Source organism: Pieris napi, chromosome 13, assembly GCF_905475465.1.
Source record: "Pieris napi chromosome 13, ilPieNapi1.2, whole genome shotgun sequence".
Taxonomy (NCBI): domain Eukaryota; kingdom Metazoa; phylum Arthropoda; class Insecta; order Lepidoptera; family Pieridae; genus Pieris; species Pieris napi.
Window position 1 is genome coordinate 4,553,569 of NC_062246.1, and position 60,948 is coordinate 4,614,516.

At 34.2% G+C, this 60,948-nt stretch overlaps 1 protein-coding gene across 1 annotated transcript; it reads right to left on the reverse strand.

The window, feature by feature from the left end:
• Positions 1–7,463: 7,463 nt before the first annotated feature.
• On the reverse strand, positions 7,464–60,020 carry LOC125055547 (pituitary homeobox homolog Ptx1). The gene is made up of 5 exons (XM_047658010.1): positions 59,712–60,020; positions 50,966–51,282; positions 25,826–25,951; positions 20,287–20,525; positions 7,464–9,374 (listed from the first exon to the last, which is right to left on the reverse strand). Exons 2-5 carry the CDS (start codon positions 51,159–51,161, stop codon positions 8,787–8,789), a joined length of 1,149 nt encoding a protein of 382 aa, XP_047513966.1. The 5' UTR covers positions 51,162–51,282; positions 59,712–60,020; the 3' UTR covers positions 7,464–8,786.
• Between the last annotated feature and the right edge of the window lie 928 nt (positions 60,021–60,948).

Here is a 60,948-nt window from a genome sequence, read left to right on the forward strand (position 1 = left end):
ATACAGTAAATTCGGCAGCACGTCGCGTCTCAAACAAGTTTATTGTGCTGTCGTTCAAACGCGACAGAACGTAATAGAATTAAATTGGGAGCTCTGTTGTGTGGAAAATAATAACATCGAGTGGCTGGTATCGGAGGTCTTTTCACGCGCCGGTGGCAGGGGTCTCCACTAATGGAAATCCGGCCAATGATAATCTGTTTTCTACACCATTAATCCTGAACTAAGTCTGAGTAGAATCTGTGGCGTCTTCATAGTACGCGCCGAGTTTTATGACCTCGTTAAGGTTTGCAATTTGTGGAGTCGGGCTGTTAAGAAGCCTCGCTCGATCCTAATTCCAAGCGTGGACTTTCTTAATCTTACTATATCGAGCTGAAGGTAATTGTTTCAAAATTGTGCCCGCAATGGCCCGTTTGGGCTCTGCGTTACCGTTTCTGCTGAGAGTGGTTAATTATGGATTATTGGATTGTCTTTTTGTAGGAGTAAACATGTTACAATGTTAATGTATGTTAGTGCCAGCGGTTGTCATAAGTGGCTTTGAAGTTTTTTAGGTCGAAACAATTGTTTCGCCAGAACAAACTTATTATGTGATGATTGTTAGTAAACTGTAAGTTCCAGAGGCTAGAAAATAGTTTTTAAAAGGTTTCCATTATCCTAATAATACAATTATAATATTCTTAAAATATACAAACAAATCATATTCACCATTATTATTCTTTATACTGTATTTCGTTTGGTATATTCAGTTAGTACTTTATTTTACTGTTGTTTGTGGACTGACTATAAGGACGAAATAAATGTTTATGAATGTTTCTAATTGTAATATTACTGCACCTTGCCCTTGTTTTCCTATAAGAAAGAATTTATGACTGGCTAATTATAGATATCTGTGTTAATTATTAAATAACTTCTATTTTTTATTCATAGTTGTTATATCTATTTTATTTTATCTTGTTTTCTTTTTTGTTTTGTGTAACTGTTAATAGTCTGTGATATGAAATAATTGTATTTAAATAATCTTTTCTGTGTATCTTTTTAAAGTTGTAACAGAAATAAAGATTCTATAACCATAACAAATCCAAACTTAATAGAAGCTTTTTCCAAGTTTAACATATGTCTTAACCACTAATTAATGCCCGTTCAATTTTTGTGAGTGCTTATGCAATACAATATCAAAACTTATAAGACCTTATAAGAAAAAAACTTATAAATCAAACTCAGTGTCATATACCTTTGTCCTCTAAGCAACTCGTAACTTTCATATTTAATTAAAATTACTCACAAAATATGTTGCTAAGCGCAAAACTCGAAGACAGATGGACCGACCTATTCGAGTATTTTAATTCATTTATTCCTTAAACTCTGAGGAAAGCTTTTATGGAGAAAATATACTTGTATTTACTATTTAGGTTTTTATTCCGGAAACGCGAACAGTTTATATGAAGTAGCATAACAAAATGTTCCATATGTTGGTGTGTAGAAAAAGGGAGGCTGAGAAAAAAAAAATTAAGTTGACATGAAGTTCGCGAGGGCAGCTAGTTTCATATAAAATATTAGGAACATTATTACTCCTGCGTCTTTAATGCTTTAATTTTGGTTATAGAAGTAATTTTTCCCGTGAAGTTATCTCCGACAATGGCAAAACAACAATACAATAATGCATTCGCTAGATTAAATAACTAAATAAAGTAGATTTTATTGGATGCGAATTTCAAGTCTCCAGTTCTAAATTAATCTAGACTATCTTTAGTGACTCTATTATACCTAGTGTACAAAATTGTTACACTAAAAATATCCTGAATTCGATTGGGTTATGTTAACAAAAGTGTAGTGTTGGCCTAGTGGCTTCAGCATGCGACTCTTATCCTTGAGGTTGTAGGTTCGATCCCCGCACTCGTTTGCTCGAACGGTGGAGGAAAACATCGTGAGGAAACCGGCTTATCTTAAATCAAAAAGTCGAAGGCATGCGTCAGGCATAGAAGGCATATTACCTAGCCAATTATATTAACAAATGATCATGAAACCGTTACAGAAATCTGAGGCCCAGACCTAAAAAGTTTGTAGCGCCATTCATTAATTTAATATGTTAATAAAAACTTAAATATCGGTTTAAAGTATAAGCGAATTTTATCAGTTGATCCTTGAAGCTATAAAAATGAAATTGAGTAAAAATTACAAAAATATACGAATTTATATAGACGTATTGAGGTTCTTTACGCCTCATCTAGTCCTCGTTATGCCCCGCTCGTAAATCTTCATTCCCTCCCACCCTCCTTGATTTTCAGCGCCCTCCACTCGAATATATATCATATGTAATAATGATTTGTATTTATAAACTTGAGAGGTTAATGTGTGTTGTTGCTACAAAGCAAAAACAAATGAAAGACAATATACCTTGATGTTTGGTATGGCTACAGATATGTATTTGATTGTATTAAAGGTTAATGGGTGATCTGTTTTCAGTGCTTATGTAATCCGTTACTAATTTCGTTTTATGGATGCAATTATAAAACGTTTTCCGCCAGAATTCGAACTTTGTTAAACGCTTAGAATCTTAAGCTAGGTCGAACGGTGATATTCTCGAAATTAAATTACGTCCTAAAGCACGCACTAATTTGGAAGAGTTAGGTCGAATTTTGTATGATAAAACAATTATGCACAACGTATATTGTTCTTATGCGGGAGTTGTCATTCTTGTCAACCTTTTAACTTCAGGTTGTACGCATTACGTATTGATTAGATATATTAAATCTTTTAATGATGAAAAGAAAATATTTCTTTCTTTGTTTCAATGCTGCAATGAGAGCAGTGTTGGCCTAGTGGCTTCAGCGTGCGACTCTCATTCCTGAGGTCGTAGGTTCAATCCCCGGCTGTGCACCAATGGACTTTCTTTCTATGTGCGCATTTAACATTCGCTCGAACGGTGAAGGAAAACATCGCGAGGAAACTGGCTTGCCTTAGACCCAAAAAGTTGACGGCGTCAGGCACAGAAGGCTCAGAACAACACCTGAAACAGATACAGAGATCTTATAATTTTTTTTTTCAATGCTAATGATTATTGTAAAACCTATGATTATCGTGTGACACTCGCTTGAGGTGCCTACAGCCTTCGCACAGAACAATAACGTTATACTGTTTACGGTAAAAGTATAAGTTATAATTTGGCTTTACTAGTACTAAGTTATCTTACAGCTTTTATCTTGGTTCATTATAAATGCGAGTATTTTCTTCTGAATATTGTTTAGAACTACCAAATTCCGTGCATAAATTTTAAGCTTATGAGGAAGACATTTTTATTATATATCGTAAAAGTAACAAACTCTACACAATATAGATGCACATACAACGTAAATCTTTCCCTTTAAATCAATTATACAGACAAATACAATTTTTTTTAAACCATTATTATAAAGATAATCTAATAATAGCACTAAAACTAATACATGACACTGGCTATAGGTTATAAATAGTGGATTATGTAGCAGTTTTTATTAGAGTTTCTATTCTGTAAACAGTGACATATAATATTTCTTATTTTGAAAACCTTATTTGAACGAACGGACAGAATAGCAACGTAACAACGTACTCCGGGAGATATTATTTCGTAGTCAAGCAGCTTCAGGCACGGAACACAATTAACTTGTAAGATTGTCTGCGGAGGCTGCATCTCTCCCTCGCCCGCATCCATCTACCCTCCCTACGAAACAAAACATCAATAAACTCCGGAATGCACGCCAAATCCGACCCTATGCCATAACACTTGGGATCACATTTGTATGATAATTTTAAAGTTTTATGTGCCGCATTTATTTCGTGTAGGTATACCAGTCCAGTTACCCTTGATTGGTTGTCGTTCCTCTAATCCCGATTTGATCCTTTCCACCCAAACCTTGCCCTCGTCGACGTTCGGTTAACTATTGATATAGAATCCCATACCTTCGGGTTTGTATTCATTTTAATTAATTACTATGGTTGTATAAATGCGATTTTTACTCTCTCCCTCAGATCTTCTTTTGTTTTCATTTATAGTAATGTATTGTCTTTGTGTATGCTTTAGAAGAGTATTTGGTAAGTTGCAAAGTACGTATATTTGGTGTTTATCAGCCTATCTACAAACTTTGGCATAGGAACAACGGTTACTTATTATTTGGTTTGCTAATTTTTTATGCAGATTCCAGATGCTAGGGAGAAAGAGTACATTTATAACAATTAATTACGCGTTTTATAATTTAATTTTCGTAAGTAACTATATCAGAATTGTTAGACATAAAAATTTCATTACAATCTAAAACAGTCACGTAATAGTGATTCTATCAAAATATACAAAGGACATTTTTGATGGCGCAGTCCCGAAAGCGTTTACCCGCCCGGCGTGTTAGTTGAGAGCAAATATAATATAACACGGGGATGATACCGTATCTCATGTACGTAGCACACGAAGACCCAGACCTCAGTGACTAAAGCAATCCTTGATAAAATAAAAAACAACATTAGTGTTTGCTGCCATAAAGATAACGCATGACGCGCATGGCCCATACCACCACGCACACGTTAAGAACATGACAAAAAAGCAAATACGTAATTACATCGACAAATAAGAACTAAATTGCCACCCTGATAATACCTGTAGGTATAAAACATCAGCATAATTAGCCGGCCGGCAATAGTCCGCGAAAGCTCCCACCAAAAGAAGCAAAGAATCGGAAAGCGATACCGGCTAATCCCACTAATCGGTGAGCAATTGAAAAATAAAAATGTAGATGGCGGAATGATTCCATTTGGAGCCAAAACGATGCGACAAAATAATAAAAAAGGTACGACCGGAACGGAATGGGCTTGCCCTCGGCGGCCGACGGCTAATATTGAAAGCAAATCCTCGACTAAATCCTTAAAGCGCTTGGATTGAAGCACCTGGAAACTGTGTGTTTGCGCCCGCCGGGTAGCCCGTACCTTGATAATCATTTGTTGGATTATTGTATACTTTACGCGAAAGGTCAACGGAGTTCGCCAATCAATTGGGTACGATTTATTGATGCTTGATTTAGTCACACATGTCATATTTGCCTGTAGAACAGTGATAGTCTAGTGGTTTCAGCGTGCGACTCTCATCCCTGATGTCGTAGGTTTGATCCCCGGCTGCACCAATGTACTTTCTATGCGCGCATTTAACATTCGTTCGAACGGTGAAGGAAAACATCGTGAGGAAACGACGGCGTGGCACAGTAGGCTGATCACCTACTTGCCTATTAGGTTGACAAATGATCAGATTCAGAAATCTGAGATTTATAGCGACACTGATTTTTCGTTTTTTTTTTATTATTTGCCTGTGTTTTGCATAGAACGGGATATTAGAAATTAAGAACATTAATAAGACTTTCAAACAGTTTGTTTTGTCTATTATAAAGTCCATATATAGTCATTACCTTGTTAAAATATCATAATATCCCGTGTTTTGCACCTACAATTCATAAATTTTACAGTTCAACATTAAAAATATTCGATTTTACTTGCATTTCCAGTAATGGCAATATCGTTGACACCGCAATCTATCTCTCGCCAGTCGCGTCGCTATAAAATAGCTTATACAGTTGAATTTATTTCCATTTCAATTTAATGCACATCTCGTGCAGCGCTGCACCGAATTTTATCACAACCATATAAGTTTAACTCGTAAGAATGTAAAAGGTATTACGATTCAATCCAATTATACCAACTTTGTTTATATACATTTCTTTTTTATCTATAACAGGGGGCATCTGGCAGGAGGCTTACCTGATGTTAAGTGATACCGCCGATACATATGGCCAGAAGAATGAAGAAGAATTAGAATTCTCTTTTTTTAATGAACCTTAAGTCAAATAGGTTAGGAAATACTTTGCGCCAAATAGTCTCGCCTTGCTGAGCACACCAAGCTTCTTAGAGGCTAATTTAGCCTTCCCATCCAAATGACCGCAGACTGAAGGTCATTCGATATGTCAACGCCCAGTATTCCGATGCTAGCTGAGGCTTTAAGAAGAGTGTCTTCGAAAAGAGGAGTGTCGACAAAGGGTGTTTTTTCAGCGAAATACTTGTCTTCTTAAGGGTTAAATAGAAACTAGATTTAATTCTATTCCCTTTACTGTTAAAAATGCCTAATTTAATAGGAAAAATAAATGGTACTAAATAATCAGGCTCGCCTTCCAAGCAAATCATTGGTCGTCAAACTAACTAACCTTTAAAGAAATTAATTATATAAGAGTTTATTTTAATCAAATTTGTTTTAATTCAAGTCACACAACGAAGTGAAGTTACTTTTCGTAGCGTACGCTCGTAGACTGCCTACGAGAGAATACATAAGTTGCAAGCCTATGGACATGTTTACAACTTATGTAAATGGTATTGGTAACGGATGATTAAGCACTACTACCTATAGGTTATAGGGTTATAGGTTGGTGGACTCATACGCACTTAGACTCATAATTGGTCCATTGTACGTAAAGTCCTGACTAATTTAGCCAGCCTAGCTCCTTCCAGAAGCACAGAAGTCTCCTGGGCACTTCACAGACTTCACGAAGCGACGTCACTGTTCCGAGGATTTCTGACTGGAAACGTGGCATCTTCTGTAATCCGGCTACTCAGAGGTCTGGTATGTCTCCCGACCTCAAACCATCCTGTTTGAGGTCGGGAGTCCTGGTGCTGAGTGGCCCATGTTGACTGGACGTCCACACTAAGCCTAGTATTAATATGGACCCCCCGGAGGAGTCAGGAGGGGGGTGCAGGTTAACTAATGAGGGGCGAACCGGGTCAGGGGGGAAACCCAGCAGCCAAAAGTCCCCGTATCGGGCACTACTACCTATTTCCTAGAATAGAAAATTCCAGAAAGAGGCCTCTTAACCTATTGTTGAACATTATTTCTTTTAAGTTCGTCTCTGCAACTTTTATTCCCATAGCTTGTTTAGTGTTATACCTGTCGTATCCATCCATACATTGGCCAGTCGGTCAGGACATGATACACCGTCTCTTCAGCTGTATTGCTACAATAATATATATAAGCTATATGCTATATAATACATAAAATAATAGAAATAAATTATTATTATAATTTGTTACTCTGGAATCATTTAATATGTCGTCCCTGAGAGATACGACCCCCAATAGTTCAAAGTAAGAGTGTCCCTCAAAGGCCGGCAACGCACCCACTAAAAATGGGTGTCCATAGGCATAAATGACTTCCGTTTGCCCCCTTATTCTATAAAAAGAAGATAAAAAGTAAACATAAAAAACAAATCTTTGTAATATTTGTATGAATATTATGTTCTTTTTTTTTCAAGGAAAAAAAATCCACTTTTGTAGCAAGAATTCAGACTACCAATGCACACGATTAAAACAAATAAGAACATAAATCAAATCAAACTATATCTGTGTTGTTTTAAATAAAATTGCAAGTTGTAGAATGAAGGCTTTATAACCAAATAAAACGATTATAATTTCTCTGTAATTTTTTATTATGACTAGAGGTTTAAGTTACAAAAACAATCAGTGTTTCGTTGAATACATTTACAAAATAATCCGACCGCTATTTCGTTTGATATGTATAAAATGAAAACCTAGACACTCGTTTTATATACAACTATGGTACACGGTTTTCATTATCAATAGGCACACGGATGTGGGTTCTAAAATTTAACTAATTACACTGTACTAATAGTAAACGTTAAACCGTTATAAATACATTTATGTACAGTTAAATAAAATTGTAATATATTACTCGTATCAGTAATGAGATCCTGGTTACATTAATCTCATTTAAAGGCGTTCCTTTATAACAATTTTCACAGTACTACTGGAATAGTAATTACTATACTCTTAAATTTGTTCGGAATTTTTCGCGCGATATTTTTATATATATTAAAATTGTTCTCGGCCCACAAGTTAAGTCTTTTGCTACTTAACTAAAACGCAATTTATGTGTAAAATACCAAGATACGTGCCGATACCAATGAGAATTTTAAGACATCTACTTATTCATAAAAACTAAATCAGTATTGTTTAATTAATATTTTGACAAATCCGTGTTAACACTTTGTTGACTTGATCAGACCTTTAGATAAAGTAATTATTACGATTGAACTGATTTAGTTTTTATTTTACTTTACTGAATTATTAAAAACAAAGCTTCAATCACTTATAATTCCCTAGTCATTATAGTTCATGTTTTACCAATACTGTACTTTACAATAACCATTACATAAAACAAAGTTAAACAAATGCATGTAGATAAAATACCTACAATTTAGAATAATATTATTTTACAATATACATTTAAATGCTTGATGAATTTATAATTAAACAAACGTAAATAAATAACCTAATTACATAATATTTACAACAATCGATATTAGTCAAAATATAAAATATCGAATCTACGTAAGCTTATAAAATTGCACACTTCGCTTTGGTATACGTAAGTACATAGCTACATATTTACAAAACATCTATAATCGTTTAATTTATTGCCTGAAGTTTCACAGTTTTTATCGCTCACTATGGGAGGGGTTTCTTCCAATGAAAATCTATTGCAATTCAACACTATACTATTGTAACATAGGAACTTGACGTATTTAACGTTTTAATAATTTTTGAAGTAACAATTTGATTTCGTCTGATAATCAATCGAACCAATCCCATAAGTGGCAGTAGAGTCCATGCGCGGCGTTTGATTGCGCGCGCGGTGGCGGACACTAGGAGGCGCGCGCGACTGCCAGCAACGGCCCCGGCGAGCGCGAATCCTCGCGGCCGCGGGCCTCCTCTCAAAGCACACGATCCGACACTACACCACCCGCTGCGTATTGACACGCGGACAACGGGGCAGAACCGGCACGGGACACCGGAGACACCGTCCCGTACCCACTGCTAAAACTCGAAGAATGCTGCTTCGCTTTCAAACGCAGAGACGCTATGGACGACGACATCGCGGGACACGGCTCGGCACGGTACATGCTGTACGGATTCGGTGCTGTCGTGTAAGGGCAGGGCGCTACGCCGCCCCCCACACTCGCTGGCCCGGCTACAGCCATGGAACTACTTCCAACGCCTCCCATAGATGTTGCCGTATTAAAGCAATTCACGGAGCCTTGATGATGACTCGCCGGTACTACTGACCCCAAAGGGTTCACTGGCCACGGAAAACTCTTCGTCCCGAGCGGGCTTGGTACTTTTGCTGCCCAGTTATTGTAAGGATATGATGAGTATAAAGCTTCCGTATCTGGGAACGGTTGCATTAAACCATTGAATTGCGTACTAAAGCCGTTCTTGAAGTCCGCCGCCGCAGCTGCCGCGGCGTTCATTGCGTTTCTTTCGCGTTTCCTCCATTTCGCTCTCCGGTTTTTAAACCACACCTGCAACAAGACAAATTTCGTTCATATTCCGAAGTGTATTTAAAAGTTTAACTAGATTATTCTGAAGGCGGGGTATGTTGGGTGCCTATTAACTTTACTCATTACAAAGTTGACAGAGCGAAGCGGGGTATTCGAGCCACGTAGTAATAGCGGAGGCGACGGCCCCGCCCGGTCGCAGGCAACGACCCGTCTAATTGCGGCCGCGAAATGAAGATAAACGAGCGTCGCGATTGGACGGAACATCTCCACGCCGATGCGAATTCTCCGGCCACAATAAACGATCGGCTCTCAGGACACGCCGCGAAGCCTTTGAATCGATGTTGTTATTTAGTGAAGCCCGTAGGCGGAGTGAGGCCGATAAGTCGCTGTGAGAACAGATAACGTTCTCGCTGATGTATGGGCACGTCCGTCAGTGAGCGATCGATCGCCGACGACACCTCCGCGATAAATTGCGCAATCCACGAAGCGACTGCAATAAATATTGCGCCGGCAGCGGTATTTGTCTCACTCACTGTGGCGTATTCACCCAGCCGAAACGGTAAATAATACCCTCTTTCCTCGGTTAAGTGAACATAAACGGTCGTTTCCACCCCATATACGAGCGTTTATTTTTCGAAACATAAATTTTGCAAATTCACGTGGACTCGTAGGCAGGTAAACGTTAGCTAATTTCATTTAAGGTATGTTATTTTACAAATATCACTAAGAGATACATTCGAAGGTTATAAATTTACGGTTTACATCCGGTAACCGCGAATAAACGGGTGAAAATAGCTCCACAGAAAGGTTGGGGTGTTCAATAATGACAACAGAATGATATTTATTTAGGTGCACATAATATGTGGAAATAATTTCCATTATTTGAATAGCGGCCAGCGCAGCGGGGTGTTGGAGGGTCGCGATATTGCGACGCGAGGCTAATCCTTTAAATATATTATTGTAGAACGCTTCCCTACCTCCGTCAAGCGAAGGGAGTTTCGTGATAATTTTTATTTAACCGTAATCAATACTAATGTCTGCCTATTTTAATAATCTTATAGCTCTTACGCTACCTAAAGGGTAAAGGTAAGTCTGTAAAAATTGACCTATAATTTCCTTTCAAATATACTTCCATAGGATTTTTTTCGGGCATAGCTTACTCGCCATTATAAATCTTCTAGTAAGACAATAACAATTTACATTCGCACATAAGAACAGGAAAACTATTTTTCATACTGATTTACACAGACGTTTAATACTTTGCCAAACCTATGTTCTTAGATATTATTCAAGAGAAAAATATTTTAGGTTGCAAATAAGATCTGTTTTTCTTAAGATTTTAGATAGTTCAGAAAGTACGGCATTAGAATATAACTATTCCTTATAAATCTGGTCCGTACAGTTTAAAATAGTAATAAAAAAAGGAACATTTCAATAAAAATTGGGCATAACAGTTAATCAATGTCAATTAGTTGCTAACTTTTACAAACTTTATGTTTTAAAGTAATTCAGAGATTATACCTAATTCGTATGAGGGGTTGGGGCTGGTTGTTCTGTTATCATGCGGGACGTGTACGGCAAGATTAATGCGAGCCATCACAGCGGAAACCTTCATCGGCCCTGACAGCGCCTGTGTCTTACAATCTACGCTATTTTCACGATAAACGATGCTCTACGAGATGAATACCACCGCTTTGTATTTTGTTAGGGCGAAATAGGACAAAAGACAATACGGAATTTGAATTTGGAATGTTTTGTTTAAACTTGGCGCTATTACGCGTCTTATGCATTTCATGATAAATACATAGGCTATGACCGTTCTACGGTTTTTGCCGCAGTTTTTTAAATATAGAATATAGGTGAGGGGTACCGGGTTCGATTCCCGGTTCGAGGGCAAGTTTTAATTTAATTTAAATTTGTTCTCGGCCTTTGGGAGGGTTGTGCGGTACCGGGCGAGTGCCTTAACCGTACATGGTGGACACGGTCGAATTTCTAAAGACAAGCACGAATTATAAAAAATCCTATACGTCAAGTATAATGGCTAATGCACAAATCGTGCCAGAGAGATATATATATATATATTTATATATAGAATAAGGTCAAATACTTTAATATCAGCGTAATTATACTGTGTCAAGTGACTTATCGATTAAGTTAAGCTAAGATTTACTCAATTTTATTAATTGACTTTGTAAGTAAACTCAAATATATATATCAACGTTGTTACACCGTATTTAAGTATTTTTTCATTATTATAAAAACCGAAAAGAACTTGTAGCTTGACAGTAATGATTTTAATCTAATAACCCAAATATATTCATGTAATTGTTTACTAATACGGATGTCCCCTCGTAATAATAAACCTATTTTACGGTCAACCAGAGCAGGACTAAATTGCCTTAAATTTAAATTAAACTAGAATCACAGTTTTATTACTACCATCAATCAAATGACGGTCTATCGGAGTCGTCGCTCTGAGTTTCGGTTAAGGGATTATAGCCTGTATTACAATAGGGATATAGACTGAATTGGTGTTATTTGACACCCGAAAGTCAAATAAACATTTCGGATCGTATAAATGTATATGAACTAGGATTTGACACGTGCGAAGTAGGGTTGTGCCAATATAGTGTTTATTTGAAATACGACTGAGATCTTGTGTAGGCAAAGGAAACTCATTTCATTGAGTAAATTGAAAAGAAAATAGGCTTTCTTCTTTTCTCTATAGGTACTTTAGATGTACGCGTCTAGAAATAGTTTGAACATCATTGATGTTGAATACTCGATTTGCCTCTTTATAAAATAGGCTAATGCACCGTTGTAAAGTAGTACTACGGACTTATTACTAAATATAAAGCTAGAACGGAACGCAAGGCAAACCATGGGAAACTAGTCAATTTATATTTACAATATAATAATTATAATTGTATAGTTATCGTTGGTCTTATATCGTGTATAATATAAGTTTAAATTTCTTCGACGTCCTGGTGAATAGAAAAACTGTGTCCAGTTTATGTTTCCACAACAATTGTAATTTTTTTTCTGATTGTATACAACAAATAGCTAGAACAAATTAACCTATGGAAACGTACTCCGTTGAATATATTGATGAATATCTTTAACTGTCCATAAGGTCCAAAAGTCTAGTAATTTTATATAGTTTAGGTCCTATGAATATTTGATTGACGTCATTTCATAAAAGACAATTTTTTTACATTATGCTTTTTTAAATGAATTAATTAAGTAATGATATCACATCTTAAGGACCTATAATAAAAATCATTTGTAAAAACCATCTTAATGAAGTCTCAATTTATAAAATGTCGAATTAATAAAAGTATCAACAGAATAATAAATATTTGTATTTAATACTAATTTATTTATTTATTAACACTTTGTTGCATTACATATTTGGTACATATTCATTTAATTTAATATACATGATAAGTTAAGTATAAATTCAAGTAACGAGTAAACGTAAAAAGTAATCTCTTCCAGACAACTCTAGTAAGGAAAAAGAAAACAGGAAATGCTAAAGGTAAAGTGCAAAACTAAATTTAAATAAAACTAAATCACATACAAAAACGTTATTAATTTGATTACAACAGTCACGATTTAACATGGAAAGGGCCCACCGGTGAGACGAATTTTAACAGCTTGAAAAGTCAGGTTTTCTACTAAATCTATGCGCACTACGTACAAAATATATTAGAAATCTTATCTAAAGCTGTTCGAGGAATATTTGTTCGCGTTAGACCACTGAGACACCCCTTATATCGAGTAGATTATTATTAAATGCACCCCGTGGAGCTAAGCTGCCCTGAATGGTGGCTAAGAAAAATGTTAGTGGGATCGTATCAGTCACATTTCGTCAAATAGCTAACACCCTCAGTAATAGTGAACTGTTATTAAACTCTTCCGAACTTTTGTAATTTTATATCCTCTTTGTATGAATTTAAGTGCAAGAATCTCGGACACATAATCATTGTGCCAAATATTCGAGTAGAACAGACGGTTAATGAACATTATTTAATCAAAAATATTTTATTTTTATGTCATAAAAGACAAACGGTGATGTTAATTGATATATAGACACTAACATTGCCAGAAGGTTTTCATGTGCGTTGCCGGTCTTTTAAGAATTGGTACGCTCTTTTCTTGAAGGACCCTAAGTCGAATTGGTTCGGAAATACTTCAGTGGGCAGCTGGTTCCACATAGTGGTGGTGCGCGGCAAAAAGGGATCAAGTTATATATTTCCACCACAGAAATATAGAGTATTAACACCATTCTTAACCTACATAGTAACAATAATAATAATTATAATTAATAAATAGAGAATTAAAGCTGACAACATTTCCTCGCTGTATTGCGATACTTATTCATTGACTATTATTTTAGTTCAAGCTATGTTAGTAAATTTAGTCAACAACTCAACATATTACTTCTTCATATAAGCTATAACTATTATATAAGCCAGCAATTATAATTCACGTAAAGCTTTTTTCGTAGACATTACATTAAGAAAAAAAAATGAAAAAAATGGAATAAAAACTTCGTAAGACCAAAGTATATAACTTTGATTGAAAAGTTAAATATGGTATGGTATGTGGCAGTGGTACCGAAATGATAGTGTCACCTAATGCCCCGATATATAGGTAGTCGACTAACCCAAAATAAACTTACAATCATTCCATATTATTTTGGAATAAAGAACGTCATAGTAGTAGTTTAAATTAAGTAGTTCAACGTGTTTGATTACAAAATATCTAAAAGAAGTCAAATTCGACATGTTATCTTCTAAATATTTGACGTATACGTTTTTTAATACCTTGTTTAACTTACAGTTGAACTGTCATCACAGAGTTCGTAATAAAGCTCAATGTGTCATTTAGCCACAGAATAAAAAACAAAACATACGTTAGACAACCAACATTTCTCCAAACTCCTAATCTCATTCATTCTATTTCAACATAACATAGGGAACTGTCAAACTCACCACGAGGTAATCTTTTCCTTAATAAATATGGATTAATAAGATTATTACACAACAAATTTCATTCAGTGAATACTGTCCGTAAATCTATGCAAGGCTCACACGATCAAAACACTCGACATTTGGTCTATCAAAACATAAGTAGGATATCGGTAAGAGATCTACTATCCTAACAGTTTGAATCTCCGATTTAAAATTGTATTAGCGAGAAGCAACTCTAATACCTAGACAACATAGTGCAATTTACTTTAACGGAAATTTATTGGCTGTATTACACGGTATTACGCGAATTTGCAATCGTTGTTCCTCAATAATCTTGTTTCGGAATCAGATGTGATGCTTTGTGAGATTATTGGCTACATTTTACAGTAGTTTCCTTGTGGGGATTTTGTGACAGGCATTTTCTATTAGAGACACATTGGTGTATCAGGATTTATTATTTAAATCTCATTCTCGTTATTATAGTAACATATACTGTTATTATTGTAACTATACTTTAATAAGTGAATATTCCTGTTTCGCTTTTAATAAATATCGCCCAATCGCCAATAATATTAAGTGTAAAAAGCTAGGCCATTTCAGTTTCATTGACAGTTTATGACGTGTGGCTTCAAATACCTACTGAATACGTACGTAATTAGGTACGTATGTATACGTACTTAAAATAATTACGGATAAAAAAAACCTTGTATTGGTTTCCTTTTTGGTGGGCCTTCAAATACAAATCACAATCGTCTCAGAGATCAATTGAGACCTTTACATTATAATCATGTCCGTTTAAAACATAGAAAGAATTAAAAAGAATTTACATAAATTAATTGATCATAAATATCCGCCATTTTGTCTGTCAATAGGTCCCGATGTAGTTCATAGTTTGAGATGTTTTAAAAAGATTTAAGATGAATTTAAAAAGATTTAAGATGTTTAAAAAAGAATTAAATATCGTTTACAAGGTTTATCGGTTAAGTGGACATTTTCTGCCAGACTCCTCGTAGTATCAAGAATAAATAGCTACATACGAGTATCAGCTATATTACTGAGAACCGAACAGGTATTCACCCTATTCTAAATTCAAAAGCGCTGTTGACATAGTCGACTAAAAGCCTAAACTCTATGGATTCGTTGCTAGGTAAAATGGTTCAGGCTAAACTGTTTGCACGCATCGACGCTTTAAAAGCGCTGAAAAACCTGTAAAAGCGCTTCACGTAAAATAAATAATGTTACGTGCCGCCCGCCCTGTCGTCGGAAACGTTACATCCTTTTTTTGAAATAGCACTGATGGCTTTATCAACAAAAGATTTATTTTTAAAACTTCCTAAATGATTCAGCTTTACGTAGTTATAAGTTTCAATACTTTTTAATAATGCCACAGACTATTGCATCTAATGCTAATATTAATCTAGTGGCATTATGGGTTTTGTCGTCAGAATACAACAGTTTCTCTGATTGTTTTTTGTTTTTATAAGTTGAATATTGAATGAGGTCTTATTGTATTCCGTACGAGCTTGTACTAGAGCACATAGAACGAGAAAACCGGTAGTGCCTAGCCGGTATTTGAAGTCACGACCTCAGGTTTAGTGTCACACTCCTTATTAAGCAGTTGCACATTAAAAAACATTAACTCTTCCCGAATATTATTTTATATTTATCTAAAGGCGTTATAATACATAAACAGTAAACACTGGTGTATTTATTTTCCATTTTCATTAAAAAACACACTTTATTAATTAACTATTACATATTGGTAAAATATTGAAGCTCAGATTAGAACATATTTTAACTATCACATTATTGTTAGTAAAGTATTACCATCTCACATATATATAGGTATTAAAATTATATATAGGCACGATTTGTTTGCGTGTTTCTAACGACTATAAACTCAAAAACGGGACTGATTTAAAAAATTCTTCCGTCATTATCTCTGAGCATATGTTTTTTTTTTACGGAATAATTTTAATCTAGTTACACGAAACACACTCCCTAGTTGACTAGCGTTAGATCAATTTTGTCAAACTCTGTCATGAATAAAGGTTTATTTATTTCCTGCTTTGCTTTTCCTATTAAATAGGAAAAATAATCTTTTTAACATTCTAAATGAAACGATCAATCAGCCTATACAGATATTAGTGGGTTCGTTAATGCCCTGTCTATCGGCGCGTTTTGTGCCAAATGAAATGTGTCGAGAGTTGTTTCACGGACGATTGGCTTGACAGCCCCTCCCTGTGTGTCTGAGAAAGCTTTGACACATGATGACAATAAATATAGACTAAATTAAGACATTTTGTTGTCACTTAATAGAATAGTCATTGTTAATAGTAACAACTATGACTTGTTTTATTAATTAAGGAGAGCAAATTAAGTACGTTCGCGTAAGCGTGAAATTCTTACGGGGAGGTTGCAAACCAACAAATCATTAGACAAAGACCTTTCTTTCAGGGCGTTTTAGCTTTCGCCATAACCTCTTAGAGTATTATTGTTAGACTGCTCTAGACCAGTGTTATCGAACGTGAGGCCCACGGGGCAATTTGTGACGTAATGAATATAGAAAAATCTTTATTACATTATTTGGAATTTGAATTTCAGTTTTTCATTATGTTTTGAAAATTTACTAACTGTGTTTCGTTAACAATTTCCTAGTGATTGCTTCCTAAAACCTGTTATTTAAGTTACTAATGTAAGCAAAATTATGTATGTTACATGGGGGGCATAAGAATTTTAGAAAGGCAGGTACACAAAAACGGTTGAAAAATAGTGCTTTACATACAGTTTGTAAACTGCCTGAATAAATAAAATAGCAATAAGCAAATGAACCAATTCGTTTTTATTAAATTTCGTATGTATTAAATTATCCATTGTGTAACCTCAGAACGAAAATAAAATTACATTAATGCCTTCAATAAGTTGGCAAAGATGTGAGCAATTCACAATCGTGTTGTTCCAGCTGAATTAAATTTGATGATAAAAAATATAAATGGACACATTAAAGATGACAGTAGCAATTTGCAATATGCGGTTAACAAAACATCTTCAGACATATTTTAAGAGTCAATAGGCAGGCAATGACCCTAATGAGTGGGTTACAAAAATAATGTTCGACGATTTATCGGTGTGCGCGCGCACAGATTTATTTGACGCGATGTGTTGCGCGGACGCACGGGCGGTAATCCCTTTGCTAGGGTTGGTTCTACATGAGTTAATACAAATACTAGGTTAGTACGATTACTTCATGTGCGAGGAGCTATACTCAATATAGTAAGTTGGTATCACATAGCGATATATAAAAATAAAAATAAATCATTGGCGCTAAAGCCTTTTTAGGTCTGGGTCTCAGATTTCTGCATCTGTTTCATGATCGCGATTTATACCCATGTCTAAGGGTAAGACTTAGGCATACTTAGACTAAGTATGACATTCGTATGCCAAAAACGTAATACATTTTGACATACCTACTTGAGTCATGATTCGCGCTAAGTCTCGTCGGAATTTTAGCATAAGCATGTATGTCTACATATTATTAACTTACAAACTTTTAAGTTATATACGCGTTTTAGAATCTTGGTTGTATAATTAAATTTAGCAAAAACCGTATGTATTGAGCATATTAAAAATATTGTACAGTGACAACCCTAACACAGATTGTAGGGAAAATAATTTAATGAAGACGTAGACCGTTTCAGAGCAGATTCTCATAAACAGACACACGTACAGAGTACGAGTATGTAATGAATACTTAGCACTTGAAATACTTGCGCTCGCGTCGATTGGAAAATATCAATTTACTGATACACCTAATCGATTGTCTAAAAGAGGTATTGAATTACTAATGCCAGTATGATTGTGCCAAAATGATTGTTTAGTAGTAATATATTTCTATGATACATAGCGGTTTAGTAATATTCAAGATGAAAATTTTTCGTTAAAAGGCATATAAAATACCTTTTTGTATCAATATAAAGGAGGGCAGAGTTGGCCTAGTGGCTTCAGCGTGTGACTCTCATCCATGAAGTCGTATATTGGAACCCCGGCTGTGCACCAATGAACTTTCTATATGCGCATTTAACATTCGCTCGAATGGTGAAGGAAAACATCGTAAGGAAACTTTGCCTTAGAACCAAAAAGTCGACGGCGTGTATCAGGCACCGCAGGATGATCACCTACATGATGCTTATTAGATTGAGAAAGGGTCATAATACAGATACAGAACTGAAACAAGGCCTAAAAAGATTGTAGCGCCACTGATTTATTTTTTATATCAATGAAAAACGTCTGTTTGAGTGACGAAACAATTTATTTAATAAGACCTATATACGTATAAGAAAAGTTGTCAACTAAATTTTAATATCAATCATAATTACCTACACACACGTAACAATTTGACTTGGCGATATTCTACCAAGAGCGTTGTAATATTTCTACGATAAAATAATATATTTGGAAGATATGTACAGCTTATTATATTGCAACAGAGATAAAATATAGGCTGTTTTCATTATGTAAATCAACATTTATTCAAAGTAATCAAAGCGTAGCTTGGTAAACAACAAAATGAAAACATTAAATAAATGTTAAAAGTTCTCAAAAGCCCGCCCGTGTACAAATTCCTACGTCTAATCACCAATTTCTCGGTTTTCAATTTGGCATAACAACACGCCCTAGAGATTACGCTGTGATTATTTACATCCCAAAGCAACCGAACGGTATCTAACGAATTCGGGACATTAAATAATACAAATTGAGTTGAACCACAGAATGTAACAGGCCCTCGGAAACTATTGACAGTGTGTGGATGCGATCACATTTAAGCTGGGGATTATGAAAAGACCAAAATAGACGCCTGAAATCCAAATGGATTAAGGGATTTTGTGTTCCGTCCGACGACGCGGTACAAAAATATCGAAGAGCGCCGGATGCAACGATTAGTCTAAACATTCACATTGAGCACCTTCGTATTGCCATAAAAAAGGTATTTGTTTTTGCCTCATGTGTAAGGTTTTAGGGAAAGCTGTCTAGGGAAGAGACTATTAATATAGATATTTATAGTTTTTGTTTCAAGATTTGGGTGATCTAATGAATAATTTCTTGAAAAATGTAGACCTCATCATGAGGTTTTAACCTCACCTCGCTGTCAATATTAATATTAACTCAAAGCCTTAAAAGAACAGTTACCTGAATTAATATAATGTCATTAAACGAGTAATTATAAAATATTTTGAATATATAATATATTACTATTTTGAATTATTTTTACTATATTATTTTGAATATACAATAAAAACATTTTGTTTGCAAACCGTCAAATATAAGAAATGACACAAGGGCGCAACAGTCAAACGTAAATAGAATTTTTATCTAACATCATGTATATGATAAACTTCTTCAAATATAACATTAAAAATACTTGAATTGACGAAACGGAGTGTTGCTTTCATAACTATTTGCTTTCAAATAACGATTATAAAACAAATGGTGACTTTCACCAGTATAATACGCGTTTTTACAACAAACTCCCAAGCGAAATTAGAGAATTATCACTAAATAAATTCAAAGCCCTCGTTAAACGGAAATTAATCAATAAAGCTTTTTATAAATTTGAGGAATACTTAAATAATCCTAATCCTTAGGATTGATTTGATCCAGTTCAAACAATTTGTATGACAATACTTGGCGATTAAAAAGAGTGGCGGAAAGTTTCTTGCCAGTTCTTCTTACCCGCTCTACGCCCTTGACTTGCGAACTGGTAGAAAATGTACATTTATAATTAATTTAACATGACGATTCATAAGTGTACTTGTTTACCTACATGAATAACGATATTTTGAGTTTGAGTTTGAAATGATTTGTTGTAAAGACCCTGTCCATACACCCCGCCCTTACGTAGACATCATATAGTAAGAATCAAGTAGCTGATATTTTATTAATTATAATGATATCCTTACCCTAACTCTCGCCTCTGTTAAATTCGTCCACATAGCTATCTCTTCCCTCGTTGACATATCTGGGTAACGATTTCTTGCGAAGGTGGCTTCCAACTCTTGTAACTGCTGGCTGGTGAAGTGAGTCCTCTGCCTTCTTTGCCTCTTATTCTTCTTGTCTCCTTTATCGTCCATAGGCTCATCGGGTCCAACACCGGGGGTCGTCGATTCAGTTTTTATCGTAGCTTCCGTCATGGGTCGATCTGAAGAGACAATTGTAATTTAGTAAGGTAAATTTAAATTTCTACTCATGTTTCAGGATTTCAGTTTCTTAAGAATGACTGTGATAATAATAAGGGTCGAATTTATTATAGGCAACGATTGTAGGTAGCCTATTTTATTCTGTGAGCTTCTATAATAACCAACCTACATTACAAAATGTTCGAAATGTATCTAACTAAAAATATTTAAAAAAAATTTAAATTATATCAGTCTTTACTGTACTTCCCAATGAATAAGCATATATATACAGTACTAAAGAGAAGAATATTCACTAAGATTTTTTTTGTTTATTTGAGTGTTTAGGTATTTATATTAAATATAATGAAACCTACTTATGTGACTTTAAAAACATAACAACACGTCAGCCTTTTTTATTTTAGTTTTGGTAACATAAAAACACAATTAGAAAAAGCATAATTTATAAAATTTATTCAATCACAATACGTGTAAAAGCGTACATAAAACTTGTGAATCATGGTATAGCCGACTAATACCGGGATTACGGCGCAGACGCAGGAGTTTACGACAGCTGTAAATTCGTTTTTTCTCAATGATCAACGTAAAATAAAATAATTTATATTTACGATAACGATTTATTTTCTACATCCTCATTTTATATAAATTATTCCTATTTTCGTTCAAAAGGTTAGGTTAAGTAAGAATTGGAACATGTAAAATGAGAGTTTTCTCTCCCATAGCAGAAAATAATAGAATAAGAAACATTCAGTTGTTAGAGACATTAGGAGGACTCCATTCAGATTAGCTAATTGACCTAAACATTTCAATAATATAATTATTATGTCATTAAAACACACTAGCAGCTTAATAAGCTGATGCGCGCTTTTGTGCGGATTTGGAGAAATTATCAAACCTATTTTTAAAAGAGTTCAAAGACGGTGCTCTAACAATAACAAGCCCATTCAAGTCAGCCTATAATGTGTAATAAAATCAAATTTATATTAAAAAAAACTTTAGAGGTGTCAAGGGACACCCGGATGGAACGAAATTCCTTTCGATTTATATGTTAATTGGTATCATAACAGTATGATAGATTTTCTCGACACCAATCTTACGGCGAAAAAAAAAAGCCAACATCACGAGGTGTTCCCAGGCGGTCACCCATCCAAGTACTGACCTCGCCCGACGTTGCTTAACTTCGGTGATCGGACGAGAACCGGTGTATTACAATAGCAAATAGCAAAAAAGTGTCGTGACAACTTTTCGTAAGAATTTTTTCCGTCTAGCCTCCTTTCATAACGCGCGATAAGGAACTTCGTTCCAATATAATAAAATATATACTTCATATGTCATATAATACTCTTATATCGTTATGACTACACGAATAAGATACAGAGTAGAGTAATACTTCCCGCCAAACTCGACTGTGAATTCAATTATTTTATACTGTACGTAAGTTTTCGTTGCAAGGTATCAGTTCGATTTTCAAATTTCAAAGGTAGAACAGTGATATGGCGTTATTACATCAATACGTTACTGATAACGGTGCGATGGCAATCAGGCCGTATATTGGGCTTAGTTAAAGCCTTGTGTCAATACACCGATTGCATTGTTTACTATTTACAGGGAAGAGTTTAGTGAAAGAAGAAATTATCTGGAGACTAATTGTGAACTAACTTTTCTTTCATCCACGTTCCTTTTTAATTTAGACGAGCACCAGTACCTACACTATTTCGGTAGCAATAGGTAGATATTTACAGACAGATGGGTCAAGTATAGCCGTAGTTGGAATGGCCCGGTGGGAAGAAAAAAGAGAGAACGCCCACCAGAAATGGGATGATGGAATAAAAGGGATAGTGGGTAAGAATTGGAAAGTTGCGGCAAGAATGCGAGACAAGTGGAAGAATTTGGAGGAGTTATTCACTCCGTTGGAGGTCGAGTACTAAGTAGTCAAATATAATGTCAGAGACTTAATGTAATGTGTAATGTAAATGTAGTACTTGAATAAATGCTTTTTTACTATATTTTCCGGAGATCAACGCAATCAAAAATTTATTATTAGTACAATTCAGTAAATTACTATTTATATATACTACCATACAACAATGCTTTACATGCCATCTATAGATATGATAGCTTATGAGAGTTCTCTATTTGTTGTTTGGAGATGTAAGAAATTTTACCAATTACCCAAAATTACAACGAAACTTGACATTGTCTATGACGTATTGTCTTTATTGACAGCACAAGTATAAATATATGGAGAAAGCTCCTTGTAACGCCCATTTACATCCTAAATCTCATTTTCTCCTGTTTTGTGTTATTATGATGTAAATAAAGAGTTATTATTATTATTCTTATTATAAATGATGAATGAATATCGGATAACCCAGTGTTAATATAAGTAAAATAAATAAACATTTAAATAAGTTCACGTTATAATTAGTCGGAAGCCAGCCTCCTTTACTTGTTCTGTAGTCTATAAATATGCATTTTTTTATTCTACCAAAAACAAACTAAAAAAGCCTTTAATGCTGTAAATAATAAAACGCGCTATTCTGAGTATGACAGTAAGACATGTCACATTTTTCATACAAATATTTGTATGAAATCTGCATATAATAAACTAAATTTTCATTAATAATAACGTATTTGATAAAAGTTTTGGGAAAAACCACTGGAGTGTTGTAATTCACTTCGTATCAACAGTTTATGATTTAAAATGTACGCGATCAGATTATTATGGACAGTTTAATTTATTTGTTTATCTTGATTGATAAATTTGTATGGATTCAACCTATCATTCGTAATAATAATATTAACGTTACCAGTAAACTCCGCTCCGTTTAGCTATTTTTTTATATATTTTGTCCAGTTGAAAAATAACAGTAATTCCATTTAAAAACCACGCATGCTAAGTATTCTACGATTACATTACGAAAAAAAGAGAAATGCTAACAATACGTATCTATCATATGTATGTTCTCATAATAGTTATAACATGTTCAGGTCATACGCAAAAGATTGTATAAACTTCCACTGGCCATGTCATTCAGGAATCTATCGGCGGTTTAAAATGTTATTCTGTTCCAAATTCAAAATTCATTGATAATACTCCTTGTGTTACGTTGACATATGAAAATAATCAATCAAGGTTATACACGTTGTGAACAAGTAGGATTAATATTTCAGGTTGGGCTGGGCTACCTCAGCGATACGTCGATACCGATAGGAGTGATAACGCTTATCACGGCGCTTTGAGTCCTCGCCGACCCATCCATCATTCGTAACAACCTTTGCGTTCGGCCGACACGACACAAGGTAACTAAATAGTTAACATATATAACACTTACAGCGATAACTACTAAGTACTTATGTAATGTTGCATCTTTTGTTTTTTTTATATCCAATGGCGTATTTAATCATGTTTACTTTTCGTCACCAGTGCCTTGAATGAGCTCTGAATTTGGAACGTATGAGAATTTAAACAGTACAAAACTCTGCGTCCAATGCTCTATTATGTTTCTCAAAGAAGGACCTTAGAAAGAAGGACGATCTTCCTCTCTTTATGTTCGAGCGTAAGATTCTTCGAAGATTTTTGGCCCTGCTTACGACGACGGTGATTGGCGTATTCGCCACAATAAACTTAATAACATCCTTACTTATATTAATATTAATATTGTATAATTCATAAAGTGCAACAGGCTCAAGTGGTAGGGACATGTACACCGAATGGCGGATGACGGAGCCCCAAGATTACGGACCAGCCTTGCGATTCTGTAACTCACTTTTCGAACTCACACAGCGGTTTTCGCATCGGCGGTCGCTCTCAAATCAGTCGTGAAGGAGTCATTTTATGATTTGGTATTCTAATAAACAATAAACTGTAGACCCGGTAGACCGAGGCTGTGTTGGTGGGATAGAGTCGTCAAAGACCTCGAAACAATAGGTGTTCGAAATTGACTACGACGGCGAAATATACTTGAGGAGATTAAGGCCTACAAAGGGCTTTATAGCTGTTGATGATGATGACGATGATGAGGATTTAAATTATATACTAAAGATTTTTATTTATTTATTTATTCCACATCATTATTCTATCTTTATGATGTCGAATTTTAAAGACTGCTTCAGCAAGAATACATTTTTTCCGATTTCATTATATTAATGCACACCTCTCGATTCATCTTCTCATCATCATTCTCATTAAAAAACCTAGTGCTTTGAATCTTTAGCGGTGCGGAGGACGAGTTTTGACAGTAACAATATATTTAATATTACGTAAAACATGTATATAATTACGAACTAAAATAAATTAATGGACCTTATTTTTGTAATATTCTTTAATTGGCTAAATGTCAGCTGAAATAATTAGCCCGGAAGACATCATAAGGTCGAATATAGGAGAAGGCGCCAGAGAGCGATGTTTGTGGAAGTCTTAAAATGAACAGATGTATTTGCTGATAGATTTGAACGCTTTACTCGGTGTACGTAGTTTTAATTTTCATCGTGTGTGACTTTTTATGATAACGAGTAAAAAGTATTGACGAAGTTGCGTGATGAGCCTAAAATTAAAGAAAGAAAACAAACAAACTTGACAATAACTTCTACATAACACATTTTATAATTAAATTTGGTTGCACAATAAGAATATTTCCTGTTTCAGCATAGGACAGGTTGAGAAAATGTTATTTAAGAGTTTTAGTACGTAATGTAAGTTCTGAAATCTAGCTGCTGTGGTATCTGGCAGAATGACCAACGCTGTGGAACTTTTTGCTCCTCAGCATAATGCTGAGCCAGGGCCAATTACAACCGAAGTACACACACATTGCACACTGGAAGCGAACCGAATGGCAAAAAAATTTTTATTTTTTATTTTTATTGTTTTTGATGTCTTATTTTATTTTTTTCTTTAAGTATTGTTATTTTGTGTGTTTATGTGTGTGTGTTTTCGTTTGTAATAAATGTTATGTCTATGAAATGATAGTGATAATTTTGTTTTCAAGAAATTAGTTAAAGGTGACAACACAAATACACAACACAAATATATATTGTGTTAACTCTTGAAGAAAGTGTTCTAATTTTTTTATAACATTGGATGATCATTCGTGGTTATCACTTAGTTAAACTACATTTATAGTTAAGTACCTACTCAAGGTAATTAAAATAGCTCCAATTTCTATATCAAAAATACCATTCGTTACTGCGGATATTATGAGAACGTTCAAAGCAAATCAGTTATTCAAAAAATTCTGTCTACCGCACGTTTTTCAATATTAGTATTAGTATTTCCGCATATCAGTATAGTCTTAGTACAACTTACTGTCGTCCGTATGTTTTCTGTCTCTTCTTGGCCTTGGTGGTGCATATAATGACTGGTCAACACCAGACCCGCCGGAGGTCAGGGAAGAGTGGCCACTGTCCCGGAACTCTCCTGTTTCAGCCCATACTGGAATAAAACACTGTATTCAATATAAAATCTAATAAATGATCATGAAAATATTCTAATATGCATAATAATTTCGTTGTCTAAGACATAGATTGATAGATTAAAAAATTATAATCAGGGCGCTACAACTGGTAGCTCATTGGTCTAGTGGTTAGTACCCCTAACTGCGAATCCATGGGTCCCAGATTCGATCCCTGGCTGAGACGAACATGGATGTGATGAGCATTTGGTGTTGTGCTTAGGTCTTGGGTGTTTAAATATGTATTTATATGTCTATCTATCTATAATATGTATGTATATCCGTTGCCTAGTACCCATAACACAAGCTTCACCAGCTTAGCATGGGACTCGGTCAATTGGTGTGAATTGTAAAAAAAAAAAAAAAACTGGGCTGTCTGGGCCTCAGATTTCTGTATCTATTTCATGATCATTTGTTTATCTAATAGGGAAGTAGGTGATCAGCCTCCTGTGCCTGATACAAGTCGTCGAATTTTGGGGTGTAAGGCTAGCCGGTTTCCTTACGATGTAAACATTTGCTCGAACGGTGAAGAAAAACATCGTACAACAACAACATGTGCTGTACATTGGTGCACAGCCGGGGATCGAACGTACGTTCTTAGGCATAAAAGTCGCACGCTGAAGCCTACACCGCTCTTCTTTTTTTATTTATTTTATCAATTGATAAAAGATACATACTATCCGCGCGAGAGTGCTGGTGACTGGCTAACATTTGTCTTTTAAGTCATTTTATCGGCACCAGCGACTCACGAAGGCAGCTAATATCTATGTAACATACATACGACTATTCAGCTATAAATTTCAAGGCAGTTTCTAAAACTTCATCACTGATATATTATGAACATAATTAAAAGATACATATTTGTTAAGAGGAAATGACGCCCCGTCGCTTAAGAGTTAATTACCAATCCCCGAACGCTTGTTAACTAATTAGCCGCTTGACACCGTGTGTGTTCACCCTTATTTATTATTTTAAGTTTTAATATACTACTAATCTTTGATTTATTTTGATACACGTGTTTCAAGAATAATGTATTTTCTTTTACCACAGATTATATAGTTTTTCTTAATGTCGCTTATTCGCCAACCAACAAATCTGCTATTATATTATTGTATAGATAGATAGCAATTGTTTTAGCTTAGCAATAAAGAAACAAAAGAAAATGACATCCTCTAGTTATAATAAGGTTAAAAATAAATATTCGTTGCCATAAAAATAAGCGATGAAAAGCACTAATTATTGACAAGATCTAAAGCAATCCTACGTAATAATAATTATTGAAGCGTGAACTCCAAATGAATGAATCCTAAAGTTCATTGACCCCAAACGGTCGCAAGAAAAATCTGTAAAACATTTCCTTTGCAACCACAATTTAATTAAATTAATACTTTGTTACTGCGAATTATATCAACACTGCTCCGAGTTGGATTTTATTGGAATTTATTGTTTTTTAACATTGTCAGTCTGATCCCATTGTTTTGTCAGAAGTCACGATCTGACAATTGATGCTAAATTAACAGTTTGGAGATTGAAGGAAATTTTTGATTATTTTTAACTTTTGTAATATTCGTTTGTTTTGATTTACATGAAATATATTTTGATCATTCTACATACGCATGTAGCGTAAACACGCGTTAAAAAAACAAAATTATTTTTAAAAAGGTATCATTTTGATTAGTACCGACGAACGAATAGACCAGTGCCGATAATTTTTGAAACCAAAAAAAATTACAGTAGGATGAAACCCATTAGAAAAGCAGGGGAATAAGATCAAAATGAAAGGAAAAATAAATTACGGTCGATCTGAGGTCGGGAAGGGGTAGGGGGGGGAGTTTTAAGGGTAAAAAACGGTTTACCTCGATTTCCGGCAAAACTAAAAGTCCTATCGAAGAAAGTTAAATGGCAAAGTTGTAGGTAATAAAAAGATCTAAAACTTTTGTATTTACACATTTTTCACATAACCTCGAAATTGGTGTGAAAAGTTCAAAAAACCAAGTTTTTGGTTTTTTATTTTTATCTTTTACAAAAATTTATTTTTTTAAACGAAATTTGGTGAAAACTTACCTTATTATGTCCCAAATATACTGTAATTTATTTGATTAAAAATATTTATTTTTTCACCTTATTTTGAATTAATATCGAAAAAACACCCTAATTTTCAATCGAAAATTCTAACGTCAAAATTTCAGCTTTTTTCAAAAAATTGGCGTGCTTTCAGTTCGTTGAAATCTCTACTTTCCTATGGTAAAAAAATATATATATTACCATAGAAAATCTTCTCAGAAAATGCAAAACATCGTATGCAGTAACGCCCAGACCAGTCATACCCTTCCCTACTTCTCTATGAATCTTCCTTAAATTATAATCAGATGCCTATTTATTACTATTTTAAGATAACTTATATATACCTGAGTGACCTAAAAAAAAAGTTTAGCCTTTAGATGGGCTAAAATTTTCGTATTTCATAGAGAAGTAAGGAGGGGGATGACAGGTCTGGGCGTTACTGCATACGATTTTTTGCGTTTTCTGAGAAGATTTACTATGGTAATATATATATATTTTTTTACCATAGGAAAGTAGAGATTTCAACGAACTGAAAGCACACCAACCCTTTGAAAAAAGCTGAAATTTTGACGTCAGAATTTTCGATTGAAAATTAGGGTGTTTTTTCGATATTAATTCAAAATAAGGCAAACAAATAAATATTTTTAATCAAATAAATTACAGTGTATTTGGGACATAAAAAGGTAAGTTTTCACCAAATTTCGTTAAAAAAAAAAATATTTTTGTTAAAGATAAAAATAAAAAACCAAAAACTTGGTTTTTTGAACTTTTCACACCAATTTTGAGGTTATGTGAAAAATGTGTAAATACAAAAGTTTTAGATCTTTTTATTACCTACAACTTTGCCATTTAACTTTCTTCGATAGGACTTTTAGTTTTGCCGGAAATCGAGGTAAACCGTTTTTTACCCTTAAAACTCCCCCCCCCTTCCCTTCCCGACCTCAGATCGACCGTAATTTATTTTTCCTTTCATTTTGATCATATTCCCCTGCCTTTCTAATGGGTTTCATCCTACTGTAATTTTTTTCACTTTTTATTTATTTTGAAGGCTATCTGCACTGGTCTAGAACGTCATTATACTTTTATAAAAAATCAAACTCAATTGTCGACCAAGATACATTATTTTTCTCAAATAGATTATTGTTTATATTTTTTTAATATTACTTGCCTTTCTTTGATATGTTTTCTATTCTTCAATTGTTTTATAACCGTACGAGCAAGCGTTAATTATGAACTACGTATGTACGTACTTGTGTCTTGTAAATACAGAACAAACCATTGGTCCAGGGTTTGAATTTACAAGCCTAGTATCAGACGAGAGACAAGAGACAGCCGTTGAACCACAAGACCAACACTCCTCACATTCATGTAGGTACTATACATTATTATTTTAATTTCTAGAAACAAGACAACAGTTTTTTCCGCAATACAGAAATGTAATCTCTCAATACTTTTATGACTTAATTGTCGTATTTAATGAATATTAAAACGTGACATTGAATAATACAGAACTCTATATAACATTACAGCTAAGATATATATATCTTTTTTTTTGTTATGAGTATGTTTTTGATTAAGGTAATAAAGTATAAATAAATATTTTTTTTGTTTTTCCGCAGAAGGCTGTTTATTTGACTATAGCTGAAGGAGTGGATGGGGGGACTTATAAAGTCTAATTAAGTGTTTTAATAAGAAATAACTTATTGTAATTAGGAGGGTAATATGATTAGGTTAAGGTTTTTCTACAATTTTGTTTTTATTATCTGTAATAGTCTTTCACAATTTCCCTACACATGTTCTACGTATTGTGTTGTTCGATTGGTAAAAGTAATTCTTAGAATACATTTTTTTTTACATCAAGGGACCGCTCAAAATCGATAAGACCACTAGAAGCCCTGCCTCCTTTTTATTTAATTATTTTAACTGTACTGTATTTCTGTATTACTGCAACGAAGTGTAAATAAATAAATAAAAAATTATTTGGTAAACTTCGTCATAAAAGCTAGAAGGCTTGGAAACATGTATTCTCACATTTATAAGGGTACATTCAGCTATATAAACCTTACATACTTAAGGTAAGAAGTTCAAGGAGAGACTGTCCTAGATCTTTTCTACTTCTAATTTGAATGACGTCATGTTTTCTTATATCTCAAAGAATTCTAATTGTGGTACTAGAAAATAAACGTCGGTTCCTACAAACGTATGATACAAACGACACGTACAAATACATTTAATGTTTGCTGCTTTGATAACGTGTGATAAGCACATTGTTTTATTGGGACTATAAAGTCTACACGTAGTGGGACAGTCGCGAAAAAAGTGTTTTATAATTACTAGTTTAAAAAAATTATATGATAATTATATTTGTCTATGTCTTCCGTAAATAGGTGAAGTGTTTTTAATATTAGAAAAAAAATTCAGGATCGATAAAACAAATCTGGGAATTTCGTTAAGCTAAGACGTTTAATAACCAGTTCCCTTAATATTCCTACTAGCAGCCAAGCGTTGCTGTGGCTAAGGTTTTTGTTATATTCAAGGGAAATGGTAGGAGAACACCAGTCATGGGGACCACCATGCTTTTTTAAACTGTAGCTTATATGTGAAACGTTGGTACTTTCAACATAGCGCCATCTGTTAGAATTGTGACTATCAAATAATAAACAAATATTTTGCAATGAAATAATATTGCAAGTATAAATTGAGATGTAAGCTATCCTATGTTTTAAGTTGGATTAAACTACACACGGTGTGCAAATTTGATTGATATCGGTTCGGTAGTTTAGGAGTCCATAGCGGACAAACAACGTGACACGTAATTTATATATATTAAGATGAATTTGGATGTCGAATCATGTATACAGAGATTATTATATTTTATTAAGTATTCAAGGAATAATATTGGCATCAATTTACGCCCTACTATACTAATTGTAAATACTACGAGACGTTTTTTTATGTGCTTGAGGAACTAAGTAACTATTAGTACCAGTTACGACTAGTGCTTTGAATATCACCTGGGTTAATAAATCCTGCGTGCTCCTTTTCTTACTCATTTTAATCCAGCTTTAATTTTTTCTTCTTGATCTCCTTTCTCTTTCACTCATCATTATTCACAAGCAGAATACATAACACGATGATATGACAATCGTTATGTCCTCTTGTAAAAGTAAATAAATAACGGTAACGCCGTAATGGCGTTTATCTAAAAACCGAAAATCCAAAGTAATGCAACATAATCTTCATTAATACGATAAACACAATTTCGAGTTTAGATTTAAGTCCACAGTAGCGAATTGATCTTAACGGCGTAACCGTTATTGTTGGGTTTTGAAGAGATAAAAAATTTATTTATATCCTAAGTGCTTATTAAATGATAGAACTAATCTTTGGGATTACATGGAACGGAAATAACGAGTAGAAATAGAATAGTTGTATTTTTAAATTGTTTATTAACGTAATTTTACGCAAAAAATGTCAATGAAAGCCCAAATTTCTTACTATTCAGAGACGAGAGTCGAGATCGTAAACTACGAGTATAAATCCTATATATCAAAATCTAAGTCGTTGATGTCTCTTAGGGACCATCTCTTTGTGAACCACCAAAGTGTTCAGAGAATCGGGCAACAAGCGATTAAAAAAAAACAATTGTCAATAAAAATTCCACCTAGCCAATTAAACGCTTTAACCATTTACCAGAACCCGAAATCCTGGTGTAAAATGGCATTAATAGCAACTCAAGTCTGTACAAGAGATTTAAGAGTGGACTATTAACGAGAAGGAATCTTAATGCGTTTCCACCTTGACAAAATAGTCGTTATATAAATTAAGTATCTATAGTTGAATAAATTAGCATATTACAAATAAATATTGTCTGTGATTGTACTTAATCATCATACAAATGGTATCGCTAAATCCGTCGTGTTGTTCATAACTTTTATGAGCCTATTAACGTGTTTTATTTCGAAAATCTAATTACCTACTATTTATTATAAAGATATATTTTATTTTACGCTACTTAGTTTGTAAGTGATGTATAGATTATTATTAAGGACTTCCTGTGGGAGTATATCTATAGGTTCCAGTCCCGTAGATATTTTTTGTAATCTATGGGAATGGGGCATACATATATGGGGCTGTTTCATCGATCATATATTATATTTATAGAAAAGTTAGTGATCAGTGTCTACAGGATTAGTGTCGGCCTAGTGGCTTGAGCTTAGGTTTGAACTAGGGTCTTCTTCGTTCGACTTAGGGGCCTTCAAAAAAGAGCGTACCAATTCTTAAAATTCGCGAGCCGCTGGCATTAAGAGTGTCCATGGGCGGCGGTATCACTTACCATCAGGTCTGGACAGAACCTCGTGCCCGTTAGTTCCCTGTTCTATAAAAAAATAATAACTCCGACAGTGTACCAATGGACTTTCCTTTTATTTAGCGCATGGCTAGTACGGTGAAGGGAAACGTTAGGAAACCAGCACATGTTAGACACAAATGTCCACGAAGTGTGTTAGGCACAGAAGGCTAATCTCCATTGGCTTCGAGGTTCAAGGATTTCAGTGTTAACACGACACACAGTGATTTTAGAGTTAATGATTTGTATGTCTACGCCTAATGTTTTAATTAATGTTAAAAACAAGTAAACGCATGTATATTGTATTTACAAAAGTCATACTTTTTCAGTTAAGTACATCAAAATGCGATTTCTGGACTTATGAAGCTTTTTATAACTAGAAACATTTTTTATTTGCGTTAACAATTTTCTAACTACAAAATAAATTGTTCTACTTATTTAAAAGTTTAACGTATTATATACATTTCTTGTAAAGTATAAACAGAATTGTTGTATTTGCTCGAAACAGACGCGCGCAGGCAAATAAAGTTATCGTAATAATTTACGACCCGACCCTGACACTTAGTTGATATTTACAGTTTTATATCTAGTCGTGAACCTAAATTCCAAATTTAAAAATTCCACCAAACGAACGCATCAAATATAAAACTTCATTGGCATATTTTAAACAAGATACTATTGTTTTATATATCACTTTTACTAATAAAATTTCCCGCGAAATTGACAATGGCGCCAAAAGTCAAAACAAAAGTACCTACTAACGCATCCGCTACCACAGATTAAATATTGAAATATACCATAGAGTACATTATCAATATTTTCATTTCGGTATTGCTTATGAAATTCAGTATGGATTCACTTTAGAGTTTTTGAATCGAAATGTATCCGAGTAGACACGACAAAATAAATAACTAAACGATTAATATATTTGTTTCAATGTATAAGCCAGCTATAAATAAGCTTTTCATATATCGCCTCTTATTAATCCTAATACACTTCAAATTAATTATAATACAACAATGAAATAATAATAACCATTAAACAAAGGAACGCATTATATCAATCCGAATGCCACTTGTCAAAAGATATTAACCACCTAAGTATATCATTTATTGCGTTGTCACAATGGCTAGCATTATTAATGTATGTAATATATAACCGGTCATTATTTTACAATAAAGAGCTACAATGAAACTCTATTATGAAAAAAATATAAATTTCAAGAAAGTTATTCATTTGCCTTGCTTTTATTTCATCCTGTTAACTCTTCGTTTTATTTTACACTCGCCCAGTACTCCACCCAGTAAGTCGTCCATAACCGCTGGTTTGATAGAGAGAAGTAGAAGCAGCAGCTGAAAGCCGGGAATTGGCGGGAGGTGAACACAGGGAGAGCTGGATATTCTCATTTCGGAGGCCAAAACACTTTTTGAGTCATTAATTATTTTTTTATATAGAACAGGGGGCAAACGGGCAGGAGGCTCACCTGATGTTAAGGGTCCCCGCACATGGGCCACCGGCCACAACCACAAAACGCCGCCACTGGCATATTTCCTGTAATTTTCATACATTTTATATGGCCTCGCCGCACACGGTTGTCGCCTGTGGCGGCCACACGCTACAAATCGTCGAAGCTTGCTTCTTGTGGCTCGCACCGGCCACTAAACGCCGACACAAAAAGCCGCCACACGCCACTCGCGCGATTCCGCGCCCCTCTCTCCCTTGCCTCAGTTAAACTGAAGTCGACGGTAGTAGTCTGCGGTGAAGGCCTGGGTAGAACACAATGGCACAATGTCTTCTGAGAAATGAACAGAAGTGTTTAATGGGCGATGTAATATTTTCCATTTGTTTGCTAGTACGCCGAAGGTACACTCAATGCAACGTCTGGCACGGCTTAACCTATAATTGAAAACTTTTTTGTCTAAGTCCAAATATTTTCCAGAATATGGCCTCATCATATTTTCACTGAGGCCAAATGCTTCATCATGTATAGTTCAATGGTTGTCGATTACCGACCTGTCGTGGTGAGGGGATATTTAATGTCTTTCTGTGTATCCAATAAATATGGTTTCGTCTTCTACGACGACGTCTTTTTATCAAAAGTAGCGCAATTAAACCTTCTTCGTCAGAGTCAATTATGATACTGCACGCAAGGGTTAAAAAAGTAGCAGCCACCGACCGCAAGTGTCGACCACCGGCCACAAGTAGCTGTCGCGCGCTTCAGCTACCTTTGTAGCCGCTTCTAGCTTCTCGTGGCGGCGTTTGTGGCTGTGGCGTGTGGCCCGTGTGCGGCGACAGTAAGTGATACACCCATGGACACTCTCAATGTCAGAGGGCTCGCGAGTGCGTTACCGGGCTTTAAGAATTTGTACGCTCTTTTCTTGAAGGATTTAATTTAAGCATGAAGCTTAAATTCAACTAAATCTTAATGTAAAGTGGAATAAAAATAACCCAAATATGTAAATTGCGGGGCGTCCATAAATTTTTCAAATTGCAAAACCGTTCCAACGTTTATAACTAATCAATACACAACGAGAATTTTACGAGAGATATTTTATAGTATTGGCCCAATTCAAATACATGCAATTATTACTTTAAAAGGGAATTATGTTTAAAAAGAAAGAAACTTGTTACAGATCATCTAATGCAACATGTATTTAAAATTATCGCTACAATGCATACGATGTCGCAAATACTACCTAATTTAGGAACTATAAGAAAATCAGTGGCACTACAAACTTTTAGGTCTTAGCCTCAGATTTCTTTATCTGTTTCGTGATCTTTTGTCTATTCTAATAGGCAGGTAATCCGCCTTCTGTGCCTGACACACGCTGTCGAGTTTTTGGGTCTAAGGTTTACGGTTTTTACGGGTTCCTTCCTTTTATTTAAGAAAATAACAAAAAGGTTAGTCGACATCACATGACACCAAAGAGCTGGCAGCTACCTCGGACGAAGAATTAGTCTAGCTATTCAAAGGGGGAACGCTGCCAGTATCTTCAGTAACCGTTACCTTGCCTAAAGGGACTCCTTTTAATAATATATTTTAGTTATTATATTTACGTTAGTTTTTGCTTTTTGTTATATAAATTTATGTTAGCTTGTAACATATACATACTGTCGAAAATGTTTGATAAACTATAAGTGATAGTGTCATGTAACATCATCTTAAAGTGGTACTTGTAAGATAAAACAACAGCGTTAATCCATAACTGGACCACCGCTGGAGATGTCTGCCTAATAACATAATCTAGGAAGCTACGAGTGGCCGTTTCCGATGTTTAATATGATTCACCTACCACAGTGACCAACGGAACTGATAAGAGATCTTGATGAGGAAGCTGTGATTCAATGTTGATAGTGTGAGGAAGTGTGGTAACTTATTACAGTTTTATATGATGACTATTAGATATCGTCACTGTAGAATGATAACCTCGTATGTCAAAAAAACATTTATTTTTTATTCTTACTCTTATGTCATTTTACGGGTATAAACATGAAGTAAGTAGTCCTTTTTACCATCTAAAACCATTGACAAAATCACATATAAACGAACATTCACGAAATGAAACAACTTTTTCGTTTCCTGTAGGTAATGTTTGGTTCTCTGGACATACGAGGTTATCATTGGACGTTTACGGCTATGATTACAATATTCCGAACCTCAAAATTAATAAAGAGAAAATAAAACAAATTTCTAAAGTTTGGTCCCTATGGCAGTGCACCCGTAACGCTGGCAGCATTTCCTCGCTGTATTGCGATACTTATTCGTTGAGCGAGGAAAGCTCCAGCTATGAGGTTACCGGTACTATCAAACTTAAATCTTTAATTAGCGCCTGTGCACTTGAAGAGGCTATATTTAGGTTTGAATAAGTTATTGTTTATTACAAATTATTTATGCAGACAGACACCCGAGGTGATTTCAGTGGGTATTAAAATGGGTGGTAAATTATAGATTATAGATTTGTGTGTTGTTAAATTACTTATATTTATTGTTCATTGTTTGTAGCTTTTCTGTATTATTTTTGTGTTGTGTAACATGAATTTTGATTAATAAGTCTTCTGTATCTTGCCTGCTGTTGTACTTTACTTCTGTACTATACAATTAATTAACAAGCATAATGTATTATTGTATTAGTATATTTTCTCATGTAAGTGATTGTTGTAATGTTCTTAATGAGAATTAAATGTCTTAAACCGTATTGCTCACCGTTTACCTGAAGAAAGTCAGGTTGCATTAAATATTAGGTACGGGAGATGCGTAAACTCAATTTCCACCTTGAATATAGAAAAACTACTTGGTGCGTACGCCTGCGTACGTATGAGCAGGCGCCATGCTAAGACACACTTTTCTAAACTTTAATTTTCTGTTCTCAACTTTCAAATAACGTAATCAATTTATATTCAAGGATTACTTACTGTTCTGTAATATGTAAATCGTAACTCTAGATAAATTTAATAATAAACCTAGATAATACGTGCGTAAAGAATCATTTGTAATTGTATCGTAAAAATCGAATAGAAGTTATACACGAAATATAAGATAAGAATATCGAATGCTACTGCGGTGATAGCGAAACGGTAGGTACCTGTATCTACAGCCAATCGGCACAAGCCGAATTATCGTCAAATTAATGGCGTGTGAGTTATAAATGGCTGATGGATTAGGGCCGATCCATTTTATTCCTATTTTACCTACCGTTAAGAACCTTCATTGAAAGCGCTACACGGAACCATACGCTAATTTCCCCTATCCGTCCTTGTTACACGCTGTGTATATATTAGGCCTCTCTTTCTATACACCCTCTTACAATTCATCATCATTTCCCGTTTCAGTGGTTCCATTCATAGCGAGTATCATTCATGAATGAGGATTGATTATCCCATACCTGTTTCTTAAACATTTTCGTATTTTCTTTGAAAATAATACAACCAATTCCTTCACATCGTAAACGCTGTTACAGGGATAAGATTTTATGGACACTCTGGCTTTATACCGCAGAAAAAGTAAATAGAGATCGTTACGAAGTCCCTAGACATGACCAATTAGTATTCCAAATAGCCGTCGACATATCGTACACATAAATGTAGAGAGTGGACGGTTCGGGAGGCACGAACGTCGCATTATTTTTGCGAAGAGCGCTCACGCATTGCAACTTGTATCTTAAAATGTTTGGGGTAAGTGCCAAAGTTGCTCAAAACTGCGGGCGAAGTTCTCCCGCCGCTGTTTCTATTTCACCCGGGGAATAACAGTCTTACACCGCTAGCTTGTAGGTTCAAAACGATGAGGTCCTGACCGGCAGCTGTAGAATGCGGGACTTTGAGGCTTACGGTAATTGTAATAAAGCGGAGTGCAGCAGTTATGGGACGTGAGAGGTTCTAGACCAAATCCCAAGTAAGCTGTACTTCCTTTTGGATTTTCGGAAGCCATTTATCAGTCTGATGTAGGCGTCTGGAAATTTTTCATGTTTCGTTATTCAAAAATAAATGCGATTGGCATTTGTTTTTAATATGATTTGACGTGACAGTATATATAAATTGTTTATGTTTTTCATCTATTTCTATTCTATATACAAATTTCGTCAGTCTACCTACGGAATTACATGGTTTTCCGGTAAACGTTATATTTGAAAATGGAAAGCGCGGATGTAATTGTTGTTCTATATATTTTAGACGTACCAATGTATTTAAGATAGTGAAAAGGAGTCCCCTTATGAAATAGATAGGAAAAGCAGATGAATAGAAAATAAAATGCGGTTACATGAATTAGTGTTTATTCAACACAGAGGGTGAAATAGTTCCCAAAACGCCCATTACGTAGATAAATCAAGCTAACCCTTCCACCACAAACAAATTACCGACCACCTGAGACTTGTAAAAATGCCCCCACAATATTAGTGAAGTTCACTATACCCCAGCAACGGACAAGACGAAGAGATAATGGGTACAATAAAGGGATCAATGGTGATAAATATTGCTTTTTAATTTACTTATGATTATATTTGTGAGTTTAAGATTATGAACATTGACGTGAACGAAATAGAGCGGAACTAACATAAGCAAAATATTTTTCAAAAATTGTATAGTATCTGTCAAAATTATCTGAAAAATACATTTTACCGAATTGAAGTGGGCTGTATAATTTGAACAGTATTTAATGGTTTCAGTGTGCGACTCTCATCCCTGAGGTCGTGGGTTCGATGGCTGTGCACCAATGGACTTTTTATGTGCGCTCGAATGGTGAAGGAAAACATCGGGAGGAAACCGGCTTGTCTTAGACCAAAAAGTCGACGGCGTGTGTCAGGCACAGGAGGCTGATCGCCTACTTGCCTATTAGACTAATGATCATGAAACATGAAACTGATACAGAAATCTGAGGCCCAGACCAAAAAAGATTGTAATGCCACTGTTTATTTTATTTTATATAATATTTTTATATGAAATGTAAAATAAATAATTAAAACAATTTACATTCTTCATAGAAACTATACCGGTGTTACAATACATCCGGAGCTGTGTTAATAATATAATAAAAATATTATCTTGACCCCAAACATCATATCCGAGAAAATGAATTGGGGAAAATATGGCAAAAGAGCGGTCATGTGGGGTGTTCAGAAGGCAATCACAGGTCCCATATGGGCACAAATTACTTTTTCTATATGCTAGCAGATCAACGATGACAAGTAGAATAGGGTGCGGTCGGATAACTATTACAAATGAAGAAACTGGCTTTATTAAAAGGGTTCTGATTTTTTTATGTCAATTAAAGAAGGCAAAAGAAATTTAAGCTTATTTCGTGGTAACGTACCAATTTCTGTGAAAGGTGAGATCACGGATCATGTTACCACTATTCAAACAAGAATAATTTTTCGAATACACATCGATGTTCGAAATTTAAAATTATATTCCAAATTCGCAACGATATTGCCATAGATAATTCAAAAAATTATTCATCCGTAAGAAATTATATTATCTGGAATATTTAAATTACGTATATGTAATTATTGTCGCTGGTCTAGATAAATTTTTAAACGTAAAATGAAATATTCCACATCGCATATGTCGTTTTGCCCTTCACTAGGGTTGGGGTTTGTAAACGATGCCATTCTGTATATTTTCAATTTGCATAAATATTAGTGGGTGCTATAATATCATAAATATATTAGTGATACAGATTTTATGGCGATTACCAAATGACTAAGGGTGAAAACACATTAATGTTTATTAGTATTTTGCGACTTGAATTTAAATCCAAATCTAGAAAATATATGAGGGAGAGTAATCCACAGAATATTGTAAAGTCATAACACAAATATTACCGGGCACATTTAGACCACGCGCGAAATGCAATGTCATCTGCCATTGTCAGTCACTGTCATATATTAATGTTTACAAACGCCTCCACTATAGTCTGTGCTAAAATATGATTTCTATACATAGATTATGTACAAGTAAAGAAGAAAAATTGTGGGCCGAGTCGCTTGGCCGGTAATTTTTCTAAATATATAATAATTGTCTTCTCATGAGGAATCTCTTAAAGAATATATTACTTCGACTTTTACCTCCCCGAAATACGTATAATACGTAGAGTTTTATATATAATTGAGAACGACTCTTAAAGTAGTTGTATTATGGTAGTAAAATTTACTTATACAACATATTTACCTCTTCATAATATTGAATAAAATAAGTTCACACAGAGAGTGTCCTTAGTTTGAAGTTTAAAAAATACGAGCATGTTAACTGAAAAATATTTTTTTTTCTATAATTAATAATTCCCATTCCCACACGGCTAAGCCATAAATTGTAGAAGATACATTAATTGCCACAAAACCAACAATGATTCTGTTTATGTTTCTGTATGTTACACATTGTATTGTATTTGACCATGATAGCCCATTATGTTACTATTTGTTCTAGATCTTTTGTTACCGCGAGGGTGACTGGGCACATTCAGACAACAATTTGTCATAAAATAAAAAGATTTATTATCCCATCGACGTACACAGGCAGCGCCTATAGCAACCGTTATCCTGCCCTTTTATAGCGAGAATAAAAATAATATAAACAAGAAATAGGAGACGTATTATTTTTGAAATGCATTATCATAAATATCAGCGAATGTGCTCTTTTCGTCTATACAGTGATGTGTAAAGATTTTTTAATAATACATTACTGCTAATTTATAATATTATTTATTTCCAACACAGAAATATACGTAATGTAAATAATAATAAAAATTAATAAATAAAAAATTAGAACAAATTTAAAAAGTTTGGTCCCTATGTCAGTCACTTTTAAAGCTGGCTGCCTTTTCTCTCTGTATTGGGATACTTATTCGTTGAGAGAGGAAACCACCAGCTCTGGGGTCACTGGAACTGTCTACCAGGCGCCAACTTTAATCTTTAATTAGCGCGCCACATGCCACGGCCAAAGAGTCTCTACTCCAAAGCAAATAAAATCGAAGTTGGAGGAAATCCTTATATTTGAGCCGTTTATTGTACTAATTGATACATTATATCTTTATCTTTACCACTTAAAAGTTGTCAATTGTTTAATTAAATAAAATTTATACGATGAAATTTCTGTCATGACTTCTTCACACCACGAGTCTAATGGTAAAGGACAAAACTATTCGAACTAGTGAATTAGTGTTAGTGCACGAAAATAAGTGCTAAAGTCTGGTTTGTGGAAAAAAAAAGTACAAGAACAGTGTCTTCCCCTGTAGATAGTGTAAGTAGTATTATTGGACACTTATGTAATCCTTTTTAGTAAATAAGGTTAGTTTTAAATTACTTATTAGTCTTAAATTAGACTAGATCGTAATGTTAAATGATTTCTACGTGCAGAGACAATTTATTAAAAAAAATAACTTCTTTGGACATCATGCTCGTTCAAGGCTCGTTTTAAAATTGTTCGCGTATGTCAAAAAACGTGGATTTGACTACTTTGATACTTAGTACTAAGTATCGACTCTGAACCATTCGTTTAGTCCATTGGTTAATGTTCAAAGTGTAGTTAGCTAAAGAAATTTTTCTCGATAGAATTGTGATCATTTTTTACAGCTTGTTAAAAGATATTTAATTACTATACAATAACCTAATTCCTTGACATATTGTTTTAGTAAGATATTCATATAATATACTCAGTGACCATAATTGTATAGCAGATGTCCCGTTAGCAGTGAAAGGGTTAACCCATCTGTCTGACACTATCAATCACTTTCACCGTAAATATTGTGTTTCTGATTTATCCCGTTTACTTATTTAGCGATTCATCAGCCGATACCATGCTGTGCACTGTCACCAATTTTACACAGAAGCTCAATTAGCAACTAACATTTCCGTTTATAGAAACTATGATTCCAATTATAAACTGTTTTTAATATAATTCACTTTAATCGACTAAAAAGAGATAAAGAGAAAAATCCTAAGTAAAATTTTTGTGAGGGAACAGTAACACGGGAGCGAGTTATCGAAATAAAGCGTTTTAGTTAATAAGAATCAAAACTGCATTCATTGAAACAATGTTCCAGTAGTTCCTCTGCATTTATCTTAGAGAAATCCTAGGTTTAGGCTCATACATAACGTTATATGAGTAAGACGATTTTTTAAATATCAATTTTTATACAAATAGTATACGCGTTGTTCTCAGTAAGAGCGCTATAACATTTTTTCGTAGGTAACTATTTTACGTTAGCGCTTAGAACTTTGTCAAACTCATACTAGACCTACTCTTAGTGCTGCGGACCACCGAGGCGGACGATTTTTTATACAAAAACTTCCTTGTACATATACATTCTTATTAGTTTATACTTAACACCAATAATACCGTTTTTTTTTTCATAAAAACTACACCGCCACGGAACATCAATAAACATGTGCTCGAGCTATTAAACTTTGTCATCGGCAATTAGGAGACGAAGAGAAGCAATTTATTAGTTAGCATACCTCACACTCCGACATGTGACACCCATTTCTGAACGGCTGTTAACGAATTAAAACCGATTTGTTCTGTTATTCTAATAGAGCGGCTATGGGAAGTGTTTATGTCGAGTATTTTGACAAAATTTATTGCTACCACGCCTACTTGGATGTTTTTTGGATTTGGCGGGGCGGATGCAAACATCTGTCGTACAGAAACTGCGTCACGCCCTCGATAGGATTTTGAAAATATTGACGTTGATGTAAAGGTTTTTTTCGTAAAAAGTCAGTTTACGTAGCAAATGTTTGCAAAACTTGGAGTACCTTGTCTGCTTACTCCACTCTTAGCAATTCTATTCTACTAAATATAATATACTAGCAGACCGGCCAAGCGTTGTTGTGGCTAAGGTTTTTGTTATATTACATAGTAGTAAACTATTCAAGGGAAACGGTAGGAGAACTTATGTGAAAGGTAGATAGCTTATGTGAAACGTTGTTACTTTTAACACAGCGCCATCTGTTTGAATTGTATCAGATAATAAACAAATATTTGCAATAAAATAATATTGCGGGTATAAATTGAGATGTTAGGTATTCTTTTAAGTATGAACAAACTGCACAGGAGTCTATAGCGGATAAACAACGTGACACGTAATTTCAAATCTTTTCCTCCTTACTTTTCTTTAGTTTATAAATAGTGGCGTTTAAAATCGTATTATTATATTACCATAGAAAAAAAGTATACGTATACTTTTTTGAAGTTGTACTTCTTTAGGCGCGTTATGAAAAATTGATGAGAGTGAAATTTTACGATTGCGCGCGCACCTATGACACAAAATTGGCAGTGTGATATAGCGTGCGCGAGTGAGATGGGAATAAGACAAACTACAAGTAAAAAGAAATAGAATATGCGTGAAGCTAACTTCACGCATATTCTAACTTAGCAGCTTAACAAGAATTTTGAATGACCATGACAATTGACATCTGACAATGACATTTACCTTTTAAACAAATATAGGAGTTTTAATTATTGTTTAAAATTAATAATTATATACCTAGTTATTTTCATTATACAAAATATTTGTGAAATAATATAAAATATTTGTGAAAAAACTGTGCTAACCTTCCTGAGTGCTTCAATACAATTGAGGTTAACTATCCGTATGTATTATCGAGTATTATTGTTGATTAAAACTGAAACATGAACCATTATTCATTGCTTTTGTTTATTGCGTTTGTTACAGCAACTTTTTAGAAATATTCTACGACCCTATATATCAATAATTGAGAACAAAGATTTAAGCACGAATACTAATAAGGAGAAAATGAAGGCTTGGAGCGATATAACAGAGAAGTAAACATTTTACATTTTTAAGCATCTCAAAAAAATGACCACATTATTTAATCAAAATATCAGATTTAATCTAGCAAATATAAGGACAAGAGACAAAAAACAATTGATGAATCAGTGGAAGTGCACTAAATTGAATACAAAAAAAGAGTTGTCATCTTATCGCCGTGAAACATCAAAAACTGGAGGTGGAACAAAGCCACCATCACCTTCTCGAGACACAATGGTTTGAAGTAGATTTCAATGAATTTGATTGTGATGGTGTCGATGTAGGAATGTTAATTATAAATATGATGTATGGTGATGTTCAAGGTTCAACCTTTCAAGCATAGGCATATGCTTACAACATTACTTTATTCCCCTATAGGGTAGTTAGAGATATTGTAATACCTCAAAACATCCATGTTGCACTTGTAGTACCGAAACTCTGTCCTGCCAGAAGTGAGCCCATTCCCACTTATAATGGACAGTGGGTATAATACACCTTAATACCTGAGTGCGAACCACTCACCATGATACTTAAATTAATAGATGTTATTTATATATTTCAGGTTATTACAAATAAAATCATTTTGGAAACAATTGATATCCCAAAAGCAAATAAAGCCAACAATGACAAGGTAATAAATCAGTTTTGACATAACTTGAATACTAAAAAAGCCAAACAAAGGTGTGCACAACAGTGACAACATAACTTAACAATTTCATTATTTTGTAGGATTAAAGAAAGGTTAAAGAAAATCATGTCGAACTGAACAACAAGAATCCCCAAACAACTCCAAAGAAACCTACAAGGAAGACACCGGTATTATATTTAAATTATCTCTATCTCTAAATAGAATAAAAGAAAGTTGCTATCCAGGTCTGTAGCATGTGCTACAAATTATATTATTAACACATTTATATAATTATATTAATATAAATGTGTTAAAAAATTTATAATATGAATTATAAAAAATTTTAAGTTTTGCATGGACAGAGCTTAAATTAATATTCTCTTATTTGTTGCAGAAAGCAAGTAGTTTTGGAGAAGCCTCGTAGATGCACAACCAAGTAATGATTAATTTAAAATTACAAACCGAAATTCTGATGAAGACATTAGAGTCACTTAAAAATAAATAGTATAATGAAATAAAAATGTTTTAAAGATAAATAGTGTTTTATTTGTTTAATGTAAGAGAATAATAATAAATATTTATTTAATTAATTTTTCAAATGTAAACTGAACTTTATTGACTTTAATGACTCCTTTTCCAGTCTTTGATTATTTAATTGTAATTAATTATTTGCATGCAATCAAAAACTATTTTTAATAATGCCAAAGAAGTATAACTTCTTACGCGCGTACATAAGTACACGCACCCTTTTTTTTTATAACACAGAACAGAACAACTCATGCAACGAGAAATTTCTTTTTTTTTAATTGAAGCAGGCCAGTAACAAATTTATTACAAAGAAAAAAACGCAACGCGGCAACGATGTTACAATCAAATGACACCGGGTTCGCAATTTTTTGTTACAAAAAATATTTTATAGTAACGGCGGATCAGAGACAGCAGACTGTATGGCGGCGTTTTTTCACTAAGTTTTTGTTGTAATAAATCTGAGTTTAGGGCAATAGGTGAAGCTTTGAACTTTGACAAATATTAAATTACAGTGCGAGATTAATTGTATGTATGGCTACCGAGAACTGAGATATCGCTGATAATTTTACATTAATTTACGAGTATCTAAAAGTGTGTCTATTTTTAATTAATTAAATTAGTAACTATATACGCTTATAAACGTCATTTAAACAAAATATATAGTTTGTCATTAGTTTTAAGATATAAGAGAAAATTTGTTAATTACTTGAAACATATTTTTAAGACATAAATATATAAAAGAAAGCAACCGTATCGTAAGTGACATTAAACAAATAAAATAATATTTACTTAATTAATCGTATCTTATATAAGTGTGTAAGTAGGAAATGCATTTCAAGGTGAAAAAAAGTTTACAATGAATGTAATTTGCCATGTTTGATGAACATGTATCAGACCTGGGCATTGACAGAACAACTGAGAAATATTTTTTTTTTTCAAAACACTATGGAAAGAAGTACAACACGAGTAAAACACAAAACAAAAAGAACAATATTATGTGAGGTGAGTCTCCTGCCGGTTTGCCCCCTGTTCTATAAAAAAAAAGTATAGATACAGACTTAATAATATTTTACTTTAGGCATAATTACTTTATGAGTGGGACATGTGCACCGAATGGCCGACGATAGATCCCCAAGGTCCTTACTGAACCCACAACTTGATGGCAAGAGAAAACCCGGTAGACCGAGGCTGCGTTGGTGGGATGGAGTTGTCAAGGACCTCGAAACAATAGGGGTTCAAAGTTGGACGCAAAAAGCACTAAATAGATTGCGATGGCGAAATATAATTGTGCAGGCTAAGGCCCACAGGGGGCTGTATTGTATTGATGATGATGATGATGATGATAATAACTTTATAAATAACATGCTAAATGTTAGTTGTAAGAGTTAGTTAGTAAGGGGTGGGTCGTATGGGTGTGAAAGTGATGCAGCGACAAATAATGAAATGACAACAGCATTAAAGGCTTTTATTTTATTTTTATTATACCCTTATTAGAAATGTTGAATACTCATAATATTAAAATTCCTCATAACCTTCTATTAAATTAAGCAATGGCTTAACAGCGTAACACAAACGCTGGTTTGTTGTGAATTTGATTTATATTAAATCAGAATATAATTCGCGCTTCTATCACATAAACCCTAATCTTACATTAAAAAAATTATGGCGCTACAACCTTTTTAGGTCTGTTCCTCAGATTTCTGTATCTGTTTCATGTTCATTTGTTAAACTAATAGGCAAGTAGGTGATCAGCCTTCTGTGCCTGACGCAAGATGTCGACTTTTTTGGTCCAAGGCAAGCCGGTTTCCTCACAATGTTTTCCTTCAGCGTTCGAGCGAATGTTAAATGCGCACATAGAAAGAAAGTGCATAGGTGTACAGCCGGGGATCGAACCTACGACCTCAGAGATGAGAACACTGCTCTGCTCAACCTTACATATCATCCCAAAACATTCCTCCCATCCCAAATATGATTTATAGATCCTACTAAAACACGTGCATACAAAGTGTATTTGCATACATCACACCCTAAAATTCCCTATCACACAGGTCAGATTTAGGCGTCCAAGATAAGTTGATAATCTCGACACGAACTAGGAACACAAATATTTGTACCGGATTACGGTCTCACTCAGCCTCCGGAATGAGTTTAAGCACGAGACTTGATAAGCTCAACAAATAAAGCTTGTATGTTTCGATTCGCGGAGCTTTGCAAAAGAATGTTAATCAAAACACATGATATTTAGAAATAACAATATCAAGAGATCATTGTACACCTGATATTAACTAGCACGTGTGTACCAGACGACGTCTTGTACGCTATTTTTGAAGTCCAATAAGTTATATTGATTCGGAAATACTTCGATAGGTAGCTGGTTCCACATAGTACGTATAACACTCAAAGTACTTTAAGAAGCGCTCGGTTGTGACAGTTTAATGATACAATATATCTAGTAATACATCTTGTATGAAACTTTAATTCAGGACACTTTTGTAATACAAAAGCATAAATAACATATGTACTTATATTTGATAAGACAAGTTCAAAGTAGTAATTATATGCTCAAGATAAGACAATATTACTGAATAAAAAAAATCGTATGACGGGACAAATAAAGCTCATCGAACTTTGACCGAGGCGGGATGGTTGTTGTATGACGAACTTTATTCAAGTGTTCACGAATAATTCTATTGTTTGAATTAAGTCATTTAAAGCACAAATATTGATAAAATACCAAATTTATATATAAAATGAATGAACGAAAATCCTATGATCTTTTGAAACCCCCAAAATTAGTTTCATGATTTTTTTCCGACCTCATAATAATGTGGGGTTATCGCCAACGAGAAAAAATCTCACCTACGGAGACAAAATCAACGAAGGCTTTAGCAAGAATCCGTAAAACCAGCTCAATTTAAAATTAAAGCCACGAAACGTGTTTTTCGCGTATTTTATAAAAATCTGGATGTGAGAACAATCTTCGACGGATATACTCAGCTTTCGCATGTTCGGTATATTTTTAATAATATCAACCTTTTTACCTTCCCTTTCATTATATTGCATATTTTAACCTATAAATACATTACGGCTCGTTTACTGGCTACTATCCATTCTCTTTTTAGTTATAAAGATATAATTATTTATTTATTTATTTGATCCATGGTATTCCTACAGCTACTTATTAAACAATATTCAAACAATTACTCTGTACACAATAGCCAAAACGGAATACACATTTAAACATACACAAAGCACAATTTCACCTATACAAATACAAAAAATATACAAAGAATATATGTATTTATAATAAATTCTAAGTTAATTCTAATTCTAAGTTATATTTAATACAAAATCATTATTGAGAGTCAGCATAAAAACTGTACAAAATTTGCCTTCTTTTTTTATAGAAACTAAATCAGTGTCACTCTCTCTGGGTCGGAAACTCATATCTGAGTATCGTGGTGAGCTGTATACTGAGATGGTACGATTACATAAGTAATAGATCTTGTATGGAACTTCAATACAATAACACTGTGTCCTTCGGGCTCAATATATTTTTGTTCATTTACTCATCCTTCAACCACGAAATCAAAAACATAATTTGCGTTATAAATAGCCTGAATAACTTGCAGGAAACTCGTGCTAAAGCTAGATATAACAAAGGTGATGTTTTGCACCTATTCCTTTGACAATTTTTCGTTGCGCCTTATATGACACATCGACTCTTAAGTCTAAGACAGTTTCAAGACTTCTTTAGTGTTATGTTTCTCTAAGATAGGCTAACAAATAAATATAGAACGGAGTATTCACGTGATATCCCTTTGCCCTTTAGATATTTGTTAGATAAATCAAACTATAAAAATATCTTTCACAAAACAGTGATCAATGATGACAGCAATTGACTAATGAACTCGTATACAATAGCTTTTAATAAATAAAACGCAGTGGATTTTTAATCCCCCATTTAAATTCAATGGCGGAGCAAGTGCGAGCCTAATCATCGCAATATAATGCTTCGTCGACTTCGGGGGTAATTTTTGTAAGAGATGGGTCGTATGGGTGTGAAAGAGATGCAGCGACAGATAATTTATTGAAATTGACTTTTTGCGTCAGTGATAGATCGTTAATCGATGTTGTTTTTATACTTTTTGACAATCGAAAAATTTGTTTACTTTACGATATTTTAACTTAAAAAAACTAGATTTAGTAGATCGAATATTTTCAAAAATTCGAAGGAAAAAACCTCCTCCTTAACAACCATTATTAACACGTGTATTTTTATGTGTGTTTAAGCATGGGCCGTCCGTAGACCGATCTGTATATTTAAGGCTTCAAATTATTTGGTTTGTAACAATCCCAGAGCCTTCTGAATAAAAACCTATATAAATAAATTAATATATGAGACCATGACCCATCAATAAAAATAAGAACTATTGTTAATTAAAATTATTAGAGCATTTTGAAGTCGATGTTTTTTTAAAGGAATTTATTTTTATATTAAAATTGTTTTCGCTAACAATGACAAATTTTAATACAGTCAAAAGATGTAAATAACAGTTACACTCTTCCAGTTATAAGTTAAGTTATATATTGTTTTTAAATATATATTATATTTAAAAACAAATAGAGCATTATTCAGTGTTATTTAAAAATAGGTAGAGCACCATTCAGTGCGTTATTCAACCCTCAAGCGACGACTAATTGTACAACTAAAGATGCAAGGGGCGCGTAATCCGATACTGATGTGTTTGTAAAAACTATCCGATTAGTCTCCCTTGTATCGTTGCTATTTTCTCCATACATAATCAGGTGGCGTGTTATTTTTCGTAGTTTAACCTAACCTTTATTGCACAAATTCAGCACGTTAACTGCTTTGAGTTGTTCTTTTGTTTTTGGATATTTATACATAACTAGCTGTTCCCTGCCACGCTTCGCTGTGGCACATTGTCATTGAATGGTTGAGAAATGAGAAACAAAACAAAAAAAACATTTCATATAAGTTTAATTTTGCAATACTTGTGAAAAGAAAATAAAAAAATAAACAAAAAAAATAGAAGGAGACCTGGTTGCAGATGCACGTCTTGTTTACAAATTCCAAAATTCCATCCAAAATTAAAGTAACCATAATGATCGCCTACCTTCGAAAGTTGATGGCACTATAAGATGTCATAAAATAACAGTGAACATAGTATACCTATAGTAAAAATCGAATGAGGTACTTCGTAATTATCTAGATATAACTGTCAATGTTAGAAACTTACTTATATCGGCCCCTTTCAAGATTAAACGCAGACACTAGAATAAGGATAGTTTGATAACGGCACGTGTATCTTATCACAAATAGAATGATAAAAGATATAATTGCATGTCATCTCTCATCAATGGTGAAAGGAGGGAGGTGAATAATCCCTAATTTTGTATACAAAGTGATGTCAAATTGCACCCACATCTCGTCACGGCTCATTGCCTATGACGCCCGTCCAATTTTTATTCCATGATCGATATACACGTGCTGTTTCAGACACTTCTTTTAGACAAGTGTTTTAAGTGTTCCCGGATCGTCGAAATAGCGTTGGTAGGAACTCAATTAATAGAATATATCGCTATCTCGTCTGTCGTTCTCTGCACAAAGACAGTTAAGACACAGTACAAAGATAATTTAATTAAACTAATGTAAAAAAATTTAAACATGTGTTCTGTAATTACAATAAACCGTTTATTTGATTCCATATATATACAGTATTTATAATATACTTTACCATTTATATACAATAATAATAATAAAAACAGATAAAGAGAAATTTAAACCAAATTTAAAAAGTTTGGTCCATGTGTGTGTTTTTTTATAAATTGCTTTTAAATATTGTTGTGTTTGTTAACCATTTTTTCTATATTGGGTTTGTTTTCACTTGTCGTTCCCACATATTATAGGGACATTGTAATATTTTGTTTGTCCTAATTTCGTGGTCCAAATAAAATAAACTAACATGAACTTTCAAAATGTTATTAAAGACTTTATCTTACATGAATAATTTTACTCATTAGTAGAATACTTTTTTTTAGTTACGTCAAATATATACCTAATTAAAACGAAGCATAGATCAGTTAACTCTGCGGTTAACAGCGCTACGACCAAAACATTAATCTAATAAGTGTTTCGTACTCACGTTTTAGCTTCTCCAACGGCTCATGGTGCAATGGCGGGGCATGGTGTAACGGGGTATGCTGCGGTTCGTGATGCAAGGGTGCCATCAAGCTGGAAATGGCGGACCCGACAGATGCCGCCACTGATTCATGCAAATGCCCTCCACCATGGAGCTCCAGCTCGCTGAGACAAAGCCCGTTCTCGCTTAGCGGCTCCATTCCGGCCGCCAGGGCCTCCTTGTACACGCGGAGATGAATGGTGATGCCTTCTGGTCACGGAGTCGAAAAGGCCGCGCGAGCGACTGACGGTAAACGGAGTTATGCGCTGGGCATTCTCCGCCTGGAAACAGTTATATTCCGTTACAAACATTGTTAAAAAAGGCTAATATTTCTTAGTTAGCTTTTAATATTTATTTAATTAAATTCTAAACATTTTAATAAAATAAACTTATTCTCAAGAATCTCACTATACCTATCTCGCGCACATGTGCTTTAGTTGCTCATTTAATTTTGACGGCTCATTGGTCTAGTGGTTAGTACCCCTGACTGCAAATCCATGGGTCCCGGGTTCGATTCGTCGCAGCCGGGGGCGACAAATATCGATGTGATGAGCATTTGGTGCTGTGCTTAGGTCTTGGGTGTTTAAATATGTATTTATATGTCTATCGATCTATAATATGTATGTATATCCGTTGCCTAGTACCCATAACACAAGCTTCACCAGCTTAGCATGGGACTAGATCAATTGGTGTGAATTGTCCAATCAAAAAAAAAATTGTTCTGTTACGAATTGATGGCACTCGCACACTGTGATACACTTTATGTAAAATCACTGAGGTGAGAGAAATGAATTTAGGGAATTAAGTAATTGATCTAGTCTTTATTAGTGTTAAAAAAAATCACCGAATAAACTATATTTGAATAAAATGATACTTTTTTAAAAGAGGTAGGAGTTAAACCGTCTTGTTATTAGAAAATACTCTTGTATTACCATTGGACCTCAAGATGTATCTCTAAACAGTTCCAAACGACGTAAAATACAGGTTATGTTTAAATGAAAGATATTATGTATAAGGTATAAATATGATTTTTATTATCTATGTTTGTTGTAATGTTTTCATTTCGTTTTTGTATAAATTGTATTTCTTTTTTAAGTTTATAAGAAATTTAAATCTTGGTGCAGCCCTTAAGACACCAAGGTTAAACCCTTTAGTGGTTTTGTGGTGTTTTCTGTACCAACAAAGTTTATATATATTATGCAAAAGAAAACAAAATAAAGTAGGTATCTTTGCTTTCCTGCAGATGCAGACGTTACAATCTTCGTGAATTCGAATAACTTTACCAAAACGTTAAAAACTTTCTAATGAGGCTCTATATCAACCTATTATCATCGTGATTTAAGGAGCACACATTGTAAAATATAACGCCATAAACGGCTGATGGAAATATATGACCCAACTTTCATATTTCAAACAGCCTTGTCAGTCTGCCTATAAAGCTGAAAAGGTGGAAAAATCCACGATTTATCTATTCATTCGGTGCATTGGTTGGCGAATTGATATGTACTGTTCCTGAGTCATCAGGGAGCTTTAAATAATAGAGGATTTTATTTTTACATTACTACAATAGAATATATGCGAAATAATTAAATGTTAATTGCTATGAAACAAATGAATGCAATGCAACTGTTGAAGAGAGTGCCTACGTCTGGCTATACTCTCGCCGCACGACGATTTAGGTAATCGCTACGCTTATAAAAATATGAAAGCCTGAGTCAGCAAAATGTACAGTCTTGACGCGTAGGTACTGTGTATTTTTTTACATACTTTATGAGTTAAATTACTCCCAGTTGTTTCCTTACTATAGTTACCATTATATACCAATAATTATATTTAACGGTATATTATGTATTAAGACATCTGGAAAGGGTTGGAGGATGTCTTTATCCAAGGGTCCATATCGACAGACGCCTAAGATATTACTACTAACATTTAGCTATAAGTAAATACTGACAACATTACTAACAACATTTGAAATGGTTAAGTAACTTAAGTTTATGGAAATAAAAATGCTTTATTATTATTAAAGTATTAAGTTAAAACTGTGGCACTACAACCTTTTTTTTAGGTCTGCCTCAGACTTCTGTATCTGTTTCATAATTGTCAATCTAATAGGCCAGTAGTGGATCAGCCTCCTGTGCCTGACATACATTGGGTTTACGGCAAGCCGGTTTCCTCACGATACTTATCTTTACCGTTCGAGAGAATGTTAAATGCGTACATATAAAGTCCGTTAGTGCACAGCCGGGGATCGAACCTACGACCTCAGAGATGAGAGTCGCTCTAAAGTATTAAGTTACCCGAATTAAAATAAAGAAGAGACATGCAAAACAAATTTTACCCTATATTTAAAAGTTAGTAAGCCACCATATAAAAATCAATAAGTAATCTTATAATGCATTATTCTTAGCGAGTAATTTGGAAGTTAAACCCAATCGAGTCGAAGCCGTTGATATCCCTTTAAACCGATATAAAGCCTTTTTTAAGCCGAAAGATTTAAGTTGGCGAAAGTGGGTACCTCTATTAAAACGAAGTCTGAACGGCGCGAATACGTTACGAAATCCTTTTATTTCAATTCTCTTCCTATCGTTTTGCAGTTACGGATAAAGCGTTTGGTCAGTAAACATTGCCAGGTTTTTATAATAATGAAATATCTTTAAATTAGTAATTATAATAAGTTATAAGAAACAAAACACACAAAAAAAAACTAGTGGCTCTACAACCTCTTGGGTCTTGGCCTCAGATTTATGGGTAATAGGCAAGTAAGTCACCGCAGTCTTGTGTGCCTGACACAAGCCGTCAACTTTTTGGGCCTAATAAATAATACATGCCGTTTTCTCCACAAGCAAGTTAAATGTCCACATAGATATAAAATTCATTGATTCACAGCCAGGGCTTGAACCTACGACCTCAGGGATTAGAGTCGCACGCTATTATGCCAATACTGCTCATAAGCAACAAAACACGTTATACAAACACTAAACCCAGTTCGGATAAAATAAAGCTGAAATTAAATTTACTTTACACGAAATTACCACGTTAGATTTAATATTATTTTGCTTACCTAATACAATAAGTAATCATAAAATGTATTAGAAGAAAACAAGAATTGTATTACATCAAGAATACGATAATAATATGGATTTGAAAATCTTATAGAATATTAATGTGTATTTTATTAGTAACACAGTTACTGACCCATATAAAGTTGCTACTACAACAGATTTCATAATTATATAATGACAGGATTTGAGAGAAAAAGTAAGTGATTCTACTATAAATATTGGCAACATTTATTTTCATTTCCATTGATTCAAAAAAAAGAAAGATTCAAAGATAAATTAGACTCCGGTATGTCAAAAATACTTAGAAATGAGTCTCGATTGACAGCCATTTGAATCTAGGACTCGCATTTCCATTTCCTGGGAATAACATGAACGTTTTTCATATGACGCTCAAAATCTTTGCGAAATACGGCACTTTGTAACATGTTGAACCAGAAAAAACAATTGGCGCAACAAGCCTTGGCTTGTCCTGAGTCTGTATCTGTTATGTGATAATCTTAGCTTAATCTGTGAACTTGTTAAATAGGTGATCAGCCTTATGTGGACCACACGATTTTTAAATCTTCCAACCTCAAAGAAGAGAGTCGTAAGCTCTTGGCCGACACTCTAAAGACTTTATTATATTTATGCTCTCAAACATCACACAAGTTATCAGGTGGAATGGTATGAAAATATAGAAAAAGAAACACGTGCGAAAATGTCATGAGAAATCGCAGCACACAGGGGACTTTTTGTATCGAAGAAGTCTAATGTAAATATGTACATAAATAGCACAGGCGCTAATTAAAGATTCAGCTTGGCGCCTGGTAGATAGTTCCGGTGACCCCAGAGCTGGTGCTTTCCTCGCTCAACGAAAAAGTATCGCAACACAGCGAGGAAATGCTGCCAGCGTTAAAGGTACACTGCCACAGAGACCAAACATTTTAAATTTGTTTTAATTTCATTTTAAAAACTATGTAGGTTAGGAAAATTGTAAATATCTATATTTTTGATTGTTATATTTAGGTTTTAATAAAAGATTTCGCAATTAATAGCAATTAACATAACAATGCAAGCCTAGAACAACTCGGCGAAACTCTATGGAGCGGAAAATGTTCACAGTACTGCTGTACGCACTTCAATCATATCTATATTACACGAAATTGAACCAACTATGAATGTAAAACATATGTCGAGATACTTATCGGTAAATATTTGTGTCTATCTGTTCATATCTTGTATTGATAACATGATTTTATGATTTCGATGTTGACACGTAGGTGATAACTTCGTGAGAAGTGGCTTCAACTCAGTGTGAGAATTATATTGTCACTATTAAAGAGCTGAATGGTTTGCGATTAATTTTTGTGAGGACAGCTTTGTTTCAGTAACGTAATTTTCCGTTGGTTATGATGTTTTCAGCGAAACCGGAATTTTTTTAGTTATGCGCAGATATACGTACGAGATGTTTTTTGCTTATTATTTCTTATAATAAACTAGCAGACCGGCCAAGCGTTGCTGTGGCTAAGGTTTTTGTTATATTACTTAGTAGTAAACTATTCAAGGGAAACGGTAGGAGAACACCAGTCATGCTTTTTTGGTGGTAATGCCATTAAATTGTAGCTTATGTGAAACGTTCATACTTTCAACAAAGCGCCATCTGTTAGAGTTGTGACTATCAAATAATTTGCAAGAAAATAATATTGCGGTCATAAATTGAGATGTAAGCTCCTATCTTTTAAGTTAGATCAAACTGCACACGGTGTGCAAATTTGATTGAAATCGGTTCAGTAGTTTAGGAGTCCATAGCGGACAAACAACGTGACACGTAATTTATATATATTAAGATTTAGTATGCATGGTCATGGTTGTTGCCAGGACTAATATTATTCCTTAACCCTTAAATAAAAATAAAAAAAAACATAGAAGGTTAAGACTACCTTTACGGTACGGAGGTTTTTTTTCTTATGCCGTTCGTATGGGATTCATACCATTGTACCTTAACAATTAAACATAGATTTTAGGAGTGTATTGTATTTATTTTCAAAGTTATGTTTATCTCCTGAGCTACGTGAAATAGTATTAAAATAAGGTTTCAAACTCGCTTGCGAAGATTTTTGACATATTATGAAGTATGTAATAGCGTTTTTAGTACGTTTTTTCTCATAAATGCATAAGTAATATACCTAGAGCAAAGCAATAATTGTTTTTGATACATTTTTAATAAAAGAGTTTTTTAAATATACACCGATATGAAAAAAGAAACCAGTGCTGCTACAACCTTTTTAGGTCTGAGCCTCAGATTTCTGTATTTGTCAATCTAATAGACAAGTAGGTGATCAACCTCCGCCGTCGACTTTTTGGGTCTAAAGCGAGCCGCTTTCCTCACCTTTCGAATGAATGTTAAATGCGCCTTTGCACAGCCAGGGAACCTACGACCTCAAGGATAAGAGTAGCACACTGAAGCCACTAGGCCAACACTAGTCCCTGAACGTATCATATCTACGATATGAAGAAAAGCTAATAAATTAAAATTTATCTCCGAAAATGTATTCTTACACACGTAATCATTATTCAAATAGTAAGTACTATACCACACGTGACGAAATAATATATAACGTTATTTAAAAATATGTAAAAAATGCCTTTCCGTGTATGTAATCTATATATTTTTCTTATTTATATGGGGAATTCTGTTACACAAAATATATGTACTAAGTGATATAATTATGCACCGATAGTCTTATTTATCGTGTAATCGTTTTATAATCATTGCATATATTATTTACTTTAAAACACATATAATAATTTCTTTAAATTCACTTTTAATTTAATTATTTTTCGTCTGAATTTCTAACCTAATACTTAATCTCTGCTAGGCAGCATTTTATTTTAGTATTTTATTTTACTAAATTTAAGACTTTTGGCGAATATAAAAAACAAACCAGTGGCACTAGCACCTTTTTAAGTCTGGGCCTCAGATTTCTGTATCTGTTTCATGAACGTTTGTAAATCTAATAGGCAAGTCTTACACACGCTGTCGACTATATGGGGCTAGCCGGTATCCTTAGGATGTTTTCCTTAACCGTTCAAGCGAATGTTAAATGCACCCATAGAAAGAAAGTTCATTGGTGCACAACCCGGTGAAGCCGCGTTTCATTCTAAATCTTGTTTAATATACGCAAATGACCTGCAAATGATTAATTCGCAGTGTAAGTGTGAAGAAAGCTATTGAAATTAACTGTAGTGCGAAATAATTTTCTTTAATGATCACTAACTAAATAGTGTTTTCTTTTTTAAGGCTACTACTACCCCTTTTATTCATAAAAAATTGCACCGTTCTAACTAAACACAGCGTTAATACAATACGACAGAAAGAGACAGAGTGCATGGCATGATTTAGTTTTTATAATCCTGTACTATTTCAAATTAAACTGTGTACCTAGTCAAGAACTAAAGAATAAATTTGCATCTAAGAAAAAAAACTTCTTATAAGTTAATAATAAATTATGGTTTGTCTTGTTGTTTTGTTTGTTTGATGTAGTTTTATTAATTCTAAATACTTTGTAAATAAAGTTTCCGTCGGCGCATAACTTCGACTATGAACCTAAAATTGGTTTTGATTCTAGATAAATTTTATGCATTGAACTAATACTATAAAAAATGCGTTTGTTGCTAAGCAAATATTTGGTTTAAAATAATATATATTTTTACTTTAATTATTGAAGTAACCATACAGTGTAGTGAAGGCAAACTCAAACTCAAAATAATAATTGAAGTGTCATTATATAGAATGCAGAGCAGTGTTGGCCTAGTGGCTTTAGCATGCTACTCTAATCCCTGAGGTCGTAGATTCGATCCCTGGCTGTGCACAAATTGACTTTCTTTCTATGCGCATTTAACATTCGCTCGATCGGTGAAGGAAAACATCGTGAGAAAACCGGCCTGCTGACAGAAAACGTCGACGGCATGTCAGGTACAGAAGGCTGATCACCTTCTTGTCTATTAGATTTACAAATTATCATTAAACAGATACAGAAATCTTTGGCCCAGACCTAAAAAGGTTGTAGCGCTACTGAATTATTTTTGTGTCAGAATGTGTACCGGAACGAAACGCGGTAGTTGAATTGAAAATTTAGTTTTAAAATTATTAAGTACCTACCCATGTTTTCCCTTTCGTCAATAGTTGATACAATCTTGCAAATAAGTCGTAAAAGATTGGTTTTATATTAAGAAACCATCTGTTGCCGTATAGCCAATTCAAATCCATTGACATTTGAAAGATACCGTTGGCTTGGTAACTAAAAATTCAGGCTTCTAATTTTATCCACTACGAAGTTATAGGTCGAAAATGGCCTTTTGCTTGTGACTTGGCGCGCGCACTGCCATTGCTCCCAGATATTCAGCCTGACCTTCTCAAGATTTACTATTCTGTTTCATATTAAATTAAATTCAGTTTTTTTTATTGAATTACTGTTAGATTGCTATATAAATTCAGTATTAAATAATAATTCTTCCAACACCAAATGATATCTATCTATCTAAAATATAATAACGGCATTATATTACTAAGTCATATATTTTTACTTTAATGAATTTAAATTGATACCGTATTGGATTATTCTGTAAGAATAGTGTGTATGTATATTTTTTGATCGTTAATATTAAAGACTGAAAACATTCCGGTTTTATACTCTCTCTTTTTTTTAAGCTGTGCTAAAAAGAGACAGACGGGTACTTAATTTAAGGAGTGGAATCAGTCTCGTTAAAGAAGGAACCATATAAATTATAGTTACACTGTAACATTTTAAACTAAATATGATATTTACGATATATTTAGGTAGGTATAGTAATTAGCCGACGCATACGTCCGTTATCGTTTGATTGTGATAAACATTATTTGAATTATATATTTTTATCGATATTGGAATTAAAGTTTCCTGACTTATATAATTATATAATAATATACGTCTAATAATAAAATATATGATTGGCTTCTAATAGCTATTTATACATTTATAGCATAAGTCAAAAATACAATAACAATTTCTTAATATAAATTATAAAAAAAAATACTCCTATATCTTTGATTTTTTAAGTTAAAAGAGGCTGATTTTATTACTTTAAAAAATGTTGTAAATTTTAAGAGATCATACATCATGTATAACAATTCTTTAACATTATACTTAATTTATTAAAAGTTAATAATTAACGATTAATATTTAAGCATTATATTAGTTTGCATAACTACCATGTTGGTTCTCTTATATTAGAAAGAGATAAATAAACTTTAAAACTACTCCATTTCTATCTCTTTCACTATTAGAATGCTATTTTGAGTATATATATTTCAAAATATTAAAACTGTCAAACCGAACTAACCCGCCATTGTAATAATACAAAATTAATATAGATTAAAGTAATAGATATAACGTTCCTGGTGACATTATCTAGACTCTATGGTTATAATTTATCTATGACAACACTGCACATGTGGCAATTCCAATTGGAGTATTTTGTTTAAATTATACACATTGTTAAACATAACTAACTGTCCACCCATAAGTCTATGATATACAGGCTGGAAACTAGACTACAATTATCAGATCTTCGTTAACATCTAGCCAATTACGTAAAGGATGGATATTTAACTATGAAAATCTTACCAATAGTATAATGTGTTTGTTTACACGTTACAATTCAATAGGTCAACTCCTCAGCCTGTATCACTGAGCACCAAATCTCTTGTTATCCGTCATAATCTGCTAGAAGCCGGTGGATTATGAGCACGCGACAATCCGTCAACCACTAACGTAAACACAAAACCGATAGCTATAAATCAAAGCGCACGAACGAATCAGAAATCCGCTAAATCCTTGCGATCGCGTAAAAAATACTAGTATTAAAAACAGTCTTAAGTGGGCTTACGACGCGCGGTACCGTCCGCACTGACTCTAATCTCGGCCACTTCCCGACGCAATTTGAACCTAACTCCACCACTCTATACATCATCCGCTGGCGACCGCCCACCGCGCCGCCGCGCACTGATACACTTATCCCCCTCACACGCGTACATTTCCCGCATATATCCGTCTCTGTCGCCCTGAAATCTCGTGTAGATTTTTCAGTGCGTACGGGAGCGGGGGACGCAGTCAGCTGGCCGAACTTATGCGGATAAAATCGACTTTTTATCGGTTCATTGTGACGCTTCGTGACGTCACTGTTTACTTCCGTAGACATACATTAGAATTTGACTTCCATTTTCATGTTCATATTGTAAAGTTGAAATGTGTACGATCGAATATTTCAATATGTATTTCCTTATCATTTATCAGTGATATTCAAAGATAAAGTGAACAATAAAGTGCGTAGTTGGAAGAAGCTTGAAAATTAATATTGGTGAGTGCTCCGAACTTCGGGGCTTATTTAAATCGTGCAATATGTTTTCCTTATAGCAAACAAATGATTGCAGTTTAAATCTCGCTCTGCAGCGAGCCGCAATAAATAAGTGGATCGCAACGTAAACAGATCGAGCGCATTAACCGCCTCGCCGTATATAAAGAGAGTATAAATATAAAGTTCCCACTCGCTGCCGCGCAAACTTAGCTAAACAACGCCATAATTGCCTTCATTACTTAAATTACTAAAATTATTTATTCAAAAAGCTGGCAACATTTAGGAGCGGGAGGCACCGCCCACCGCCGTGTTTGCGCCAATGGGGAGGCGCGCGGTGCGAGTGGGATGGGCGACAAATATGGCGGCCGCGTACCAAACATCCTTATGCTACAGCGACGGCTTGACGCTACGACTGTTTACAGTTTTCCACGCTTTTTTCTTAACAAACCAATAGTTTAATTAATAATATCGTCTATTTATAGAATTGTGAAAATGTGATTTGTGTAT

Bases quoted from the DNA above. Each gene is read 5' to 3' on its own strand.
- LOC125055547 (XM_047658010.1), bottom strand. From the start codon at position 51,161: ATGGAGCCGCTAAGCGAGAACGGGCTTTGTCTCAGCGAGCTGGAGCTC. The intron at 25,952-50,965 runs GTGAGTACGAAA...GTTTTATTCCAG, and splicing joins GCCGTTGGAGAAGCTAAAAC to TATGGGCTGAAACAGGAGAG. The intron at 9,375-20,286 runs GTAAGGATATCA...GTCTTGTTGCAG, and splicing joins TAACAGAGGCGAGAGTTAGG to GTGTGGTTTAAAAACCGGAG.